Genomic DNA, 72,089 nt, shown 5'->3' with positions numbered 1-72,089 from the left:
GGGGTGCCATACTGTACAAAAATATAAACAATAAAGTGCCATATTTCTAAGCTTTGTACTGATCAAGGTAGGTGGACTGTGTTATTGGTAATATTAGAAAATCTCTTTATCAATAAACTTTTTGAAAGAAGACGCAGTGTTAAAAGGCTTACCAAAAATCTACACCTTCACTGTCTCATAACTTATCTGCACTTTGTCAGAGCTCTCTTCACCCTGCACCTCTTCAAGGATTAAATTACACTTTTTACACCCTTCGAAGACACTGAAGGTATAACTTATGTTCAAAATGTTGATGGATATATGCAGTACATTGTCACATTGGGAACCTCGTAAAACAGCAGCTGCTAATGCCTCGACTGCCACGAGGTCGTGGAGAGATTTGTGTGTGAAATCCAGTGCGGTTAAAGACCCTGTGCCACTTTCGGTCTTGCAGTAAAGGTGAACCAGACTTCATCACGTATACATATATATTATATCACATCATACCCATGACCTTGTCATCACAGGCCATTCCCAGGCTGCTGTGCTAACTGGGGGTCATCAGCAGGGCATTACTTGAGAGATGGACGGTGCTGTGTGTTTGCATACAGTGGAGAGAGTGGGCACAGAGTAATTGATCATTCTGGGCTGTGTTTTGGGAGAGGGGCTTGCCAAGACCCAATGTAATTGTTCCTTTATTCTCCTGAGGCCGAGCCCAAGCAATATACACATTCTTTCTGATGAACTCACTGACTGAGACAATGTCTGCCATCCGCCTTGTCCCTTGTCAGTCAGTTAGGCAGCCAAGCCTTAAGCCTTAACCCCTCTGTCTCCACTCCTGGCTGGGGGGGGAATGCGACGCCTGCCTGCTTGCCTGCTCGGCCGTCTTAGCCCCGTGGGCTTTACAGGCGCGGAGCCTCATCTCCCACTGTTTATCCATGTGTCTTTGCTTTGGCTCAGGCCCTACGCTGCAGACCACTCTGGGCTGAGTGGGGTCCACTGCCCTGTGTCACCCACCTAAGCTCTGCTTTCACTGGAGGGCTTAGCGCCTCACCCCTCGGCCGCTTTATGAGCAGACAGCTGGGCTAATCTATCTCCCTCTTTCTTTCTCCTTGGGTCTTGCCTCATCTCTTCTTTTGGCTCCTTTGCTCATCTGTTTGTAGTCTAGTTTGCTCTCATGCCTTTAACACACTGCTGTTTCTGTTTCCGCAGTAAAGAAACACACACAAATACACACAAATACACACTAATACACACACACACACACACACACACACACACACACACACACACACACACACACACACACACACACACACACACACTTTTTGTAATTGTATGTCTCTGTGCAACAGTTTTTACTGATACAATAAGAAATTGAAAAGAGCTTGGTCCTGGGCTCATCAGATACTAAATTAACTTTACACAACTTGCAATTCATCTTCATCGAAGTGAGTTGGTTTAGACAAGATTAATAAGGCACAGTGACCATTTTCGCTGAAGCAAAGTTTTGTATGTGAGGTATGTTGTGTGTTCTGTATGTAACACATTATGCACCTGCGTGGCTGACACCCCTAGTACACGTGAATTGATCTTAGAGCGGCTTCTGTGAGATTTGTCCAATATGCTATAACCTCTGAATTTAGGGACTTGTACGACCTTGAACTAAACAGAATATATGCATTATTTACATAAGGTGCAACATTATTTGTGCGAAAATGCCTTTGAGGCTTATCTTTGTCTTTCGTGATAGTAAACTGAATATCTTTGGGTTTGGGACTGTTGAAGATGTCGCCTTATAATTGTAATTGTAATTGTTTTCACTATTTTCTGGTATTTTGTAGACAAAAACATTAATCAAATAATTGGGAAAATTAAGAGCAGATTGAAAGAGACTCAACTTTATAAGCTTGTGAATAGGTCTGTGTTTTCAGGTGTTCTACTGTGCTGGCTGCTTGTGAGACATGTTATAAAGTGGTTTGTTTACATCATTAGTCAAAAGAGCAATACTGCCATTGTTCTTTGGCCAGTTTAAAACATTAAGGCTGTCAATTGTATTCAGTCATGATAGGATGTGATAGGATATAATTAATCTACAGTGAAATGACTATACTAAATAGCCTTATTATTGTTAATCCTGAATGTTATGGACGATGCTGAAGTCTCTAGATCAAAGACGTGAGACTTGAGTCATGATTTTGTAAACATGTCTGACTTCACTTCACTCTGCATTCTTACCATCTTCAATTTGCATCCATTTTATCCTCCACCCTTTATCCTCCCCTCTTCCTCACACCATCTCCCCCTGTCCACCCTCCCTCTGTTCTCCATCTTTCTCTCTTCCTCCTCCTTCTTCTCTTCCCTGTCCTCTTCAGCCGTCCGGCTAAACTTAGAAGTGACAACAGTTGCAGTGTGACACCAAGGGCTAAATAAGACCAGAACAATAGCTTCCCCCTCGTCTCCTCTTCTCACCCCCTCATCTCCCCCTTTAATAGACTACCATTGTTCTCTTTCCTCGCCGTTGCTCTTTCAGGGAGTTTGTTAGCTATGCTAATGAAGGATGGGCTTGTGTGGGTTTAGCGAGTGGGGATTTGATGCTCTTTAACTGGGCACTTTTAGAAAGGAGAGGCGGTCATGAGTGTGGCCGGGCAGCTATTTACCAACAGTCAAATGTCACAGGCGTGTGGATGTGATACAGCAGTGGAGGAGATCTGTTACATTTCTCATGCACTTGCTTCAATTTGATATCTGTACACTGAAACTGTCATAACCAGAATAGTCAGCAAAATGTATAAAAGACAGTATTTTGCAAGAATATGTGACACTCTAATGCACAATGTACTGTATGTGTCAGCATGTCGGAGTCCTTGCAGAAAAAAAGGGGCCGAGTAAGACAAGATGCAGAGACTACAGTAAGTATAGTGCAGTCAGTCATCCAATCAGTCAGTAAGTCTGTAAATAGCTCGGCCGGTGGCTCCTTTGAGCTTTCCTCTAAGAGGAATTCTCTTTCTCCTTGGTGTATTAATAGTGCCTGTGCATTGTTTCCTACAGCAGCACTGCTGTAATCAAAGGAAGTTGGCCTGCTAAGTATACAAGTATTTTCCTTTGTCCCTAAGTTTGGCAGGCATCTAAGAGTCAGATATGTGTGTATGTGTGTGTGTGTTTGTGTGTGCGTGCGTGCGTGCGTGCGTGCGTGTGTGTGTGTGCGTGTGTGTGTGTGTGTGTGCGTGTGTGTGTGTGTGTCAACGTGGCTGTATGAGCAAGTGTGTACATGCTCATGGGTATTATGTCAGGTTGTATGTTTATTTATGCATGTAATTGTATACGTATGTATAGTGATACATCCTTTAATTGTTTGTGTGTCTGTGTGAGCGTATCTGTAATCCACTCATTGACAGTGTGACCTTTTATTTGAGAGGTCATGTGCAGTCACGTCAGGAGCATTGGCATGCTTTTTGGTGGAACACATGTTCATCTATTTTACAACCAGCCTACTGCTATGGCACAATTAGGATTTGTCTTTTTTCATTTCAACAAAACTTTTGGTTATACTGCTTTGAGTGTCTTTAATGTGAAAAAAAGTAATCTCTTAATATCATTATCATCTCTTCTATACTTTGAACAAGGACATTATAATCAGATTTGTCTGATTGCTTTATAAATGCTTTTGATGAAAATGAGATATTGGAGCCCACCTCAATAAAGTAATTATCTTTTATTTGAATGGAAACCATTCCATGTTAATACTCTCCTTGGCCCAATATTTTCATTGTAATTGATAGTGCCAGCCAAAATATGATTGGCTGACATTTTAAATGTCACAAGGAATGATTCAGTGGTATGTCAAAGCCTTGACCTGTCATTCTCTGGTGTTGCCTCAAATACCCTTTAATTGGGGATTCAGACCTCAGAGACCTCAGGCGATGGGCTGCACTATACCTTTATCACACACACACACACACACACACACACACACACACACACACACACACACACACACACACACACACACACACACACACACACACACACACACACACACACACACACACACACAATATATATAAGACACAAAGCAGCCTAAGTGAAGCAGGTTGGTCGTCCGGTGACGAAGTGGTGGCGTTGAGGCATCATCGGTCACTTGGAGTCTGTCACTGACTCACCAAGGGCACAATGGAATTAGTGAGATTCTCTGCAATGTGACAGCTTGCTCTGGCTAAATGGTGTAATAATCTACCCCTCCTCTCACAAAACCTCCAGCAGCACACGAACACATACCCACACACAAACCCCCCCCACCACCCCACACACACACACACACACACACGCACACACACACACACATACACAACCTCCCCATACCAACTGGCAGAGATAACATTGTCTTAAGCTATAAAAAAGATTTTTTCCCCTCCCTCCATTGCGGTAATTATTGAATTAATGCAGATGGAGAGAGACATCTGCATGTTAAAGTGTTGGCCTCTCTCTTATGCACAGCAGATGTTCCCCTGTCATTTACTCAAATTACGCTGCTTAGATACACAGAGGGAGAGAGCGAGGGAGCGAGAGAGAGAAAGTTACTTGCCAAGGCGACATTGTCTTCCTCAGAGTGTCAACTACCAAATTCTGTATCTGTCCTTCAAGTAATCCCTTACTTTCTTCCCTTGAGTTGTTTCTTAATGGCAGTTATACTGCTTTATTTGCTCTATTATTATCATCTAACAGTTTTATTATAAAGGCCAGGCAAATTAATTTGTACCTTTCAATTACAGAGGCAATCCGAAGTGCTTTACATGAGGCAAATAAACTCATTAGAACATTTAAAAGCATAATAAAGAGAAAAAGAAAAGCAATTAAAATAGAAAACGTTGAAATAAGATACAAGTAGACAAATAAAAGCCAATGAATGCGGTTTCAGCACAGTACGTCAAGTTGCTAAAAAATTTAATAAAGTAAAAAAACCAAAAAAATAATAGTGCAGAGAAAAAGAAATGAGAGCGTTTTCATTAAAATTTTAAAGTGGTTAAAATTTGGGTGCATTTAAACATTTAAATAGAGCAGGACGTTTATTCCATCTGTGTGCAGCTAAATGCTAAACATCTAAGGGACCTATTAAGTGACTTATTTCAGGCTTTGGTGTATTGTTAAGGTCCTAAAAAGGCTCTTGATGAGTTAAATTCAGTCTTAAATCAAACATAGGATCTCAGCCAACAAACCTTTTCAGTGTCCAAATAATAACGGCATGTAAGATCAAAAACGTCATATTAATAGAAATATTAACAAGCTGACCTCTCATTGATAGCTTAACCCAGCAGTTGACCTCTCAACCTTTACTGCTGGTGAGGACATGACAGTAAAGATGAGACTGAAGGGACAACATCCTCTTGAAGATTATCTGTCGATTATTTCAACCCAGGACGAGACATGGAGAGACACTGTGTGTAAGTGTGTCTCCATAAGTGTGTGTGTGTGTGTGTGTGTGTGTGTGTGTGTGTGTGTGTGTGTGTGTGTGTGTGTGTGTGTGTGTGTGTGTGTGTGTGTGTCCCAGATGACAGATCGCCAGGGGACCTTCTCCTTGGGATTACAGTCCAGGTTGGTTCAGCCTCATCTCTCCGGATTACGTTGATAAAAACATTCTTGTATTATATTTTCTGTGCTTATTGTATTAATACTCTCAGGCAGTTCCCAGAAAAAGCTCCGTCCCACGCCTGCTTTAAGGTAATCTTCTTCCACTTGAGCTTTTAAAATGTTTTGGGGGGTTAGTTGTCTTTGTAATACCTTTTCTCTCCCACTCTTGAGTTTATATTTAACCTCTTGTCTTAACTCTCTTAACTGCTCTATCATATTGTTCCACACGGTAAATGATACATCTTTTAATAAATATGTGCATCTGGGTATTGCAGGACTGGACTTGTTTAGTCAGTATACTCACCAAAGGTTTTTATAAGTTTTGAAGGCACAATCATGGCTGCCCTCGAGGTATGATTTACTCCACTGTGAGGAGAATATTAAATTGCTTTATATCCCAATGTGTCTCCAGGATGTCTTATTATTGTGCTCTAATGATAGGATTTAGCTGTGTCTATACACTTTTACGGTGATAATCTAAAATATTCTCACATGTGTATAGGTCTATTCTTCCTTTGACCAAAATAGCACGCCAGTGACTGCAGTTAGTTTGTGAAAGCTTGGGTCTGAGTATTTTCTCAATTAAATGATTTAAGTAAGTAGCCTAGCAGCAGCATTTTGAATGGATTGCAGGCGGTGAAGGACAGATTTGTTGAGCGAGGAGAAGAGCGAATTGCAATAGTCAATACGGAAGGAAATGAATGCATGGATGAGCATCTCCAGTTCTGACTGAGAGACCACAGCCCTTAATTTGCTAATGTTGCGTAAGTGGAAAAAACTGAATTTGGTCAGTGATTTGATGTGAGTTTCAAAAGATAGGGATTTGTCAAATGTCACCCCAAGGTTCCTTAGACTAGGCCGGAACGCAGATGACAAAGGCCCAATGTTCTGCTTAATCAGAAGGATAGCGCTGTCTGGCGCTATAATGAAAACCTGTGTCTTATCTGGGTTCAGCTGCAAGAAGCTTTCAGCCAAGCTTTTCAGCCATCCAGTTGTTTATGGCGTCTATGCAATGTAGGAGCCCTGTAAGTTTGGATGGATGAAGCTGAATGTCATCTGTGATCAATGATAAGAGATGTTAAAATTGCAAATGATCTGACCCAGAGGCAACATGTATAGAGTAAACAATATGGGGCCCAACACTGAACCCTGTGGAACACCACAAGACAGGGGCGATGATGCAGAGTAGTTAGTTAGTTCCTTGTTTTATCCAACCAACAATACCAAAACCAAAGAGTTCAGTTTACTATCATTTATGACAAAAAGAAATCAGTGTTTGGCATTTTTGATTAACTAACTAATCGTTTCAGCTCTTGTCAGGTAGGCCTCTCCTTTAGTGCACAAAAAGGGTGGAATATCGACTCTTGACTTGCATGCATTAGATACCCATATGGCTCATTGATAAAACCTATTTTGCTTTAGAAAGAAAGTTGTACACCTAAAAAACAAACTTCAAGTTATCAGTTGATGTAATTTTCTTTGTTTATGCATCATATCTTTCAGTTTGTGGTGCTGAAGGCATTTTCACTCAAAGTTGGTAATATCAAAGTTAAAACTGCATATGATACTTCTGCTGGAACGCAGTTGAAGAATGGCCATAATAATGTCTAATTTATTTGAAATCATTTTTAAATGAATCTCAGTTTTTTTTGCAAGTGACTGATGTTTATTTGGTAATAGCTGCTGTACATCACTTTACATATCCAACTGTATGATACACAGAAATGATGTTGTTAAAGGCTGGAACAATTAGTAAATTAATCGATGTCAGTTGACAGAAATTAATTTGCAACTATTTTGATGACAGATTAATTGTTTAAGCTACTTATCAAGCACACATGCCAAAACATTTGCTGGCTGCAGCTTGTCAAATGTGAGGATTTTTTTCAACATTGCAAGTTGACCATCTTATGGGATTTGGACTGTTGGTTCAAGAAAAAAAAAATGCATTTTAAAGATACCATTTTGGGCTCTGAGAAATTGTAATAGGCTATTATTATTTTTTTTTATTTAAATAAAAAAAAGTTTAAAAAAAATCAGCCCTAGGGGGTTAGGTTTGCAAGGTCTGCCAGTCTTGGTCATACAACTTTGTTACCTGGTTGAGCACAAACAGCAAACTATGCTCACCCTCACATGTCCTGATGCAACTTGTGCCTCATTTTACTAAGAAGCATTCTATGAATCAGCCCATCCACACACATTTACCCGCACACAAACACGCACACACACACACACACACACACACACACACACACACACACACACACACACACACAAACACACACGCACACACACACACACACACACACACACACACACACACACACACACACACACACACACACACACACACACACACACACACACACACACACACACACACACACTTCCCCTACCTCCTCTACAAAACCCAACAATCCAGTGAAATCCGTACAACTTCCTTCTGTTCTCGAACCAAAAGCCTTAAAGCCAACAGATGCTTTTCTCGTTATCATTGCCAGTTATCACTCTTAGCTCCCTCTGATAAGACTTTACTTTCTGACCTAGATGTTAAGGAGTTCAATTTACCAGATGCACCAGAAGAGCTGACAGGGAGGCAGAGGATGAGTGAGCATCGAAAATACCCGCAGGCTCGAAAGATGAGACGTAATATGCCTTTTTTTTTTGGCCTGGTGTTGTTTCTGAAGCGGCGTTAGTGCAGTAAGGAGCTCAGGGTCTAAAGAGGCTTTGGTATAGGGGGAAAGATGGGCCATATTACAGCGAGGCCAGAAGCCTGCTTGATTAATGGGCCAGGATAATCACCTCATCAAATCACTCTCACTTATTAAATCTTGTTTAATATCGTAATGAGGGCCCTCCTGAGCTGCTTTGGTAAATTCCCCCTCTCTCCCAGCTCTCCATCACTCTCACTTTCCCTCTTCTGCCTTTCTGCTTTAACAAGAAGACTGATGATGCCAAGTTCCTCTCTGTCCTCATCTTCCTCTCTCTGTTTCTTGCTTCCTTTTTCTTATTTCTGTCTCTTTTTCATTTGTCCTTAACGTTAGGAAAAAGTGACAGTTGTATGTCTCCTCTTTCCTAAACCATCCTGAAAATTAGTTTGTAGACAACCCAGTGGCTCAACAGTATTCATAATTTCTGAGGGTGGAATTACTTTATACCTGTACGATGCCTCAGTCTATTTATTCATGATGGATGATGTGCTGGATTGTATCATCATAAATCACTGTGTGTGTGTGGGTCAGGACTTGCTTGAAGAGTGATACCACTTCCCAAGGCTTTGGTACACTGGAGTTTATGGAAACACTTCAGGTGAGGTAATATCCCTCCTGTCTCCTTCTGTATGATTTGTGATCTCTATCTGTAGTATCACGACATACCCAGCGTTACTTCCCCGTGTGTGCATGAGGTTTCTGGGATGGGCTTGCATCTCCTTCACTTGACCTCCAGGCTACTACACAATGTGCCTCAGAAGAAAACAACATGCCATTGTCTTATTTATGGTCTTCTATGTGTCACTCTGTACCATCTTGGTAGTACAGCCGTGGCTGCACGCTTCTTCCAAGAAAGGATACAAAAAATTCTCTTTTCCGCTTTTGTCCTGCACCGCTCTCTCTCTCTCTCTCTCTCTCTCTCTCTCTCTCTCTCTCTCTCTCTCTCTCTCTCTCCATTTGTATTGCGGCTTATAGTGTCAATAGCCACCCCCTGCCACCACCCTCATCCCAAAGTTGGACTCAATCCTTTGTCGTCTCTGAAGGCAGGCAGGAAACAACTGGCTCAAGGTGACCAGTTCAGGCTTGAGAGGGAGGTTAGGGCTGCATCTTCCTCATGAGTGCCTCCCATTTTTGCCTTTATTGTTGGGGAGCAGCTGTTGTGTACCTGGACCCCATGAGTGACGCCTATGCTGGATATCTTGGCAGCCAGGCTCCACAGGCTTTGGATACCAGAGTGAATCAATTCTTAAAGATGACTGTCTGCGTGTCACATGGAAAGGCCCAGAGTGAAGGGCTTAGGGGGCTCTGGAGCTGGAATGCTCTTTGATGGAGGGGCCGGAGAATGGGGAGGGAGGGGAGGAAAGGAAAATACGGGGGAGGAGATGGTCCTATTGTTGTGCCAAGGAATGTCCTTGATGGAGATAGAGGGGTATTGTTCTTACGCCCATGAACTCTTTTAGACTTGGGGATGATGGAGCTGCGAGAGTGATGAACATCTTAGCATCTTTACTGTTCGTCAATGCCATGAGAAGCAAGCAGCTGTATGTTGTCAGATCCTCCTTTTTGCTGTTAACTACGTGTTGAAAGTTGCTCTAAGACACGGCATGTGCGAGCAGCTTAGCGTCGAGCAGCCATGTGAACGTGTTGAGGTTTGCCAATTATTGGGTGGCTGATGTAGCCCCTCTGTCAAAATACCTACAGAACCAAACTCATTCTCAGCAGAGAGAACCTGCCTAATGTCCACTGAGAAACCTGAGAAAATGAAGCTCGTAAAGGATGACAAACACAGATTAGCAAATAAAGCTAACCTCCCTTCCTCCCACATTCTCACTCTTTTTATTTTCCCTTCTTCTTACACCCCTTCGGAAAACGATACCCATCAGACCACCCCCTCCCTACCTCTTCACCTTGGAAAAAGCAGGTTTATTAATAGTTCAGGGCAGGGTGCTTGGGGCAAGCTGAACAAGAAGGTTAAGGATGAGGGGAGTTAGCAATCTGGGCTCAGCAACCAGAAGCCACAACAGCAGCAGTCGCAGTAGCAACTTCTTTTTTAGAGAAAGAGCCTTGTGGTCATCCCATGTCCGTATCCATTTCATGACAAATGAAATACCAAAGGCCCTGGCCAGAAACAATGGCTTGTTTGGCTGGCTGGAGGCGGTATGGGAGGTGGTAGTGGTGGGGGCTAAGACTGGCTTCCAGCCCCTGCAGCTGTCCCTCCTTGTCACTCCTTGTCTTAAGGCTCACTCCTGGCTCAATGCTCCATCCCATGGATCAAGGGGATGTGTGCAGCGCATGTGTATGTGTATGTGTGTGAATCCCGGGCCTCCAGAGATACTGCGAGGTGATTCTCAGGACTGAGCAGCGTCTGAAAAACGGCCACAGACACAAAAGGCGAGTTGAACAGTGTTAAGACCCCTTCGGTATAGAGCAGACCTCAGGCATGAGGTCATCAGTCTTGGTTTAGCAGCCTTTGTCCTATAGCCTGATTGACAGGAGGGATGGCTATCAAAGACAGTTATGGGTTGGGTTACATGACATGGATGTCACTCAAGGTACAGCAGATCTCTAATAAAGAATTTTGTGATAAATTACTGAATTTAACCTTGAAATACAGAAAACCAGAACATGGTGCATACGGGATTAAAGCAAGCTGACACAAATGTAGATTACATACCAATACACAGTGACATCCAAGCTTGGTAATCGTTTCGCACCTCCACACTGTGGGCCTTGCCTTAATATGAATAATAAAGTCTGTGAATCTTTTAATCTGTGTCGATAACAGGTGATAAGATAATATTCAATGAGTAAGCCTATGTCTGTGTGTGTGTGTGTTGCAAAGGAGAAAGGCAAATCTCTTCCCACCACTCTCTCTCTCTCTCTCTCTCTCTCTCTCTCTCTCTCTCTCTCTCTATCTATCTATCTATCTATCTCTCTCCCTTATGTCTCAGAGATTAGCCTTTGCTCAAACACCTCCTGTTCATCTAAGTAATTAAAACATTAGAATTACTGGATTATAAACTGCTTTCGATTTAATCCAGCACTCGATGCTCCCACCATTTTGCCAAATGGGTCAATGGGAAATATAATGGGCCTCTCTGATTTCTGATTCAGGGATCTGGAAGAGGCAAAGGATGCCAATAATGGCTATTAAAAGAGAGAGTCTGTGTGTGTGTGTGTGTGTGTGTGTGTGTGTGAGAGAGAGAGAGAGAGAGAGAGAGAGCCCAGACCGGCTTTGCCCTGAGTGCCATCTGTCTTGGACCTACTAGACCCAGTTTAGAATGGAGGAAGCCAAACCAGTTCAGTCTCTATCTCTGCCCCCACACGCGCACACATACACACACACACACACACACACACACACGCACACGCACACGCACACACACACACACACACACACACACACACACACACACACACACTTCCTGTGACCACTTTCTTTCTTCAAGTGGATCTAAAGTGTACTGAGAGTTGTTTGGGGGTAAGTAAATGTTAAAGGCACCTGCAGTTCTTTTATACTTCTTCGAGAAATTGACCAAGGACAGGCATCGCTACTTTGTGATTGTGTTTGTCTGTTTATGTGGGTGTGTGTGCGTGTGTGTGTGTGTCTGTCTGTTTGTGTGTGCACTTCATAAGACCCTTTAACAGGTGTTTGCCCCCGGGGCCCCCAGAGCACCTTAAAGGCCTGCAATCAATGGGTGTCCTGCTATCATTTATATAATATATCCTGCTATTGTCTACCTTCGGCACATGTTCTCACATGTGCACACATTCATAAATTTTCACTTTCATTTAGTTTCAAGGGAGGTTCCTCCCTCCTCACTTTGCCCCCTCCCTCACCTCTCTTGGCAGTGAAAATGAAGGTGTGCTGTGGGGATTCACCGGTGCTGTCTTCTCACCTATACTGTCTATACTTGTTTTGGTGTATCAGTATGTGCTTGGCAATATGTGAGTTAACACACTGTGCACTCGTGCAGCCTTTATGAGTGTGTGAATCGAGTCCTATGCAGCATGTTCCTGCCTGTGTGTGTATGTTTTATGTGTGTGTTCATTATCAGTTTGTGTTGCTTGGAACAAGGGATCCAAGTTGACACAGTGACAGTTCCTCGCAGAGCGACAGAGGGGCCCTGCCATCCAACAACAGAGGCTTTGTTGCACTGCTCCTCTTGGCTTGTTATGGACTTCCTTCTCTCTCTCTTTCTCGCGCTTTCTTTCCCTTTTTTAGTGAGCCCATTTTCTTGTCTGAAGTCTTAATTTGGGGAGCTGGCCAGTGGGGAGAGAGGCGAGGGGACCAAGGGAGGGAAGAACAGGGGGAGAGAGGAGAGGAGGCGCGGAGTGGTGATGGCTGCAGACGGACGGCCCTTTGTTCCTCCTTTCCCAGGCTCCTCTCTTGAGCCTCTGAGGCTCCAGTTGCGTTGGAGCCTTCCAGAGAGAGAGAGAGAGAGAGAGAGAGAGAGAGAGAGAGAGAGAGAGAGAGAGAGAGAGAGAGAGAGAGAGAGAGAGAGAGAAATAAAGAAAGAGAGACAGGCTGGGAGGAAAAAGGGGGCACAATGATCTGTCCAATTGGAATCTTCCAATTCCACAAAACAAATGCACACACACACACACACACACACACACACACACACACACACACACACACACACACACACACACACACACACACACACACACACACACACACACACACACAAAAAGAAAGAACAAATAAATTAAAAGGTTAGGAAAATAAAGCAAATGCAATGGATAAGGATACTACGAAGACAACTTCAAAAACAGCACTTGGAAGAGTGCAAGCTGCACATTCTGACCACTAGGTGTCCCCATCACTGATGCCAAATGTGGGCAACCCAGAGTTAATCCCACACTGTGCCAGTGGCTCTGGAGCATGAGACCAGTGTTGCTCCATCCACAACAGATGAAATCCAATTACTAACACATGCCGAATGAATCCATCAATCTTTGTAATGTGGAAATCTGTTTTCATGCTTTTTGATTGAAACTGGAATATGTTTTGTGTAAAAACCTTAATTCTAACCGCAATGATGAAATAAATGCACTGCTAAGCAAATAGAAAGAGATGCACCAATACATACAGATTGCAATCCTCTGTAAACAAAAGTCCTCTGATGGAAACTTCTAATATTCAGCTGTTTTAGTTTCAAGCCCACAGTCATTTTGCAGGTGTAGGTGTCAAAGTGGTTCAAACGGTGGACAGCTCATATTGGTCGTTGGTAGGAGGATCGCACAGAGAATAAATCAAAATGAGGTCCTGAGTCCTTGTGTTTCTTCATCACAAAGGTTCCCAAACATAATAAGTTACATCAGTGCATGTGTGTGGTGATATTTACCAAAGAAAATTCTGTTTGTTGTTGGGTTGGCATATATCCCCCACTGACAAACTGCAAAACACACTTTCCAATAATGTGAAAGCTTATAGAAAACAATTTCAGCTGAAAAAACACACTCTTAACAGCGAATGGAAAATGTTCTTGAACCTGAGCGCGTGATAACAAGCGACCAGGGAGGGATGGGGGGGGACTTGGAGAGGGACCTTGGGGACAACGTGTCAACGTTTTCTGTGCCGGAGCAAGGACAAACATTGGGCAAATATTGGGAAAGACTGGCAGCCTTTGAGATAGGGGGCCGTTGATCTAAGACTGAGGAGCTAAAGTCCACTATCTCCTGTCTGATATAGCAGCCAGGGTCTTGCTGACACACAAAGCCACAGAATAAACATGAATACCTGAAGACAATGAACTTTGAACCCTTAGCGGGAGAGGTGGAAAAAACAGGAAGTGGTGAAAGTGACTTCAGTGACTTCCTCCCTGCAGGCCAAGAACGAATCAGGTGGAATGATTGTAGCTACACGGGTCATTGTACATAAAAAGCACACACACACACACATTGTTCAAGAGTGGGAAGCACAGATGTGGTGGGTGTGCATGTGTTTGCCCACATGCGTGTGTGTGTGTGTGTGATGGAGAAAGCGAGAGAGTAAGTCTTCAGATGTAGCGACAGATGGTATTTGATTACAGAGCAGACGGTCGGTGTTGTACAAAGATGCTGTCTCAGCCCAACCTAAGGAGCTGTAGCCTCCGGTTAAGGCAAGCGGAGGGAGGCAGGCGGAGGACGAGAGGGAAAAGGAACAGGGGAGAGAGAGAAAAAAAAGAATAAAAGCAAGCAAGCAAGAAAGACACAAAAGAAGCAACTCCAAAAATGAGCATCAAAGCAAAAAGAGTGAAAAGCAGTCAGGCAAGAACAAAAGGAAGAAAAGGAACAGAGCAACGGGCTGGCGTGGTGGAAAGTACAACAGAGGTCATGATAAGAAAACAGCAAAATGACGCAGAGAGAAAACACACCAAGCCTTTTTAAAATACGCCTGTATTTTTCTTAAAAGACTCCCAAACTCAACAGCAAATACAATAACAGCAATTTGTGGGAATGTGTCATTAAAAACATAAGTCAGATCAAAAATGTTCTTTAGTATTTTAGTTTAAAATAAAAAAAATTGTTTTAGTATTTCTTAGAATATACATAATTTAAAAGACACAAACATATACACAATGTATTGGTTAGAACTAGAGCTAATACAATTAGCTGATCGACAGATAATCTGCAAATATTCTCATGATATACTCCCAGCTTCTCAAATTGTGAGGATTTGATGCATTTCTTTTATCATATCTAATAGTACAGAACAATTTAAATACATCTCCTAGGGCTGTGGAAAATTATAACATTAGACATTTGTTACAGGCATCTTCTTACATTTTACAGACAAAATTATTAATTGAAAAGATAATTGTCAATTAATCGATAATGAAATTAATCGTTTGTTGCAGCTCTAGATAGAACAAACTCAGTTTTCAAGAGGTTTGTCTTTCCACTGTTTACTTAAACTTTTATCTTGGCATTTATTAACTTGTCTATATTTAGTCAGCTTATTTGTTAAAGGTTGAAGAGATGATTTCATGATGTGTCTGTGTGTCCCTGGCTATGGCGATTGTTGCATTTAGCCCGATGAAGCGGCATCTGCAGTCATCTGTGGAGAAAACTAGGCTGGGAGGTTGGTGCTCTGCTGTCAAACTCCTCATTAGTGCATTGAATCACTCAGAGAGCCGAGCGTTGCTGATTCGCTCCAACAGGACAGAGTAACTGTATAGTAAATACAAACATTGTAGTCAGTGATGCTAAATAAGTTAAATGAAAAAATTAATGATCTCACACTCACACACACACACACACACACACACACACACACACACACACACACACACACACACACACACACACACACACACACACACTTTTTGAGTGTGTGTTGTAGACAGCGATGTAAATAAACCACAAACGGCACACGTTTTCTACTCTTTTTCATTTTTATTTCCATTTTTTATTCATTTTGCACAAGCTTGCATATATACTGCACATACATTCAGTTCATAGAGGGTGAAGGCACGAAAGGCAATTTGACTACTGGTTGTTTTTGGGCTGGGCCAAAGCAATACAGGGGAAAAAATCTCAAGAGAAAATACAAAACTGCTTCAAACTAGTTTCAGCGTTCTAGCCCACCCTCGGCCCTGTCCCGGAACAAAACATAAAAACCTTTTTTTCTTTAAAACTGTCCAGTTCCATTTAGCTGCCAAGATCTCCATTTTATCATTTCTCTCAATTGTATGAGCACGCTAGAATACTAATTTCTTAAATTCAATTTTAGGTAGATAAGGATTAAAATCTTTTAAATTGGTTCTACATAACGAAATGCAGTACAGCCTTCCCTGTTTGAAAAACAAAAGAAAACAACATCAAATAAATTAGGATAAATTAAACCAATAAATTACACAAAATCTGCAAGACAAATAGACACCAATAACAGAAAAAAGCAGCCATGTCAAGAGTTTTATTTTACAACTTGTGTGTAACCCTTCAGACTGTATTTGAAACATGGCTGTTCCAGTTGGAATTACTGCACTAGAATCGAATAATAATGTCATACAAAAAGCATCAACAAAACACTATTTACATAACATATTGCTAAGTTACACAAAGGCAGTATTTTATCACTGTAAGTCCACATCATTGATATTTACAAAAAAAAAGAGGAGCAATGTCATAACAAAAAAAAAAAAAAAAAAATTACTACTGAAAGCATTGAGAAACAAAACCCCCTTTCAAACAGGTCAGAAAACAGATCAGAGGAAATTATCGCAACACACACACACACACACACACACACACACACACACACACACACACACACACACACACACACACACACATTGCCAACGCTTAATGAGAATCATTTACATGTCAGGATGCAACTCCCAGGGGTGGGGGAGGGGCCACAGTGTTGAGAATTGTGTCACTCACTGGTTCACAGCTTCTCATAATCGGTCTTTTCTCTCACACAGACACACACATATACATCTAACACACACACACACACACACACACACACACACACACACACACACACACACACACACACACACACACACACACACACACACACACACACACACACACACACTAACACACACACAAACACACACAGAATGCAAAGCGTACATAAATTCCACAGAAGTCCAAACTTTTCCCAACTGTTTGAACCTGGTAAAAAAGGGTATAAATCATTTTTTTCTGTCTGCAGTCTCTTTTTAAACTGTACAGCATGATGTGCCCCCTCCATGACACTGGTCTCCTGATGACAATGAGTTCCTGTCTCTCTCCCGGGTCAAATCTAGAGCTAGGATGGCGGCAGTCTGCCCTTGTTTTTGGACGAGACCGGGTCCTGCCAACGGGCCACTCTGTGACATCATCATTACCCGACCGCTAGCCTAATGCATCGTTCTGTCAGCGGAAATTAAAGAAACGCATGCTGGTGCAACTTCAAGGGCACTGCCGACGGGAAACAGACTCCCGTTAAAGGCATGGCAGGGGAAAAAAAAACAAGAAAAACCTCTCCTCTGTGGGTTTTTGGAAGAGTGGTTATGAGTCCGGTTGGAGAGAGCAGGTCATCTCTCTTTTCTTCACCCTTCTTTTTTTAAACAACTTTCACCCTTCTCTACGCACTCTGAGTGAGAATAGAAAAACTGTACAGTTATTCTTTGTTTCATCCTGAAAGTATTTACAGTAGCAACAACATTTCATTCTCTGAAAACGGATTCCAAGTTTATTTTCTGATCTCGAGAGCACAGCCATTCAGCACGATACAAAAGGTAAAGAAACCAAAAGGAAAACTGGTCACAAAACCTGCAAAAAACCTACAACTATTGCTCCTAATCTACCAACAACTCACTTATTCATATTACAGATTTAAACAAAGCTGTCACTATAAATACCCTCAAGATTTCATAAATGAAACAATTTTAACAGTGCCTTCCAAAGAACTTCCACTACTGTATATATTTTTTCCCATATATTTATCTTTTACAATTCTTAAAAAAGGCTATATAAGTATTTCAATAATGTTATCCTTAAAATCAAACGACCCCAGAAAAGGAAAACTTGACAAAAATATTTTCAATGCGGTTTTAAGGTCTTGCTAATCCTTTTTGCACTTAAAGTCTTCATTATCCTGAATTAATCTTTTTAGGCGCAGGAACTCTTTAACTTTAGGGTGGGGTTGCAGGAAGGGGGAGGGTGCGGAGCGATAATAATCTGTGCATCAGATAAAAGTGTCCTTTCCTTTCTCCTTTGTTTGTGGCACTTTAGAGCCTTTGGCTGGTGCTTTGAGACTCTGAGACACGCAGGGCCTAGCCCATCCTTCAGTGAGAAATGTGTCCGGCTCGCTCTCTCAGGGCTCCCGTATCTTAAGAAGAACACTGTTCGGGGAGGAAGAGATGGGGGAAATAATGAAGGGAGTAGCTCTCTGTCTTTCTCTGCCTCCTTTTGTCAGGCGCTTTGTCTTGCTTAGACAAGTCAGCAGGTTAAGCAACCTGCCCCTTTTGATCTTTTGTGACACACACACACACACACACACACACACACACACACACACACACACACACACACACACACACACACACACACACACACACACACACACACACACACACACACACACACACCATGAGATAATGTCGCCAAGGTGAGACCAACAGCTAGCTCGCACGCACTCTAGAAAGCATTCAAGGCCTCTCATTCCTTTAACTTACCTCATCAAAAGGGCAGCTTACAGTAACTGCTTATTTTTTTTGTCTTAAAAGCCTGAGAGGGCGGATAAAATGAATAAAACAGTAGATATACATGTACAGTTCAAGTGGAAAATCTGGGATTGGAATCTCAGGTAAAAGTGAAAGGAATGCTGTTTAACAAACTGGGCACAGTGGCTTCAAGAGAATCACACTTTGGGTCTTAAAAGCTGCCAGTTTGGGACGGAGGGACAGAGCAGAGGGTTTCAGGTGCGTGTTGCTCCTCACTCTGTGCCTTTGTCCCCGCTCTTTGTAGTGCTGAGAGCTTCTCCATCTACCCCTGGGGTGAGTGCTCACCTCCGACCTCGTATTGTTGCATTGAGAGAGGAGCTAGATCACTCAAAGGCAGGTGAACATGGAGGGAAGGAGCAGTGTGTGCGCGTGTGTGTTGTTCCACTTGAAGCAGAATTAATAAACGCTTGTGTTTCAGCTTATATTCCCCTCTCTCTTTGCCCTCCTTAAATTATCTTCCTCCTCCTGATGCTTCTATTCGTATGTATTCAATTATCTATTGTTTCAGCGACACTGTACTTTAGATTGCCACAGTATTCTGATATATTCAAGTATCAACTGCTATTGAAATAACTTCATAATGTCATTTACACCTTGTACAGGCTAATCACAATAAAAGCCTGTCATATAAACAGGTGGACTTCATCTCACACATGAGCTATTTAGTGAACAGTGCTATAAAAAGACAAAAAGACTATGCAGTTATTATTGTCTATGTTCACCAATCCGCCACAGAATTAGACGAATAAGATTTATTTGATAGCTGGACAAATGGCTCGTTTAGTGGGAGCAGTTTAGTTGTCAAAGCTGGAGTGGCTACGGAAAATTAGCCATTTAAAAACAGCAGATCACGCACCAAAAGGCCACACGTCTTCTGCATATTTCTATACTTCTGCACTTTTTACTTCATGTGTTTCTGCAGCCTTACTCTTTTTCCAGCATCGTTGCCGGACTGGTCCTCTGCAGGATAGGCTAGTCACTACAGGCATATAGAGAAGCCTACTCCGATGGCTCTCCATTAAAACCCCAAATCAAAACACTTTCCAGGCAAGTTGCCCCAAACTACCAAAAAAACAACAACAAAATATCCACAAAAGTCCACTTCAGAGATGGACAAACCAAGACAGGAGTAAGAAGAAGGATGGGAAATGGGGGGCAACATATTTCAGAATCTAAACTCTTTGAATAATATTAATAGCAATAATTTATTTTTTTCTGCAACAGCATCAAGGGACAAACAAATCTCGAAGTGCCAATCTTCAGCAAGCAGTGATGACAAATAATAATAATCCTAAACAACAACAACAATAATAATAATAATAATCAAAATAATAATGTACACCCAATAAACACAATGCCCTACTTGCAGGGAAAACACACTTCAAAACATGGTAGAGCTCAGTAGCTATTGGAAACCAGTCCAAGTCCCACAGACTAGTACAGACCAGTACCACGAGTCCAGTCTTCGTCCAGTCAGTCAGTAACCTCACTAGGCCTTGTTTTTGTGTGCATGTGTGTGACTGTCCTGTTGGGGACATCTTCAGTAGCACAGTCTATTGGGAGCCCACTTTGCGGGGAACACAGTTCATTTGGACACCCACTGGATTGGAGGGACACCCCAGGGTGCCATGAGTAAAGTCTTTAGGGAACCCAGCCTATGTTCTTAGTAGTGTAAATGGGAACTCAGGAACGTCTTCCACACACTGTGGACTTTGTTAGTGTTGATCATAAAACAAGCCAAACGGATGAGGGTTCACACGGTCCAAAAAACACCCAATAAGATTAGAGTCTCAGTTCAGAATCATACAAAAACAAAACAAATAAAAACCATCTTGATAATTATCATATAAGAACAACAACACAATAGCTAGGTCATTTAGGAACTGCCACAGGCTTCAGATTGGGAATGCTACTTCATAACTTTCATACATTCAAAGAAAAAAAACAGGAAATCAAAAGAAAAGTTTTGGAAAAAAGAAAAAAACAACAAAAGAGAATATTTAGAAATTCTATGAAATCAGAGAAAAAAAAAAAAAAAGCGCAAAGCGTCGAGCGAGGAGGAGGAGGAGGAAAAGGAGGAGGAGAAATTTACTCGTGTAGAAGCTCTTGGAGACAGTTGGGGGACTTGAAAATCTCTGGGACTTCGCTGTCCAGTTTGCAGATGACCTTGTAGATCGCCTTCTTCCAGGACGGGTCCACGTCTTTGCCGGCCACAATGGCGTTGAAGAACTCCCTCAGTGTGATCTCTGCCACCTCCAGAAAGCGTTCAGGGACCTTCACAGACACAGGAAGGAAAGAAATGATTATTCATCTATGGAAGAATATTCTACGTACATCTATAGAAAGAAAGTCAGCGTTTGAATACATTACTCCTCTGTAAGGAGACCAAATCACTTAGAAGTGACTCAACGCTTGAAAGTGAATTGTTTTACGGTAAATTGCAGAAAGTTTCATTGGGTTTCTAAAATGCGTGACTTCCACTCGCCGTTAGCGATCACTTTTGCAGCAGTGTTTTCTTGCATTATGCCCAACACTGTTATCTCCTCCCTTGTAGAACATGTTCATATTTTTTACAGTGGATGTAAAATCATAAATCTCCTGTCTCTTGTGTATCTACTTCCTTAAAAGCCAATTGAGGTGTCAGCCTGAGAAAAGTCACTTCTTGTGAATTCTCAGGTTTCTCACAACTCCCACTTCCCTCAATGCAACATGGTCAGCGTGACATCTTTATGAGTCCCACTGTAAATCTGTGACCAAACAAGAGAGCGGAGCTGAGTGAAGAGCGGCAGAGAGTTGCTGGCGAAAGAGGAAGTACTAAATGCTTTGGGAACGAGGAGACACGCCGCCTCTTTAGTGTCCCTGACAGCAGCGCTCACCGACACCATGGAGATGATTAGTCTGGCAAAGATCTGTGACACCTTCCCCTAGGCCAACACTCTGTCACACACACACACACACACACACACACACACACACACACACACACACACACACACACACACACACACACACACACACACACACACAGTCATGCAGGCCGAGCACACACACTATCGCACACACCTCCTTGTGCCAAGGAGATGACACATCCTGTACTGTTACAGAGCTCTACATAATGCTCGCTGTACACACACAAGCTGTATTTGGATGAGTCTTATTCCTCAACTAAAAGCTCCACGGCGACGCAGCCTTCAGGGGTCACCTGCTTGGATAATGCTGACTGTCTCCCTGCTCGCCTCCCTTGATGCTCGCACACACAAATTGTCACACACACACACACACACACACACACACACACACACACACATATACATCAGCAGCAGCTTGCCCAAATGCCTGACAGTGCGCACTCCGCTCCACTCCTCTCATCCAGTGTCCTGCAGATACTCATCAGGAGTGTCAGGACACAGCAAGGTTAGTGGCCGCTGGAACACACACACACACACACACACACACACACACACACACACACACACACACACACACACACACACACGGGACAGCCACCCGCCCCCCCTCGGGGTGATGAATGGAGGCTAAGATGCCCGTGTGTCTGGTGTGTGTGCATATCTCTGTCCACTGCTCGAGTGAAAAGGTGAGTCGTGAATAAGGAGCTTGTGTGCGATAGTGTGTGAGTTTGACACAGAGAGGAAACACACAAGCTAACCCAATTCCCCAAATATTGAATTCCCCTCTGGTAGAAGTGGATATAATTCATTGTTTGGGCTGCTGTCGTCTCTGAAATGCTGACCCCGGTGCGAGGGCAACTGTGTGTATGCGTTGTAAGTGCCTGTGCGGGAATGCGCACCCTTTTCCCACAAGACCTCACTAACGGGCGAATGCAACGCTAGCACCCTAGCTGTTAGACGCAGGGAGTGCCGCATTACTAAGAATATTCCTGCATGGAATTTCTCCTGACGTTTTGACTATAAAAGGACAGCAAAACGCTGACTGCAAGGGGAAAGCAATGTCAAGGAGAAAAGGGTATTGGTATTTCAGATCCTCTTGACTGAGAGAGCGAGAGAGTGAGAATGGGAGGGAGGGAGAGAGCGGTGGCAAGAGAAGGAGGGGCTGAGAAGAGTCTAAGGAGAGAGAGTCGAGCGACAGAACAGAGGGAGTTATTCCTGTCCCAGAAGCCTTTGTTTCGCGAGTACATGTGAATTGTGTATGTGAGCAAGCTGCCTACTGACCAGCAGTGAGCCTTAACTGTTCGCAACCCCCCCCCGTTCCACTCCATCCCCCCTCACTCCCCCCTTCTTCATCTCTCTCTCTCTCTCTCTCTCTCTCTCTCTCTCTCTCTCTCTTGCTAGGGTCAGCTGTTGGGCCTTTGTTCCAGAGGCATTGTGGGGGATTATCCTGTGTGGCCGTTCATTCGCTCGGCTGTCCGGTAAATGGGGCCAATCGCGTGGCTCACAATCCTTCATACATTTTTCATAGGGCTTTTTAACAACTTCTCAGCAGAGCCCAAAATTAAAGGACAGATGTACAAAGAGGGGAGGAGGGAAGGAGGAAGAGAGGCAGGGAAAAAAAAAAAAGAGTATGCGTGTGGAATGATGACTGGAAAAGGCCAACAAGGTGACTGAGAGTTCATCTACACTCTGCCAGCTAAATTTGAAAACACACCTTTTTTTAGATTTTGGTCCACATTACGCCAGTGTTTTTCTCATCTGAAAACAGAGCTTCAGAGCGGACAAATCTGAAAACGACATCTTTTTTGCATTTTTTCAATGTGGAAATAGAAGCTTTTGGAAAATGATGACGTAAGCCTGCTTTAGTCATGTTCAGCTGCTGACAGATAACTGCCTGTCACCTCTAACTTTCTCTGTGATCACTCATTTTAAATGTTAATATAGACAATCACACGGTACAGGTGCATTTATGTTTATTTTACTTCACAATCATGACATAGTGATTTGACCAGTGTCTCTGTGCAGTAGCGCAGGAAACCCTGTTCGCCTCGTCAGCAGGGTGCTTTATAGTCTGGGATCAAAACACTGTTTTATGGTTTCTCAGGTAACTACTAATTAGAATAACTAAATTGCACGTTTGCATGTAATTAAATATAGTATAAGTGATGATGGAAAACATGTCTGAGACTCAGAAGAAAAGAATAAAACGTCTGTCTGTCCCACTCTTTAGCAGATGTTGGCTGTGTTACACAGTTTTATAGTTTGCCTGAAAAAAGATCAGATGAGATCTTTACGAAAACAACCTACAAAACACCACCAGTGTGACCTCCGAGGTTGACCTCTTCATATGTCACACATAGACACAGACACATACACAGACACACAGACACACACACAATTGATAAAGTCGTACGACCCTCTGAAAAATAAGTGGTTTAGTTCTGAGAGAAGATGCAAGAAAGACAGAGAGGATTGGTGTGTGTGTGTGTGTGTGTGTGTGTGTGTGTGTGTGTGTGTGTGTGTGTGTGTGTGTGTGTGTGTGTGTGTGTGTGTGTGTGTGTGCGGGGGGTCCAAAAAAAACAAAAGCTTTCATGAAAAGGGATATTATTGTGGCTCTACCCCTGTGTAACACAATATGAAAGGAGGAAGAGAGGAGGAGGGGAAAATGGAGAAAAGAATCAGCTATACTATACACACGCTTCCCTAACCTTTGCATCATGCTGTGTGTTGGTTAAATACCAATCAGGGAGGAAGGATGAAAGAAAGAGAGAGAAATAAAGAAAGAAAGAGGGACTTCTCTGACAAGAGGCAGCGATGAGGCAGTTAATCACTCTCATTCACTGACTCCCTCGCTCTTCCCCACAACTCTCTCCCCCATTCTCTCCACCTCTCTCCATCTCGCTCTCTCGTGACAGGTTGCTTTGAGACAGAAGGATAAGCTCTTTTTCAGAGAGAGGGAATCGGATTTCCTGCTTTTTGATGAGATAATAAAATATGACAGAGGACAATAGGAGCCTGTGGACGGCTTGCTGGGAGCTATTCACTCCAGCAGCGGCCCCTGTCTTAAGACTGCTTAGACAAACGTTTAAAAAGGTAGCCAGAGGCCCAAGCCCTCGAATAAAGGCTACTGTTACACACACTGTGCGCAAGTGTGTGTGTGTGTGTGTGTGTGTGTTTGTCTTTGCATGTGTTTTTCGGTAAAGCCTGAGAAATCTCTTTTCTCTCGATGACTCAGGGTTGAGCTGTTTGTTTGGCCAACGTGTTTCTCCCCTTTGCTTTTGGGAACTGTCAGGAGATGTATTGCACCTTCTATTTGCACAGCGCTGGCCAAACAAGACGAGACCCTGGAAGATAAGGCTGTGTGTGTAAGTGAGTGTGTGCGCTAGTGAGCTGTAGCCTTGAAGGATGAAATGCAGGGACACCACATAAGCCCCTGCTGCCAGCCAGGTTAATTCCTAACCCCAACTCAGCCTGGGAATACCAACACTTCCCATGCTTTTTGGTCATTGTGTGTGTGTGTGTGTGTGTGTGTGTGTGTGTGTGTGTGTGTTTGTGTGTGAGACCGGAAATTTATAGATTTTGTAATGCACTCAATGCCATAGATGGGGTCGTCTGGCATTGATATATTTTTCTTTGCAGTGTATCTTAAGAATATTGTCACTTCTGCTGACAGCGAAACATATGTTTCAAAACAAGAGTTGAAACTGAAGTTGCGCAGGCTTGTGACATTTCAGTGAGTCAAGCCAGAGCTTCCCGAACCTCTAACACACACACACTCACACTGCCCGTGCCTCACGTATCTGCTCTGATCAATAATCTACAAAGGCCTTGATAAGCCCTTGGCCCACACTGTCACTTTAGGCAAACACAACCCATGTCCCCTTTCTTCCTTCTCCACTGTGCTTCTCCCCAACCCCCCCTCCTGCTGATAAGACTGTGGCATGGCTGAAGAGTCCAAACAACTAGCGAGGAATAGAACAGGCAGAGTTGCAGTGGATCCTTCGTTCGATCATTTCCTTCCCAAGTGCTTAATTTCTTCATTTTCAAAACCTTTCACTTTTTCTAAATTCCTCTCAGATTCTCAAATCTCTAATCCATGAAGTGTGCTCTTTTCTCTGTGCTTAGGCGACTACTGGGACGGGAAACGGGCCTCAAAGCTGAGCAAACACCAGCCACCCTCACTCCACTGATAGCCTTGAAAACATGGAGCCTTGAGGGGTTGTTGTGTGTACGTGTGTGTGTGTGTGTGTGTGTGTGTGTGTGTGTGTCCTGCTGTCTGGTGTGTGTACGTATGTGAGCATGATCACTAGCATCACATGGGCTCTTCTCAAGGTGCACCTCCACCAGGGAGTCAAGGATAGGACAGGGTCAAAGACACTGATGAAGTCACTCTCCTATCCCGTCTTTCTTGCTCCTCCCTCCATCTTTACTTCGACCTCAACCACCCCACACACACACACACACACACACACACACACACACACACACACACACGCAAAATTCACATCATATTAGGGCCTCTTATGACATGTATTTCCTCCACTCTTGCCATCCCCTCTCTTTGCCTTGCTTTATAGAAATTGGGTGTTGTGTTGAGGGTGGTAGTTTTATAGCAAACCAAGCAACAGACAGAAAATGAATTACAAACAGCAGGGGAAGCCAGAAATCACAGTTCAAGCCATGTTTAGAGACTTAAAAATTCATCGTCTGAGCTTGTATGGCAGACACAGGCAGAGAGAAAGCGTTCCAAACGAAGGGGGGTCACAGAGCGCTGTATAGGGGCCTCTGGAGGTCAGGAAGTCAACCTGGCTCAGAGAGACCGAGAGAGCAGGAGGCAGCAGGGAAAGAAAGGAGCAAGGGAGTCTGGAAGATAGGAACAGGACATCTGGAGAGGAGGAGAACAGAGGGAGGGAGGGAGAGGAAGAATAGAATGGTAGGAGGAAGGAGGGTGTATGTGGGCGGACAAACAATAAAGGATGGAGAGCAAGGAGCTGCAACGAAGGAGGGAGGATGGATAGAAGGAGAAAGAAAGGAAGGGCAAGTGAGGGAACAAGATGGCAGGAGAAGAAAGACAAATAATAAACTGCAGATTGGATGGAAGGAGGGAGAGTTTGGTATCAGCAGGGGAAATGGGAAGTGTGTGCGTGCGTGTGTGTGTGTGTGTGTGTATGTCTGTGTGTGTTTGTGTGTTTGAATGGGGGGGTTGCTTTGACACATCTGCAGCTCTGATGCACGCCCTGGTCATTTTGGCATGAGTCCCTTTGCCACGCTTCATTAGTCTCACACACACACACACATGCACGCGCGCGCACACACACACACACACACACGGACCAAAATGGTCCAGAAATAATGACATAATCAGCAGCTGTGCCACAGAGCAGGCTGCCCCTCACAAGGTGACCAGGGACAGAAGGAGGGAGGAGAGGGGAGAAGAAGGGAGGAGGAGGAAGAGGGGGGAGAACTGGTGGAAAAGCAGCGAGGAGAGAGAATCAAGTGTTGGACGAGCACAGTGAGACGATATGTTTGTGTGAGCAGGTGAGAAAAGGAGAGGGAGGGGATCATGTAGTTCTTCATATTTAAGTGATTTCTTGCTACCCCTGGTGTTCCCAGGCTTAACACACTCACAACAGCTCTGGTCATTTAATCAGTGCACAGAATAAAGTGGCTTATTCTCACATACACACATACATATGCGCACACACACACGCTGAAGAAAAGACCTGTCAGGCTATGTCAAACGGGGGCCCTCAATAGCCCCCGGCTATTCACTGAGAAGCAGATGATCACACTCTCTATTCTTTTCTTTCCCTAACTCTTCCCACTAAGAGAACTCAAAAGCCAAGAAAAGTCGCAAATTATGCTCATGGCACTGCAAAGTCCGGGGTAATATCCGAAGATCTGTTAATTTTTTTGCCATAGAGACCATCAGAGGTGCAGTGAACGCACTAGTGTTGTTACCAGTCTTTCTTTTAAGGGTTGGTTCACTCCACCAAACACATTTCTCACTAAATTCTTGTGGTACCAGCCCTTTAGATTGATTTTATTTGCTCTAGTTTTACTACAGAACACTATCAACTACTATCTACCAGTATCGTCATCACCAGTATACTTTATTTTTTTTATTTGGGTAAATCAACCTTTCAAGCTTATTAGCATCACAAAGTTATTACTTCTCCCAGTCCCAGACTTTAGTTTAGTAAAATAACAACACAAGTTTGAATGAGAATCTGCGCATCATATTTTCTTGGTGAACATCTCAGTCTGTATCTATGATCATCTATCAAATCTGTGATTCAGTTCACATTGAACATGATAAATATGAACATAAGACGGCGCCTCCCCTGAGCTCATCATTACTGTCTTAATTGTACCATGTTTGCTGGCTCTGGTGGGAAAAACAGGTGCAAAAGCACATATACGCTGCATGATTGCATACAAGGACAGCGTGTACTCTACTTATTATGTGTTGCTGTGTGTGACAAATGTAATGTGCATGCATGGTAAATGCACATGTAAGGGAGTTTGGTGTATTTCAACCTTTTCTCAGTTAGAGCGATAGAGATTAGGGAAATGAGAGTAGATACTGTAGATAGGGGGAGAGAGCGGGTTAGGGGTGGTGTGTGTGTGTGTGTGTGTGTGTGTGTGTAGTTGACATAAACCCACTGGCAAATTGTATTGGTTGTATTTTTGGCAGCTCTGAACTTAAATCTATACCGCCAGCTTTTCATCTCTCTCCCTCTATCTTCTGCCTCTTTTTGTCTTCAATCGCTCTTTAAAGAGAACCCTAGAGCCTTTTACAGAAAACACCACACCTGTGTGCAAGTGTGTGTTTTTAGGTACGTATGTATGTTTATACATGTTTGTATCTGTTTCTGTGCCTGTGCATCCAGTGCAACGGCCGTGACCTTTTCACCTCAAATTCCCTGCGGTCGAACCCCGGTCAAAGACGCACCCCACGCACACCATGCCCTACGTGGTGATAAAACCAAAAAAACAACAGGAATGAAGGAGTGCAAGACAGGGAGGGGGGAAGCAGGAGGAGAAAACAGACATTAGCCTCTCTGGGTGGAGAACAAATGGAGCCCCGAGAGGGACGTGAAGAGGAGGAACGAGGGAGTGAAGGGGGAAGGAGAGGTGAAGCACACAATGCTATGGGGCACGGCGGTTGGACAGACAGCATCTGCTCTCAGCTCTCTGTGGCTCTGGTAATGGATGGAGAGTTGGAGAGAAACCGAGAGAGAGGGAAGGAGGGAGAAGGAGAGACAGCGGTAGGAAAAGCTGGAAAATAAGAGGGAGAAAGAGAGGATAATAGAGGGAAAAGGCAGAGGCCGCATGCGAGGGAGGAATAGAGATGGATGAGGGAACGAGCGAACAAGTCAAACTTTAGAAACTTTTCTTTTATTATTTTGTCACTTTGGATGAAAAAACAAGTGTGTGTCTGTGAAAGGGCGTTATCAATTCAAATGGAGGGATGACAGACGGATAGACAGACAAAAGAGGAAGAGGGACAAAAGGAGTGAGACATCTTTCCAATAGGAGAAAGAGCAGCTGATAAGGGAGGACACACGATACCCGCGTGTGTGCGGACAAAGGCTTCTCACCGTTTTCGCTGCTACCTCCTTCTCACATGGAGATCATAGGGACTTCCTCTTTTAAATGCCGAGGTGTGTGTGTCCTCTGTGGGAGGAGTGGTCACTGACAGAGGAAACTTGGCCTAGTCTGTTTTATGGAAATCTGAGAGTTTCCCAGAGCCATCATAAAACTGCCTCTCTATCAGACCCCACCTCTCTCTCCCTCTCTCTAACCCATTACCAGGTCACACACATTCCTGTCTTATAAAAGATGATGTGTGTTGTCATTGGGGGTTCAAAGACAGACAGAGGGGGCTGTGGAGTAAAAAGAAAAGGACACTAAGCGAGAGTTTTCACTTGAATCCTCACATGAAAGCGCTGCTCGCTCAAAGTCAAGGCTTTGGGAGGCAGGGTGTGTTTCGGAAGACTTTGATGGCGATGGACAGAGCGAATGAGAAGTGGAGAAGAAAGAGAAGAAGAGAGGGGATCAGGAGGAGGGCTCAGAAAAGAGGAAAGTAGAGCCGGGGTCTAGGTAATTAACGGCAAGCTCTTTAATTACCGCTGGTGTTCATTGTGCCAGAAGGAATGTGACAATTATGCCATTAAAACTTCCTAATGGGGGGAAAAAGCGAGGGAGATGAAGGGGGGGATAACGGAAGACATGCAATAGAAGAGGATGAAAGAATGAAAGGAGAGAGGCAACAGAAGGAAGAGAGAACGACGAGAGGGAGTGAGGGAGGAGGGATATGAAAGGAAAAAGGGAAACAATCGCGACAAAAGAGGAGCTGGGAGGGAGATGGGAGCGTATTAGGCCAGCACAGTGACAGAGCAGATTAGCATCAAACAAGAAAGGCCACAGACGTGTGTGTGTGTGTGTGTGTGTGTGTGTGTGTGTGTGTGTGTGTGTGTGTGTGTGTGTGTGCGTGCATGCGTGTGTGCGTGTGTGATCACTGAAACAGAGGATATATTCATTCCAAAGACGCCACCAAGGTGGATGGAACTTTGATGATGCAGAATCTGACAAAGGGAAAACTGTGTGTGTGTGTGTGTGTGTGTGTGTGTGTTTGTGCGCTTGCTGAATCTGCGTAGGCTCCTGTTTCAAGTGGTGGTGCAAGCAGGTAGGGGAGGAAGGTGAGGAGGAGGAGGAGGAGGAGGAGGTGGAGGAGAAAGGGGAGAGATCCACAGAAAAGGGCCTTGGGGGCATCCTGATACACATCCAGTACATTTCCATCTCCACATTACCTCTATGACTCACACACACACACACACACACACACACACACACACACACACACACACACACACACACACACACACACACACACACACACACACACACACACACACACACGACAGAACAACATAACAAATGTGTCGGTGCACATATATAACACACAAAAACACACCATTTCCACACCAACATAAAAAAACACACAACCCACGCACCGGCACTCACAATCACACATGGTCACACTCACAAATAACACCCACACACACACACACACACACACCAAAAAGCTACACACAAACACTTACACGCAGTCTTCGTGCTCACCAAGGCGGTTGGTTTGTCAGGGGGGTTAGAATTTGCATGGCTGGGCAAATTTTCCTTGTGCTAAACTCTAATCAGCTCCTGTATCTCTCAGACACCTGCCCAGCAAAAAAAAAACCTTAATATGCAAAACACCTTCCCTCCCTCCTCTACTACTGCAGCTCCTCGGCCAACAGAAGACTTATTCACCTGGGCTCTCACTCTTTTCCTCTCGGTCTGTCTTCTTGCAAATTTTCACATTTATGTATGCAAATAGGCTGTTCCCCTTAATCCTGTTTTAACAGTAGCTTCCTGGTGCCATGAGAAGAATGATAGTTTTGTCTGAGATGTGACAGGGAATTTGTCTGAGGGAAAGGATGGCACGTTACGTGTGCTTGGGCAAGTGGGCATTTTTTGTAGGGTGTCTTCCTAGAGGTTGTTTTGTCAATTGCTTTTCTGTGATCGGTTATGTGAGTCATGCAAACCTGTCTAAGAATCTTATTGGATCCATTTCTCTGAAGTGAAACACAGTGTCAGTCAAAGATATATACTTGTGCCATCCAGTTTACATTTTGCCCAACTGCTCTGCAATACAACCCACATTTTTAACACTGACTTATTTTTTAAGCACAAAGTAAAACCTGCGCTGAATAAAAATTGAAACAAATATGTTTTGCTTATTGTTTCTTCTCTTCAATGTTTGTCTGTGGAGAATGATGCATGTGTATTTTTGACACTAGAAGTCAAAGAAGTTTGTCAAGTTGTGGTCCACAATGTAACTTAGGCAGGTGTGATGTGGAAACTCCAGTGCACATATGCTGATGGACTTTTCAGTAAAGCGGGAGACCACCTGTGTCCAGCAATGAACAATGTTTGCATATTCATAGATTCTGGATTATTGATATGTGTAATTTTAAGTAATTAAATTTTTTTTGTGGAAAAGAATTTGAGTATTTATATAAGTCTTAGAACATGTCTTTATCTTCTGTTCTGTCAAACAACACAGGGCCAATATCAAGTTTGTGAAGCTGCATTTTTGAAATATTATTTACTTCTATTTCCTGTTGTGGGTGTCAGGTGATTTACCATAAGCAGAGCATAATTTGATATGAAAACAGAAACAAGCCTCTGGTAAGAAAATGGTAAGAACAAAAAAAATACAGTGTTGATACTGTGCTGTGCTTTTACCATTGGTGGTGTACAAATATGAATGTTGCTGCACCTATTGAAGGTCACTCTTAATGAGTGTAAATGCAGGACTAGGTGAAGGGTCACTTTCTTCTTGATTTAAACGTATTTCCCTGTCACTAAACAAATAATTCAGTCATGATCAGTCACGAGCAGCTGAACAGAAGAAATAGTGTCATTTTTCTTTGTGCTTTGCTCTGATGGACTTTGGGCTTATTAAGACATCATATATACAAGTGCCTCTGCCTGCCAGAGTCTTTCAAAGCCTCCCTCAAGAGGGCTGAAGATGGATGTGGGGAAGTGTGTGTGTGTGTGTTTGGGTGCACGCAGAGGAGCCCCAGTGGACAAATAACGGACAGAGAGAGATAGACGTAAACAGAGAGAAAGAGAGTGAAGCACTTTAAATGTGAGCGCTGCAAAACTCCCACTGCTCGCAAGGGCACTTCTCTCCTGCACGTCATCTCTCTTTCCCCCCCTCTCTCCTTCTACCCTTCTTTCTCCCCTTCCCATTCCCCTCGGTTCCCTTTCCCCCTTCCCTCCCTTCATCGCTTTCTCCTTTGTCTCCGAGCTCTCACCCTCTATCCCCTATCTATCCATCTCCCTCTTCCCCCTCTCCCCCTCTTTCTCTCCCCTTCCTCTCACTAAAACAGTAGGACGCTTAACCTTGATAACAGTGAGATTTTTTTCCCCCCCTCAAAGTGACACAGACCCACACACACACACACACACACACACACACACACACACACACACACACACACACACACACACACACACACACACACACACACACACACACACACACACACACAGGAGAAGTGCTTTGCCAGCATGCCAGGCCGGTCCAAGGGACGGCTGTACCCTTCGAGGTGAACAGGACACTGGGAAATGCAGCAACAACAAAACACTCACACACATACACTCACTCTCTCAGACACACACAAACCCAGATCACTCCAGGTCCTTCTTAACACAAGCCTTTTAAAGGTCTATTGTCAGCCGACATTGAGAGAGCAAAGGCGATCATGAAACACACACACATTTACACATGCGCACACGCGCACACACACACACACACACACATGCACAGTGGCAAAAGGAGAAGTGTGAAAACATGAAACATATTGTGAAGTTGCCTGCTGAGAATTTATGATTATAATACACTGGAATACACATAAACATCTCACCACAGATAGGTAAATGAGGATGGGGAAGTAAAATGCAGCTTCTCAAAAACAAACACACACACACACACACACTAAGATCCACTGAGGAAATTAACAGAGGAAGAAGTAAAACCAGCGGTAAGGTTTCTTCCTCATTGGATGAGAGTTCCTCACGTCTTTAGGGCTGAAACATGTGATGCACGCTTTAGAAAAACATTTTTTTTTCATATTATTGCTGTCCTGTGAAAATCATGTAGCTCCACATTAATTAATTTAAATGTAATTTTGAATATTTCAGGTAAACTGAAGGATTAAGTTGAAAGCGAAAAATGTTTTCAGAGGCCAGCGACGATACACATTATATAGTAGTACAGTATGCAGCAGGATGTATAAGAGACTTAAACTCAGCATTGAGACCAGTCACAGCGGTGTCAGAGAGGATACAGTGAGAGGGTGTCACACTACCCATCTGCATCACGAGGTATCAGGTGAAATTCATCGTTTTTCGATATGGACCGCATCAGTTCTCAGCTCCTCCTCTCACACACAATGATTCTTTTTCTGCTAAACAGTTGAAAGTGTTGGTGTTTACCTCAAAGTCATTGGCCTTGTTGTAGTGCATGTTGAGGGCTCGGAAGAGCTCGCTGTCGCGGCTGACGCCCAACTCCTCGACTCCAGTGACTCCATCATTGATGGCCTGGCGGGCAAACTTCTCCATCTGGATGTAGTAGAACTCCCTGAAGTTGCTGAACCACTTGATCAGCTGGGAGGTGATGCAGCGATTAAACTGGAACGAGAGATGAGGAGGAGTTAGCAATGCTTAGGTTGTCAGTATTGTTGTATAGAAGAGATATAAATGGGATCTGTAAATATTCTTCATGCAAGCAGTGTAGAGGAGAGACTGTCATGTCAAAAGCTTATTAAGCCACTGGATTTGAGAAGACGTGTAAGGATGACGGGGTGTCATTTCACACCAGGGAGTTGAGATGTGAGGTGATATCTTAAAAGACCGTGAAGTAGCCGAGAGAGAAAGATAAAAGACGAGAGCAAGAAACAGGTCGTGGAGGGAGGGAAGATAATAGAGACATTAAGTAAGACAGCGAGAACGGGTGGGGGGAATTGAGGAGGGGGGGTGAGAGTGTGTGTGGTTCATCCTCCCCACTGGGAGCAGACCTCCCCCCTATCATAACCCTGAGAGTGGAGAAAGAGGGGGGCCGAGACCGCAAACACATAATTGACCAGAAAAACGATTAAGTCATCATCTGAAGCGCCCTGGCCCGCAGGGGGCTCAAACATGTACTTAACCCCGTTCACCAATTACACCCTGATTCTCGTCCCCTCTCCGCACCTCTCAGACAGAAAAAAAGGAGAAAAAAAAGAGCAAAATAAAAGAAATTGAAAGAGAGGGAAAGACAGAGACGATAAGCGCTGCAGAGAAGGCTGTGGCTATCTGATCTGTGCCGCTCGACTGGATTCAATAGGGCGAGGTAAACCTATTAAGAGCCTCGGCTGGTCCCGGCTCTTTTTCCGCCTGGTCTCAACAGTGAAAACACACTGTCTAAACATCCAAACTCCATGATAAGGACCTCAGGGTAGCTGAGGGTAGCTGCCTAGCTCTTTTACCCTAAAATGCTCCACTGAAAGCTCTGATCAAACCACTGACATCTTTCATTTAATTTTATTATTTATCTTGAACAATCAACAACTGTTTCCTCATTGACTCCCAGAAATTACAGCTCATAAATTCTAAATTATAGCCTGTGATACCTTGATACCCCACTCCCTTCGTCCACACACACGCACGCATGCATGCACGCACGCACGCACGCACGCACGCACGCACGTACGCACAAACGCACCTACGCACGCACACAAAACACACACACACACACACACACACACACACACACACACACACACACACACAGGCCTTCACTCCTCCCTCCCCTCTGCTCTTTTTGTGGTGCTGGAAGAATGGGGGGACAAAACGCTACTAAATGCTGAGCGGACTGCTCACTGGGGAGGCAGAGCGGTTTTGACATGGAGATTAGGCTCTGGCTATTGTTCGACAACACACAGACACGCACAAACATGCACACACACTCTTCACGATCTGGGATGGCAGTCAAACACACGCAAGCACATGAAGATGGGTGGGCAAGGCAACAGAACAGAAAGACAGGCAGAAAAGTTGGTGAATCAGGAGCCGCGAAAAAGCTGGACCAAGGTAGGATGGTGCTAAAGGAGAGGGGCCATGCCTTTCTGGAATGATCAGCAGATGACATAATGGCGGAATAGAAAAGAATAAGTCCGCTTGACATTGTTTGACAGGGGTTTGGGAGAATGTATGAAGGGGGGGGGGGGTTGTCCTAAAGTGCAGGGTGAGCATAAATGTGAAAATGAGGGAGAGAGGGAGGAGAAGAGGATCGCGGTGCGTACCGGCCGGACAATGGCGTATCGCTGGTGGAGTGGGGGATGGGGGGGGGGCAGAGGGTCGGAACGTGAGCAGTCAGCAAGCTGGGGTCGTGACATCGCAGTGTCAAACAAACAAACTACTGACACTTACAAATACATCGGCTGCACGGGGCTATTCTTAAACACACACAATGTAGCAGACAGTCGGAGGTGACAGAGCATAAAAACACTATTTAATTCAAGTTTTCAGTGTAATATGAACATTTCCCCGTGTGTAAGATCAGAACAAGTCTGATTGGGTGTGAATCTGAGACATTTAGTGAATTGGCGTTGATCTATGCAAGCATATGTGTGTATATGCATCTGAGCGCGTGCGAGATTGAGCGCTACATACTGAGATTAAAGTCAGTGAAAGAGTTGCCATCGCTCATGCAGGAGACCTTTGGTGTCACTGCAGCCGAGTGACGGATAGATTTGTCATTTGGACAAGGATTACTTTATTATACAGACAGCTCAGGAGAAGATGTATTAGGTCCTGTGGCTCAATCACAGCACAGAGCACACAAAAAATATAATATGTGCATGCAGATAAATACACTAAATTACATTATATCTGCATCAGCTGCACCCAACACACTCAAGGACTCAATTCTGGCAAGTCCCCCTGCAGCTTCCAGCAGTCTTGGATCATTAGGTTGCTGGTGGGGGACAGAGACCCCCTGATAGCGGCTAAAGATGAGTGTGTTCAGTGCAAAAGGAATTGGTTCAAAGGAGCACATCACTGCAGCTCCTTAATCAGAGCTGGCAGGGGTCAGCCAGCACAGACATGAGATGCAGCGAGAAAAATGTGTGTCAGTGTTTGAGCATATAAGTGTGTGTGTGTGTGTGTGTGTGTGTGTGTGTGGCTGAGAGGCAGATGAGAGAAAGACAGCGAGAGCATGTTTCTCACACTCACACTCAAGAGCCTGTGAAAGGTCAGCGCTTAGTGCTAACAGCACAATATAGAAGGTGGCACACACACACACACACACACACACACACACATACACACACATACACACACATACGCACACATATGTTCTGCTCAAGCAGAGGCGCATACTTAAGTCCAGAATAGGAAAACACTCAAGTATCCTTGATCTAAACTATATTAGTCGCCTGCCAAAAGTATTCAGGCACTTTGACCGTCAGTCCCAAACTTCTGCACACACATCCGCTAATTTATTAATATGTAGAATGAAACTGGATTTTATAGTTCTGTCTTTTGGTTTAGGATGAAAATATTTAGCTGAAAAGCATTTGGATGAAAAGACAAAGTGTGTCTCTCGCCAACACTTTTCTCGGACATAGTGGTCAGCAATGGAGCAGAAAGCACACAGATGACCTCAGCGTGCTAAGCTACATTCAGAACAACCGGAGAGGAGAGCAGAAAGGCAGAGAAGCCTGTACGGGCCTCTCTCGCTCTCTCTTTCTCCCTCTCTCTCTCTCCTCTCTCTCTCGTAAGCCCCTTCACAGTCATCAGGGCTTTCCAACGTTTCCTGTTTTCGCAGGGGTGAATTGTGGGAGATAATCTCCGGCTGCCTATTGGCTGACTGCACACAAAAAGCGGCCCTGGAAAGCAGGCTTTTGTTACTGCGGCGACTCAAATCCAGCGGCTGGCTTTTCTTTCTCCCCGGCCCCGCCGAGGCACACATACCATGCAACACCATCAGCGAAAAAAAAAGAAAAGAGAAGGAATGACATATATAAAAGGGAAAACCCTCCTGACCTCCACTACTCCACAGCACATGACTGGCCCAAATACTGAAGCTTGTCTCTAAAAGAGAAATAGATAAAGAAAGCAAAGTGTGTGTGTGTGTGTGTGTGTGTGTGTGTGTGTGTGTGTGTGTGTCAGCTTGTCTTTGCTAAAAAATTAGAAATGTATATTTACAATACATGAAGGTCCAAACAGCCTATAAATAAATACACCTCACACTGGATCTCTTTACAAAGGCAAATACTTTAGCTGACTTTATTAATTGACTGAATATCTTTATTTAATCTGTGCATTAATCTGTTATAATGACTCATCCGTAATCAAAACGATATCTGCAATCATAATGAGACGTCTAAAAGCTAGTGGGATGATACTATAGGCTGTCATTAGCAACACTAACAATGGAATTTTGACGCATCTGTCAAAACATCTCATAAACACCAAAAGTCAAAAAAGTCACAATAGTCTTAAAAGGAGCTTAATCAAGGGGAACAACAGCTACAGCGTCCCCCAGTTGTCAGGGCAACCCACTTCCCACGTTCATTAGATTCTTGACAGTCAAGACCTGATTAGTCAAGACCTGATTAGCCTTTAAGACTTTTGTCGGAGGACAGCCACTCGCTAAGAGGCTGTGCTGGCTGCATCTAATTAAATGGTCAATAGTCTCATTCCCATACATGTCTACTAACTTACAGCTTAAGTACAATGCCCTTTACTGAAAACAAAAACAAACTAATGCGACTCATAATCCCCTCAACTATCTTGACCTTGTTTAAGTATCTGATGAGGCCATTCATGAAGAGGCCACCAAGAAGAGGCCACCTCCCTGTGAGTGATTAGTCAGTGAAACTATGTGGTTCAAATCAATTGATGCAGCAATTGTTAAATAGCAAATAACATCAATGTCAAATCAGTGGGATGCTTTTAATATTGAGGAGTTTTGTAACAAATCAGCATTTACAGGTGCCTACCCCATTTGCCAACATGTAACCCTCCTTTTCAACCAGACCAATGATGTGTTGAGAGAAAGTCATGTGACCCACGAGTCATGGTTGGTGGCAACAAGAGGGGGCAGCTGGGAAAAAGGGGACCTTTATCTGCTGATTTGAATAAGATGGCCTGGATATGTCACAGTGTTTATCCCTCCGTATGGTCCGAGAGGGGAGCACACACACAAAACAACAACAACACGAACAAACTCGGTCGCGCACTCTACAACGGCCATTGTGTTGTTGTTCTTGTTTTGTGTGCAGCTTACATATTTTTTCTTTGTTTTCCAAATTTCCTTCATTAAACTCCCAGTAGAGCTAACGCTCATTCTTGCCATGTTCCCTAAACTGACTCTTTCTCTTCTCCCCTCCCTCTATCAAACCATCCTCTCTACACCTGCTCACATAACCACTCCTCCGTCTCTAGGCTCCATCCTCCTCTCTGCCCTCTCCACCCCTCCATTACTCATCTCGCTCTTTATCTTTAGAATACTCATAGGCTCTCCAGCTCCCTCATGTAAACCCATTCAACTTCCTCTTCTTTCATCTTTTGCATAAAACCATAACTTAGTGAGAGAAAGGGCCTCATTTCAAGACTGACAAACATACGCTGTTCACGGCAACTAAAGCTGGCACATCACAAATACTAAATCAAACGTCCCCTTTTAAAACAGGTGCGTTGACAAATGTACAAGTAAGAAATGTGGCAAAAAAGAAAACAAAGGCAACAAAGTGTTATTTATCTTTACACTTGTTACACAGATTAAAAGAAGTCACCATCTCAAGAAGATTAAGGTACAAACAAATGAGTTTGAAGATAGCCAAACAGAGGCAGTAATGTGTAGTAAAATTAAAAATATATTGGCAAAGGTTGTAATCTAAAACAAGGTCTAAAGAGGAAGAATATGTTTGAACTCACCTTGACATCAGAGAAGAACATCTTGAGCATATTAGAGCTCGGGTAGCGGGTGTAGAAAAACATGAGCTTGGCCTTCTTCAGATGATTGGGAGAGAGACCCTCTTGGATCTGGAAGTAGCTGCCATTAAGGAAATTAACAATTGTTTGGAGGGAAACACCTTATGGTAGATCAAGCAAATGTAGCAACTGATATGATCACAGATACAATATTTACATATGTACGTGCTAATAATTGACTGTAAGATTTTTGCAAGACATCATCATTTGGATGATGGGTAACCAAATTTCCTTTCAGGCATGCATGCAGGACTTCTGGGGTGGGGTGGGGGTGTGTGTGTGTGTGTGTGTGTGTGTGTGTGGGGGCTGAAGACAGTGCACCAAAGCAAAACCATTTGCTTGCAATTAGCATCGTCCGTATCAGGTGTGAGAGCGTCACGGTAAATAAAACGCTGTCCAGCACTACAGCCGATGCTTTTACATAAGGAGGCTCATTTCACAGTCAAAGTAAGCAAACGCCTTTGCCTACACCCCGTGCTAACCTCCACCCAAAAAAAGGAAGAAGAAAAAAGGAGACATTTGCATATCACAGACAAAGACAGCAGTTAACGCCAGTGACGGGCAAGAAGGCCTAATGGCTTGGCGACAACACATGCCAAGCCTGAATATGACTGTCTGATATTGGCTTCATATCAGTGACAAAACAAGGTCTAGGAGATAGTCCCAAACACTGGCCCGAGCAACATGAAAAACCTTCTCACACTCACATAGGCCATATTCAAATACATGTCAGAGGCCTTGTCTTCCTAATGGATCGCCTGGATTGAACAGAAGAGAGGATGGAGATGGGCTGGTGGGGGCACCTTGAGGGATAGTATGGTTCCAACCTTCAATTACATCCCCCTCCTCCTCCCTCTGCTCCACCCCTACCCCCCAGCTTCGCTGCCGCTGCCAAACCCTTGGAGGAGCAAAAGAAGGAGGAGGAGAAGGAGAAGAGGGGCTCTGAGGCTTTGGACTCAGCCAGTGATGGGGGGACTGAAACACATCTGCGCCACTGAACGGCCCAAGCCATTTCCATGGTGAATTAACGGCCGTATAATGCATCTGATAATATCAATCTGGAGCATAAGACATTGAAAAGGGAACAGGGAAGGGGGCGGGCTGCATGTTAAAACCTCAGGCTGTTTCAACAAGGGTTTTCATCAAGCAGAAGCAAGACAGGGCTTTAAATTACAAAGAAGATACAGCCCCAAGTTTTCATGAAGACTGTTTACACTCGAGTGGACAAAATACATTGCTTGACATTATTTATGATCTACAGGGGTGGCTGTGATCGTTAAAATCAGTCAAGTGTCCAGATGTAGATGTAACTATAGAGTGGGAAGAAGGCATCAGCTGCTAGATTGGATTGCCCTTGGCCTCAGGGTTACACAGCAAAGCCAGCAAATACTGAACCACACTGGGTTGGCTCCTTAAAAACCCTATCTACTTTGTCTCATTCAGCGTGAGAGAGGGAAAGACTGAGAGAGAGAGAGAGAGTTAGTTGTATACGTAGCAATGGTCTTGTGGGGGAAACCCTGGCAGACTGGTGTTACTCTGTCAGGCCTGGCCAAAAGAGCAGCACTTCACTCTCCACACCACACCATCTGCTCCAAGTGGAGGGGATACAATGGATCCTCAGACAGAGAGGGAGAGGGAGAGAGAAAAAGAGAGCTTTTTCTCAGTGAGGCACGGTAGGATGTGTTTGCTGTGAAAGCTGTGCACTTACACTTAGATTAATTTGTTTTTGCTTTTTCAATTAGGATTTGCATCGCGTACCCCTTATCACTCAAATAATTAAAAATGATTTTAAAACAAAGACATCAAGGTTTTACCTCTCCGGCCATAAACACAATATCACCTCCCTTCAGATGACAATTAAGAAGCTTCATATCTCCTGATGAGGCATTTTCATCTCTAATTCACTCACAGCTTGCAAATGTAATTGTGATTGGACTTAGGGGTGGCGTGAAAGGCTATTATTTTGTCATGATGGTGCACTCATACCAGCTGGCCCACTGTTCGCCTGCCACATCTGACAAGACATCATCATTCTCACGACACATCCCCAAAACCCAAAGTCATGAGAGGAAAATATTTGCCCCACTTCCTAATTCCAGGTGTAAGGACAAGAATATTTGGAGTCGGACTGAGAACAAATGAGGAAATTGATAGCAGCCATCTGCTCCACAACGCTGCAGAGAGCTGGTGAACTTGAACACACCTCGCAAAATGTCTGACAAGCTGTCTGAGCTTCTGAGGCTCCGAGAAAAAAAAAAAGCTACAGAATAAAAAAAATATTCGACATCAATGGAATCAGCTATAAACAGAGGGAATAAAAATTCAAATAAACTCTTAAATGTCATACTAATTATAATATAAAATGTACAAGTCAATAACTTGTAAATGCCAAACTTTGTTTCTAAACCTGTGAATCAAAAAATAAAAGATGAAAAAACAACACATGCCTATTCTTTCCATTTAGGGATGTACATCTGTTAATGCCCAGAATTTATAAATGCTACAATGAAAGCCACAGCATCTGGCATATGTGGTTATTGTTTGATTGTTTTCTACTTTCTCTCAGTCTCTGTATGTCTCTCTCTCCCTTGCCTTTTTTCATCCCTCCATCGGGAGCCCGTAGAAGCAAAGGATTATGGATCTCTGGAAAGCGTTCACCCTTGGGTAAGAAGACAAGACAAGGCGAGGTAATGAAAGATAAACAGCTCGCTGCAAACACCTGTTAACGTCCGCTTCAAAGAAAAGACAGGGAGGAGGGGGGTTTGCAGGGAGGCAAAACAAAAAAGAAGTATTTGGCTGCCAAGCAACAGCCGAAGGGCCCCCCGGGCTGTTGACAGATCTTTATGAAATGAAAAAAAGGGAAAAGAAACGACAATGATTGTGGGCTTTTTACAACAGCGATGGATGATAAGAGGAACACAAGAGAAAACACAAGCAATCATAAATATACATCTTTACCGAGTCCTCAGGCAAACCTTTTGTGACATGCACACACACATAAAGACACACACACACAACCATACTCAGAAAAGGCTAGGCAGTCAGGTACAGACAATGGCAAAAACAAATGTGTTAAATATACATATTCACTTAACTAATAAAGCCCCAACAGGTAAAAAGCTGTTGGATTAATTTCTTAAGCATGTAATGAATGTTAATGACTTGAAGACAAAGCTTTCTAAGGACAAGCAGTGTGACACGAATCAAACTTTCATAAGGGTTAAGAGGTGTTGAATACTTTGGGACTAAGGAGGTATAGGGGAAACAGAGAAGGGACTGAATATATCTGTTTAAGCTATTAGTCCTGAGTCCCCAGGGGACTCAATTTGAGCCTCCCATAGGGGATAGCCTCTTTATCCGTAGGGCAAGACTGGGGAACACTCGGGTTAAAGTATAAGGAAGGCTATATAACACCATTGTGTGCCAAGTTTCGGGACGCTATCTACCTCCTTGTTCTTTCAGGCCATTTTTATAAAAAGGAATTGGGGCAGTAAATGTCATGGGGACCTAATCTTCGTGAGTAAGTGATATATGACAAGAAAGCTTTTAAAGCACTTAAGGTTGAAGATGGAAGAAAAGGCTGTACTCTGTTGTGAGAAGGAAGAGGTATGAGTATAAAAATAAATACAACAATGCAGTACAATGGAGAAGAGAACAGCAGTGGGAGGAAAAGTGATTCATCAACAATTTCTCAGTTTCTTAGGCTAGTTTCAAACAGGCTAAAAAAGATTAGATTTTTAACTCTTTGTGGTTCAGATGATGTTTTGCACCTGTCTCTACAGGGAATTACCACCTGAAATCTGATTTATATCTGGCCTACACAGGCATGAGCTGGTCTGAACTGGACAACGTAGAGTTAAAACATTAGGGTCACTGTCTAATACCTTTCGACCCCCTCAAAACCCACACACTACCGAGATTTTCTTAAAGGATACATTGCTGCCTGAGTAGGGTGAGATGTCAGACATGTCCTGGAGATCACTGCACTCAGACTTGATGAGGGACAGGGAGAGTCCCTCGGCTGTGCTGCCAGGGTGCGCTGGTGAACAAGAGCGATGGTGGTGCCCCATGTGGTGACCTGATGCCATCTTGGTCCTCAGGCTGGTGGTCTCCCGGGACAGGTCCATGGAGTCTGGAGAGGAACGGTCCTTGCCTGGGTAGCCACCTGTGGGCCCGCCAAGGGGACTCTGGAACGGGTAGCCCATGAGAGGCAGTGGAAAGGGGTGTCTAAAGGATGGGGGGCTGAAGCCCATGGAGGCAGAGAGTGAGGAGGGGTGAAGGACGGGGTGGTGGTGCCCGCCATGGGCACCCACAGCTGAGGATTGGTGGTGGTGGTGGTGGTGGTGCTCACTGGGTGTCTTCCTCACGACTAAGGGTATCGCCTCTGTTTGGTCATTGGTGGGACCTGGCATCCCGGGCATGCTGGTGAAGGAGTCAAGTGGATTAGGAATGATGACATCACCGAAGCACTGCAGCCTCTGGTTGGTGGTGTGGAAGTTGGGGTTGTCTCCATTGACAGTGGTGGGAAATCTTTCAGGAGGTATGGAAAGTGAGGGGAAGGCCTGCTGGGGTGTAGGGCGTGGAGGCTTGGCAAACACCTTCACCACTGTGTCCACCACCTGGGTCATGGCTGAATTGAGTTCCTGCTTCAGTGTCTCCGCCAGCTGTTTACCTTCAGCATGCATTGAGGAGCCTGGACCTCCCTGTCCTTTGCTCCTGCTGAGGCCCTCTCTTCTTGGCTTCTCTCTAGCTGCCAGCATGGCCTGCTCCTGAAGCAACGCCCGCGCCCTGTCCAGGAAATGGCCCGGGTCCAGGTCAGACATCTCATTGTCAGAGCGCAAGTCATCTCCACCCCGGTCATCACCGCCGGTGTCAGACCTGGCTGGGCTGTCCTCGGACATGTTTCCTATGTCATTGTGGAGGTCATTGTGGAGGTCATTGTGTTCCGAGTCGTCGGTTGAGTCATAAATCTGAAAGAACTTCTCCTGCAGCTGGCGTAGCTGTTTCTGCATGTCCTCCAGCTGCAGCTTCAGTTGCCGTCGCTCCTCCTGCTTTTGCTCCTTCCTCTGGCACACCAGCTGGGTGAAGCTCTGCTGTTGCTGCTGAGGCAGACGCTGCTTACGCTTGTTCTCTCTGCTGCTACTGCTGCACACCTCGCCTCCCCGTGGGCTGCTGGGGGCCTGCTGCTGAGACTGAGGGGGTGGGCAGTCTAGATCCATCTCCCGGTCTCGATCCATCTCATGCTCACGCTCATGACGGGAAGCAGCAGGTACCACCACACTGGGTGAGTGGCTCATACCACGTATAATGTTCTCTACACGGGCTCGCTTGGCACGCAGGTGTTCATCGTTGAGACGTTCAATGTCAAAGGTGGCAAGGCCAGGAGGACGACCAAAGGGTGACAAGCACTCTTGAGGGGTGCTATCATGGGAGGAGTTACTGCAGGCATCCTCCTGGGGAGCATCTGAACTTGCATTGGAGAGCCCTGATCCGGGGAAGCCAACATCCCCTCTATCACCCCTATCCCCTCTATCTCCCCTATCCCCTCTATCTCCCCTATCCCCTCTATCTCCCCTATCCCCTCTATCACCCCTGTCCCCTCTTTCTCCCCTCTCGGGTCCTCCATTTTTAGCCATGTTATTCTTGAGAAGCTGAGAGATAATGGTGGTGCCAGGGAAGGGCATCATGGTGTCCTCGTATGAGTTGGCCCTCTTCAGTAGCTTTCGGAGGACATTGGATTTGGACTCACTGTCGCTGGCTGACACAACGCCAGGTCCACCATGTGGCTGCACTACAGAGCACTCCATGGAGTCGGTGTCTGATCCGTGGTGAGAGTGGGAGCTCAGAGAGTTCATGGCACTGAAAATGGCTGCTTTGGCGCGGGCAATGTTATCAGTGGTTGTTGTTGTTGTGGCTGCTGCTGTGGAGGAGGCTGTGCTGCCCACGGTCCTCTTAACACCAATGTCCACACGTCTTCGCTTGGTCTGTCTGTTCAGGAGGGAGTCGCTGTCATGGTCCGGCATCACGTGCTGCTGCTATTGGGCCATATCCCGCAAACCCAGTCCTCTAGGATCAAAGCCTCGGAGTACCTGTGGGAAAAAATTTACAGATGCATGACTAACCAAAGTGAAGAATATTTTCAGAATCTAAGTCACTCACTCACTCAGGCAGGACATGCCTGAGAACACTTCAATTTCAAAACTAAATCTAGGCTAAACAGAAAAGCCTGAAAGTTTTTTAAGACTGAAACAATCAAAATGTATCAGCCTCTAGAGAACTGCATTAGCCGGCATTATGGATATAAACTGAAGTGTTCTGTCTCAAGCCAGCAGGCAATCCCTCGGAATATGTTTCTAAAAGGACGGACACATCCATGACTACATTTAGACAGTAAGGACCAGTGACAGAGGGGTAAAGGGAACAGGCTGGGGTTCCAACAAGATGGGGTCAGAATTAGGCCTTGGCTCGACATTCCAGGGCAAAGTCCTACATTTTATCCTGTCCCCTGTTACACGCCGTGCGACACTGAACCAGTTCCCACGGAACACAAAGCTGCATAAAATTATGATAATTACTTTAAGTACTTGTCCTCATTTCCATTTTTGTGTGGTGTGAGCCAACATAGGAGCTATTAACTCACAAAACAAAATAAAAAGATATAGGGTTAAGAGTATCTATAAAGAAAAATGTGGTTTACAAGGGAAGGCAATGCACAATATTTATATACCCTTTCCTAAATTCTGTTACGTTAGTGAGTGATCGTTTGGTCAATAAAACAAAATATTCTAATTTTAAACCAATTTTACACATTGTGTAATTTTAAAATTCAAGTCCTGTGTTCACATTAATCAATATGGTCATCATATCTTAAGCAATGTGGAGAGTGACACATAAAAGAAACAGAAAAAAGGGGCTATTGATTTTGGTGCCAGCGTGAGCTCACTTCTGTGTTTTTGTTTGTCTTTTCATCTGGCAGGGGCAGTTAATTCTGCTCAAATGAATAGGTCACAAGGGTCAACTCTGGCAAGGAGCAACTTAAAGCGCTCTCACAAAAACCCTAATGCCCCTCTGAAAGCAAAACGTTTTGTCAGTACAGGCCTGCATCAATACTGCTATCAGCGAGGGCAGTGTCTTAGTCAGACACATCCAATCTTAAATGTAATGATATTATCGGAGACTATTTATTCTATTTGCCGTCTTTAAAAAATAAAAATATTTCGGAGGTTTGCATATTTATAAATTTGACGATATTTTCTTAACAGCATAAACGTGGCAAAAGTGGTGGAACAATTTACATTCTTCATTTTACACTCTTCAGGAAAACACAAGCCCTTATTAAGACTAGCAGTGGCTCAGTAGAAAATAATAATATACAACAGATACAGTATTCTTTCTGAATTCAATTTTACAGCCTGCAAATACACTCAAGTGTTGCACCGATTTAGGCAGACTGAAAAGTAGCTATAAACATTTTAAATTTCAAATACAAAAAAGTCAAATGACTTGTTGACTGATTCATATATATGTTTAATTTTGTTATGATATTTTAAGACAAAAGCCATCCTTGGACCTCTAATTTGAAGCCTCAGTTTCAGTGAGGGCAAACAACAGGGAAAACTGAACTCCAGCGTGATTTAAAAACAATTCTCTTAACTGATTATTTGCTTGTTCTAACTAAAATAAATTGTATCGTTTTTTAAAATTATCAATGCATGTGAAAAGTAATTTAAAAAGAAAAGCTTCTTTCTTGTCACTACCCAGCCACACACACACACACACACACAAACACACACACAACTTTGCTGCTGCATGGCTTTGTTAGAGCTGTGTGATGCACTACACAAGTGGCATGCATTGGCAGGGTTTTCACTCTGAAAAAACATTTTGTATTCTGATAGGATAAAACTGTAAAAATCCAAATTTACTGGAAAACAGGCTCGGTTAAACGCTTTCCCCCTGAAATCTACCCTTTAGAATTGACACCAGTATTCTAAAATAAACCCGTTTAAATAAATGGCTTTGGCCCAAGTCTTGACAGCCACATCCAGCAGTTCAGACAAAAGGTGATACATCTCCAAGAAAAAAAAACCTTGACTTGATCGCCTCAGGATCTTAACAATGAGCTTGAAATAGTCACCAGCACCTGTCTTTTCCGAGGGCGCACCTGTCTCTCATTGCCCATGCGCACTCTCTCTCTCTCTCTCTCTCTCGTAAAAAAACAACAACCTTTCAACAATTTCATGCTATGAACTACACACACAGGCTATGAACTAGGAGCTGTAGATGTCCACTCCAACTTTAATAATATATCGTCACCTCATCCTTTTAACATTTTTCTCCACTGGAAACCCTAAAACGAACCTTTAAACATTTTGGCTGATCATAAACATAAAGTGAAAAATATTGAGTGAAGTTCAGGTTTGAAACTTGGTCCAGATACAAATAATATACAGTTGTTGTAAGTTTTAGAAGTTAAAGAACAACATTTACGATGCTAAAAGTGAGATCTAGCTGTTTCTTTGCACATTTGATGGACAGTGGATAAACTAAGATAACAAAACATAAGAGATAAGAGTTGCGTAGCCTACACTTACAACAACATACCGGCAGTGTTTTATCACAATCTTTCAAAAGTGCTGCCGCAGAAGAGAGACACCAAATTCACAAAAAAGGAGGACTGACAAGCTCCGTAACTGCATTGATACGGATTTTGTATGAAGAAAAAGGCACGTAAGAGGTGTTAAGAGAGAATAAGATTTAGCCCACAGGACAAAGACAATATGAGATAGCCTAACAGCAAATTCACGGTTTCCAACACGCACAGGAGATCAAATACAGCAACATCTCAGTTTCCGTCTAAAATCAATTCTTGTTTTAAATCCCGTTTCAAAACTTCCGAAACTTACTTCGAAAAGTTGCAAATCAACCTGATCTCGGCTATGATGAGGAAGGTTGGGCTACCGTCCGCAAATCATCCTCGCTAAAACACGGGCTGCTCGCGCAACTCTCGCCACACATCAAGATGAGGGGAACGAAACAGAGCAAAAATAATGTCGTATAGATATGATTAGCTGTGTTGATCACCAGAATACATTTCCCCGTTCATGATGTTTGATTTGTTGATTTGTTTATTTTTTTTCCGCCCACCGTGCGCAGGCGAGGCAGAACGAGAACAAGAGAGGGAGGTATCCGAGGACAAGGTTACTTACCCTTTAGATGAAGAGGGGGACAACCTGAACTCCTACGGCAAAATAATAATAAAAAAAAAAAAAATAGAGAATATACGCAGAGCACGGCGGATTGCTGGATGCTGGGATACAACAATTTCTCAGAGAAGGAAGAGCCGGAATAAAGTCAGCGGCGCGAGCGAAAGGAACAAAATAGGAAAAATATAGAAGATGAAAAGAGCTCTCGCGCTTCGGTCTCTCCCTCTATCCTCTGCTGTGACTACAAGAGTGAGAGACATAGAGAGAGTGCAAGAGAGAGAGAGAGAGAGAGAGAGAGAGAGAGAGAGAGAGCGAGAGACTGCCTGTGTGCGTCTCCGAGGCGCACTGGATGCAGAGGACTGGATGCTGAGCGCTCCTCCGCCACTAAGATTCACTTTAAGACGCGGCTGAAGGAAACAGGAAGACGTGCGCGTCATGAGCGGCGTGATGTAACTGTCGCAACCTACCAATAAGAAGCGTCCGTCCGGTCCGGAGAACAACGCACTGAACTTGACCAGAGAATGGGACTTGAGCATGCAAGTAAAGAGAGAGAGAGAGGAAAAAAGGAAATACCACTCTTACTAAGCTCTTTCTTCCCAAATCACCGACTGCGCGAGTAAGAATCGTTATACGCACTTTGACAATACACTTTAAGCCGCAATAAAACACATAGTCCACATCTTATTATGTTATTTATTTTCATATTCAAATCTTAGATGGGGAAAGGTTGTTTTTCTTTTACAATAAATGGTAAAGTGTTAGTTGATACCAAGAGATTTGAATATAATCAGAATAAATAGCTACACTTTCACGACAATACTGCTATGACAATTCATAAAGGAAGATGATTTATTTGGCAACCAGTGAGATTATCTATCCCGGTTGCAGATTTATTCACTACATTTAAGAAAAAAAAGCATGAATTGTAGGATGAATGCATGCATTAATTGCATTGTTAAGGCAGATACCGTTTTAATGCAAATGTTTTCAAACATCATCCAGACTTTCTTGTAGCATTTAAATTCAAAATTAACAATCTATTTTAAAATCCAAACGACTTTTCAACGCTTGTGTTAATATATGTTTCGATTGTGTTTATGGGAGTCTATTAAAACGCATTAACATGCCTTTAAGCCCAGTCATTTTTAATGATTATCAACTTTGTAATTTGATCTTTTGATATGTATAACGATGCATAGCGCGTTTATTTTTGGAACATCAGTATGCACATTATTTCTGCAACTGGTACACATTTAGACTGCAGCTTCTCACAGGGAAAAACAGTGGGTCACTCGGGTATTGTAGCTTCAAAGTGGCATGTAGAGATATTTTACGTGCAGAGTTTCTGATTGGTTGCAGCAAAGTTTGATTTTTGAACAAGCAAAGCAGCACAGACGCTGTGAGCTTTGCTTTGGAATTCAGATTATCCAGGGAAGCCAATATCTGAGGAGAGCTAAACGTCTCTTTGTAAAACGCTTAAGAGCCGAATATCATCATGAAATGACGCACTCGGATCCGCAGTCTGCCACTGAAATATCTCCGTGCATAAGACTGCACTGTCATAAAAAATGATTAAGTAAAACTGATAGTAAATGAAAGCAAACATTTACCTTTATGATTTAAAATCTAAAGCTTTTCAATGAATTATTAGATTCCTCTCCCTCTGAAACGTCCCCACCTGTAAGTTTGAACCCTGCGGACACTGACATCTGATCCTTTCCACAGAGAAACCTGTTCGACGCTTCTGATTTATGAAATGATGGCTGCTCTTCTTCCTGCATCCTACAAATTGGATATTTATAATTACAATGGAGTTTTTGCGCTCTACAAATATGTTAGCCTTCGACCTTTCCAACAGGTGTGTAGACAAATTGTTTAGTAATATTATTAGGACATTTGGGCCGTATAAAATTAATCTTTACATAAAAGATAAATTTTTTTATCGACTCTATTTTACTGGATAATACAGGTCACATCCATCTGCTCCAGCCTGCGTTTCTGCAATTAGAAAAAGCGTAAGCCTCGTATTTAGCACATTCAGGAAATTACCTATACATTAATTTCATAACGAACATATAAAAATAGTATTTATATTATTATTATTATTATCATTATTGATGAAGTCAAGTTACAAGTATTCGTATCCGCTAAATTGCTGAAGCCAGTAACCTAAAGAAAAAAGTTGTTGATGCACTAGACTATTAATATCAGATCAGTGTTTTTTTGTTGTTGTTGCATTTGCCTTGTTTTTTTCCCAGCTTTTCACTTTGAATGAATTTGTTGCACACATAATCTTCTTTTGTATCGTCTGAACAAACAGGTTCCTAAAGTACTTAACTACAAAATCTTATTTTCCATATTGCCCTCTGTCAGGTGCCAAAAAGGAAAGGCGAGTCTCGTTTCCATGTCGCAAGCAAGTGTTTTTAGGACGAACGAATTGCAACGAAGTCAGCAAAGTTTAGTGTCTGGAGTGTCTTTTCCAAAGCAGGTGTCCCGGCCCCATGCTCCCTCACTGGCCTGTGGCTGATTTGGCCTCGGCTCCCCTGGGTGCCGTCGGTGCGCACACAGGCTGGAAAAACAGGCCGGCACATTAAAGAAACGCGTGTTTGGAAAAGGAAGACTCGGGTGAGGTGTAGAGGAAACGTGTCGGTTAACACTGGCTGCTCTTATCGCGACCCATTCCAGGTGGATAAACCCGTGTATTTATTTCATCTCACTTTCCCCCCTTTTTTGGGTCGAGTGCGACACACCTCGATGCCCAAGACCGATAATGCGCTCTGGCATTGCGCACTGATGGCTAAATTTATCGACATATTTATTAGAGTTGGGCCCCCAATGCAGAAGAATGTAGGCAGTGAAAACAATATTTCTCCCAGAGGTGTTATAAAGCTACTTAAAAAAAAAAAAATCATATTCTGACCACAATTAAGTGGTAGTAAGTGCGCGCACGCGGTAATGGTATACCGGAGTGGAGAAGAGCCAGTGGCAAATTTTTCCTCAGTATTAATTTGTATCAACGACGGGTCAACTGTCGTTCCATTGTTATTATTATTATTAGTACTATTATTATTGTTATTGTTATTATTATTATTATTACTACAGGGTCATTAGTCTTTTCTCTCATTTTTGGAGCGAAATGAATGCAGGAAGTCAACAAACATAACCAAACGGACGTTTTCTGAATTTAAGTTTTTAAGAATTTAAGAAAAAATATTATTTGGTAGAAGAAGTAATCTCCGCAGCAGGGGATATAAAATGACCTTAATCAGATAATGACTTGGGGTGCTCCTACAACAGCTCCATTTCTTTTCACAGTCTGAAATAGAGAATTTTAGAGAAATAGAGAGAGAGAGACAGAGAGAGAGAGAGAGAGAGAGAGAGAGAGAGACAGAGAGAGAGAGAGACAGAGACAGAGAGAGAGAGAGCTATTTGAGCAGATAGAGATGGTAGCGCTAAAAGCTGTTTTGTTCCCAGAGGTCTCAGGGTCCCGGAATAAAAAGGTTTAGGAGACAGGACAGAGGAGAGGAGAGGAAAGGAGAAGAGGATTTGTCCGAGTGTAATAAGTGAGTAGGCGTCTGACTCTTACAGCCTCTAAAGTCCTTGTTGGGCCTCATGTCCAGCACTTAATGTATTCAGCTTTCACCATCAAAGATGAGGATGCTGGAGGAAAATATGTATTCCACTTATTTCTGTTTGTCAAGGCAAAACCCATTTCAGAAAGGGAGTCTGACCTGAACGTGATATAAGAGACATCTGCAGTAAAATAACACATAAGAAATTTACATAGATGTTATTATTAGTGATGTTAATTCTTGGCTGCTTGGGCTGTGATAGCTGGCACAGTGTGGCCCCGATGACCCACATCTCTCTTTCTAGGCTACAAGTAGTGATGATTATGGAGGCGAGTGTGTGTGTGTGTGTGTGTGTGTGTGAGAGAGAGAGGTTGCTGATCCTCTGTGGCCTGTTTTATACAAGCCATTCAATGAGACATATTGCATACCACACACACACACCACACACACACACACACACACACACACACACACACACACACACACACACACACACACACACACACACACACACACACAAATATGCTTTATTTGCATGAATGAATATTGATCATTGATGCATAAGTAAATGTACACAATGTAAAGACAATATGACAATAAAAAAGTACTAGACAAACCAGACACTGAGTAAAATAATGATGAACAATCAATAATAATAATATGCAAAATGGGAGACTTGTATGCCATATACACAATCATTTCTGTACTAATAATTAACATTTATAAATTCTCTCTACTTTTCCTTATGGACACATGCTCTCACAATCTGAGTGATAAAATATAGTATTGCAATACTATTCTAGATCCTGTGTCCAACATGTGATAAAAAACCTGTTTGCCCTAACATTAAATAAAGCTCCATGTCTGGCCTGCGTGGAAATAATAGGCAATTAAAAGAATGCTGCTCAGTGAGGTTGATGTGAATATGGCTGCAGTCAAACTCATTAAAACCACAGATAGACTCTGAACACCGCAGTTAGTCTTAGCCATGTGTAAAGTAATTGAAATTAGCTACATATTTGACATTTCTTTAGCATAAAATGATAAAATGAATCAGTAAATACTGCAAAGTCTGAGTTAATTCAACATGTCTTACGAACAACCTTGAAAGTATAACATTTTTTTAAATCACTGCCTAGGACAGGGGTTAGGCTAAAGTTAACAAGAATGAAGGGCGCGCACATACACTTGAGCACGCACACACACACAAACACACACACACACACACAGAGAGAGAGAGAGAGAGAGAGAGAGAGAGAGAGAGCGCCTTGGAGGTGCTTGGGCGGACAGACATGTTGGGAAATCGCCTGGAACTGTATTAAGCTTGACGTCCTTAAAACAAACAATGGCACCATGAAATAAGGGCTTATGCGCTCAAAGTCAAAGAGCCCCCTCAGCAACTCTCCCTGTTTATCTCTCCCTCTGTCTGACACACACATGCACTCACACACACTCTCTATCTCTCTCTCTCTCTCACACACACACACACACACACACACACACACACACACACACACACACACACACACACACACACACACACACACACACACACACACACACACACACACACACAGGCTCGCAGCTCCATTGGGAAGGGACCAACTTTGCTCCTATGAACTCTTACCTGTCAACATGGAGCAGAGGACTTTACTTGGTAAACACGAAAGGACTTTAGCTGTTTACTTCTGGTTGTAACTTAGCCTATATTATTCACTGCCGCAGTCACAGCTGGTTCTGTGGGTGCTTTGTGTGAGAGGTTAACGCCACGGCAAACTCCGTTCAATAATGTGACAATTTTAATGCAGCTGTTCTTGGGCTGCATATTTTGTTAAATATGATAATATAAATTATTTTTTGATGTGTGCTCCATCAGTAGGCTACATATGACATACATACAGCTTGAGTGGATTAGTTTGACATGTGGGTCAACTTTTAGATTTTGCCCACACTGCTCGCTACCGCCCCATGGAGTAAGCTATTTTGATAGATGCTTGAGGGAATAACGTGTTAACAGTTACAAAAGTTGCATGTATTAATTCAAATTTAGTGTAATGTTTTGGTGCTTAATGAGTGCCAAATTTAAGAATGTTTTTCATTCATTCAAGTAATATCTTAGGTGTTTTTCTGTGATGTGTGGATTTCTTGTCCATAAACAAAGCAACAGGAATTTCCAAGTTTTTTTCAGTGGAGTGTGGCAGCAATCACTCTACCACATGCAGGGTGCAGGTCTCTGCGTTTTTCCTTTTTAGATTTCCATAGCCATCATCCTCTAGTGCGACTACTGCTTAGAAAAAACAAAAACACGGACTGTGGCAGATAAGCAGCGGTCTGTTTTCACTCCTCTGATCAGCGTAATTATATTTGTTGGCATGGCAGTAAGTGGTCCTCCCCGGGGGGTGTATTGTATTCGACTCACTCCATGTCATAAAATAAAATTACAAGGAAAGGAGAAGATATCCTACAATAACAGAGGCGAGTTGTAAAATCAAAGACTAGCAAAATACATTAGGGGTAGATGCAGGGGGGCAGGGGTCTTCAAATAAAACGCAGGTTAATGAGTTTTTAATAGCTTCTACAACTATATGGTTGGTTAACAGGCACACACACACATTCACTCTCTCACACACAAAGCCTTTTCAAGCTGGCTGAGGCAATTAAGAGTAATTAGTGATCAGTTACCTGTGCTTCAGCCTTTCTGCAGTTCCCCAAATACTATACAGAGAGGCGTCTATAGGATATGAAGTGACATGTACAGGACTTAAGCAGCTTTAAAGTGCCTCTCTCACCACACATTAGTCCCCAGTTATAAGTTTAGCTCTCTGCAATACTCTCCTCTCATGTTACAGCAGTGGACATTCACACGTCTTGTACCTGTTGACACCCTTTTGTCTGGTTTATGTATCTGTGTAATCTGTGTGTCTGTGTAACCTTTGACCCCCACTGTGGATGTTTGGCATGGCACCCAGCAGGCTCTCCACACTAGAGCGGCCTTTCGCTGGAGACCTCTCTTGACCTCTCACTGACCTTTCACACCAGACGAGGTTCGGCTGCCTCAGGGAAGGTCAGGAGGAGGGTAACGCTCGTAAAATTGGCCTGTAAACACACACACAAACACACAGACAAACACAAACTGGTTACCTGTTGGTTGAAAATGAAATCTCTGGCTCTATCAAATTGGAAATTAATCAATGTATTTTCAATGGTGGAAAACTAAGTACTGTACTTTTCTTGAGCATTTCCTATTTATATTTCATACCGGTTTAGACAGACCTTTGGTTGACTGCTCTGTACCTGGTCTGCACTTTTAATATTATTGTGTAATACTGACTGGGTATCGTGTTCTCACTCTGTATTATGTTTCTTGCGTTTGCCCCTGTAAAGCACTTTGTGACTTATGTCTGTGAAAAGCCCTTTATAAATACATTTTACTTATTATACCACTTTATATTACTTTATACTTTTACTGCTCTACACTGTAAAATATTCATGGGAAATTTGCTTGTTGCAGCAGTAACAACAGAGATAAATACTGATAAGTATAGTAAGTAACATAAATACATAATTAGAGGTACATACATTAAAATAAGAAGTAGAGATGGCCCGATACCATTTTTTGCTTCCTGATACTGATTCTGATACCTGAACTTGCGTATTGGCCGATACCGAGTACCGATCCGATACCAGTGTGTCATATATTTTATGTTTACTAACTGTATACTACTATCCCTGTATGGATGTGATATTATTTCTATCTTTGTTGTCGGTCTGGCTCAGGTTAAACGTTTTGTGAAACATGAACAAACAATGAATGCCACAGAACTTTCTTTTATTATGCAGTTTGACAGACAGTTATAATGGAAAAAGAACATAAATAAACCACTTTAACGTAGATTTTCTTTAGAGCTTTATTACGTGGTATCGGATCGGTGCATAACCTCCAGTACTTCCCGATACCGATACCAGTGTTTTAGGCAGTATCGGAGCCGATACCGGACCATCTCTAATAAGAATAGAATAAAAATAGAAACTATACAGTACAAGAGCATTTGAGACAAAATTACACAGTTACTGTAAGTGAGTTGTGCAAATAAAGTGACATGCATGATTTATAGCAGCAGCAATAGCAAGTACATTTAAGTATTAATACCATTTGTACTTTTAATTAATAAACAGAATGCAGGACTTTTACTTGTAATTGAGTAGTTTTACAGTGTAGTATTGCTACTTTTACTTAAGTTAAGGACCTGAATAATTTTTTTTATATTAGTGCCACTTACCATACTATTTTGACATTGCTGTGCATTGCCTATATGATCCATGTGTTTTTATATAGTGTAATGTGTGTGGTTAGCTGGTAATTAATCAGAGTAGCTTGACCATCTATCCTCTGTTGGGCCATGCATGAACATGCTCCAACCACAGGTTAAAAACCAACACACAATAATGTGCTCGTGTACGCGTAAACAAGTGAATGTACACACACATGAACACATACATGAGGCCATGCACATTCAAGTATGTATACTGTGTATATGCACAGGCCTACAATCATGCAAATCACTCCCGGCATTTTCAAAGACTTCCCCATGGACAGAAGCGTCTGCCAGCGCTGCTATAAATCACGTTGAGGCAGCTGCTGAGGGCAAGGCACACCTTGTCCACGTCGCCCCGACTCCTGGGCTGAATAAACCATAACATCCTGCCTCTCGTGCTGCCCGACGCCCTCTGAGCACGACCCTAGAGTAGACCCCCCTCATGCCCTCATCTCCCCTCCTCCCTTCCTCCATCTCATCTCTCACCCCATCCCTGCCATTGTTCCTCCTCCTCTTCTGCCTGACTTATCTATCTTTAGGATTTTTAGCTGCTACAGTGGATGCTTGGGCAGGGCTCTGCTTGTTTGGAACAACATAAAACCCCCTCCCCATCTTCACATAACTCTTTTTTCCATTCCAATGACTTCCTGCTTGAAAAGTGGGATGAGAGAAAGAAAAAGAAGAAAGAGAACAGCAAAACAGCAGGAAGCAAGCGTTTAACAGGAGGATGCCGACTCCCTCATCCTGTCGTGTGCCGCCTTGGTTCAGGTGCGCTGGGCCAATCGACTCCCTCCGCTCCATTTACCTCAGGGTGTGCCAAATTTGGCTGAGAAGGTGCACCTTTGCTTCCTGACCCCCTCTGGAGGAAGTATAATGTTTCTGGAAAGAAAAGGAGAGCATTTTACTGCCTGTTCAGAGATGCCAAGTGTACAGGCTCATAATAGAGCGTTAAACCCCCTCACCACCCAACAGAGACATAAAAGTGAACAAAGAATAAAGAATGTGTGGAGTGTTAGGTTATCTGCTGATTATTTCCCTTGATTTTTACAGCTGCTGAGGGAGACACTAAGCAAACAATCCAGCCCAGCGTTTGGCTCTTGGCATTCCACTCAAAGGTCTTATTATAGAGAAAACTTACTTTGGAAAAAATAAAACTTGCTGTGTGTTGCTTGGCATGCAACCACACAAATGATTACCTTCTCTAAAATTTCTAAGGAAAAGGCTCAGAACTGCCAATACATTCACTGATATGCAACAGTGTGTTTTAATTTCAAAAGCCATTTGCTAGAGGAAGAAAACATATTTCAGAATTCTAATTTTGGAACAAAACCGCTCCTTTAGTCACCTACTAAACACATGCACATACAGGCACAAGCACACACAAATATGTATGTGTATTTGGCCGTACACACGCACACACACACACACACACACACACACACACACACACACACACACACACACACACACACACACACACACACACACACACACACACACTCACACACACTCACACACACACACAAATCTCTCCCTAACCCCTTGTATGCCTGGGTACATCCACCAGAACGCCAGAGGAGCCTTGAGCGGACAAGAATAGCGAGGCATGTGCCTATTTTTGGCATCATTGTTAGAGAGATAACCATAACATACAGTCAGACAAGGTGAAATATTTACTCATACACACTGGTCAGACTCAGGACCACACAACCACAAAAAACTCAAATATCCACCCATGCATGTATGTACAGAAGAGACTCATATTTACGTTTATACTGTCCCCTTTAGTGGCCTCTCGTAATTATGATAGGAACAAAGCAGGAAGTAAGGTGACAAAGTATAAGAGCGCCACATTCTGCGTAAGGAGACAGGTTGGGTGGGTGGATCAATCAAACAATCACAGGACTTTCACTAAGGAGACCAGGGTTTGTGTCCCGTTTGAAAATAAAAGTAAACCGCAGGTTTTTTTTTACTTCATGAAACAAATGGAACTGCATCACGTGCATAACCAGAAGTTTAGTAATGTACTTTTTTTAAACTTAAAGGGGCAGTACTCAAAATTGTAAAACAAAGAACAGAGAAGCTCGGATTACAACACGTACAGAGGGAGTGTGACTTCATTCTCTGCTTAGGATGCCAATACTCCACTACATACAGTAGCAAATAATTGTTTGCTGCTATATTAATGTTCTTAATGATGATAAGTAGTTTTTGTGCCTAAATATTACCAAACAGCGACCATTTCACAATGTTAATATGTTTAAAAACCGCAATGTTACGTTCTATGAGGACGGAAAACACTTCTTTGTGTCCCCCTCTCACTGCTAGGGGGGCTAATTTATGAAACGTTCCTGTGGGTCGTATTAGAGGGTAGGAATAAACAACCTATATTGTCTAATGGTTTGTAAGACTTGTTGGTAGAGACACACTCTCTCTCTCACACACAGAAACACACACACATACACACACACACACATTAGGCAGCCAACAGACACACATAATCACTCGGCAGTTCCGAGAAGAGACAGCGGAGTAATCTCCTCTTCACACATCCATAAGCAGCTTCTTTTACTCAGCTGTGTGTGTGTGTGTGTGTGTGTGAATGCCACACCACAGATCCATGCCTTAAACATGGGCTAACCTGACTATAAATGAGCCAGTGGCACCTGTGCCGGTACAGATCCAGTGTTAGGACAGTGGAGAGTCCCATAATAGGACGCTGTGTCTTTTGTTCTGTTGGTATGAGTAACTGCTCTAACAATAATGTCCCCTCCTCCTCCTCTAAATGTTCTGAGATGAACCGTTTCTGTCTCAAGGTGCAGCTTGAGTGTCTCAAAATATATTACCTGATCTTAAAAAATATATAATGAAAAGGATTTAGAACTCTACTAGTAAGTATTATTTGTTTGTCTGCAGCCATTTGAAAAGTGCTGTAATTTGTCTATCACATTATGTGGGAATCCCATAACATACCAAACCATAGTTTGTTAAAAGTAATTAAAAAAAAAAAGACTAAAGACTAAGCTAAGATGGTGAAAATGGTAAACATTACACCTGCTAAACATCAGCATGTTAACATGTCACTGTTAACATTTAACATTTAGTTGAACCTCACAGAGCTGTGGACTCTCGATTACTCTCAATTATCAAGTGACAGTAACCATTATATTTTTGGGCTTGTGCACAAACCGTGGTGTCTGTTTAGGGGTTAACCCAAAACAAACTTTTTTTTTTCTTAAACTCCTTAAAAACTCTCCAGCGCTTCTGTCATTTTATTAAACGAGCAGAAAGACTCAGTGGGTGGAATCATAGACTGCTGCTGCTAACCCAGAGATAAACAAGTAATTGTATGAAGTCTGAGGGAAACCAACATTACTTTAAATCTGCTAAACCAGGTCGTTAGTCTTAATTTTACAATACAAAACGTTTGTTTCAGTATCTACAATACAATTCTACATTTCAGTTATTCTGTTTAAGTGGCATATTGACTGTTGTATTATTCACACACACACACACACACACACACACACACACACACACACACACACACACACACACACACACACACACACACACACACACACACACACACACACACACACACACACAGTGTCTTTAGCTAAGTGTGCCCAGGGCCGTTCCTGATCCTCCTGGCCTTTTCCTTGCAGGAATCTCCTCTTCCTGTGCGGAAGTTTATCGTGGTCGGCCCGCCTGTCACTGACGCCCCCCAAAGGAAAGTGACAGCGGCTTTATTCACCCGCTGACCCGTAAAGAGGACAGCAGAAGAAAAACAAAACAAGTATGTGTGTGTAACCTGACTAAGGGCTTCTTTTCTCTGCAGTAAGGAGGTGCGGTGAATCTTGTACAATCAGCACAACCTATGCATTTGTGTGTGTGTCACGTCCTTTAACTGACCCCACCAACGTGAATGCATCTTCCCTCCCTCTTTTCAGCCTCTTTTGTGTGTCCAGATAAAAAAAAACAACAACAAATCCCCATATCAGCCAAGTGATGTCCTTTTATCTTTTTCTTTTTTTTTTAGTCCTTCCATCTCAAAGTTGAGGCCTTGCAGCCTTGAAGATAGATAGATAAAAGGATAGAGAGATGATGTCCATCTGCTCTGATGATCTCTCTCCAACTTTGTTTGGCATCAGCCTTTTCTCCATCCCACTCTGGTACCATCAGCCCCAGAGGACCCAGGCACTGGCCTTTTCTTGACCCAGTTTAGGACTTCAATTCTGGGCTTTCTGATCCATCCTCTCTCCTCTCTGGTTGGGGGTTCAACAGAGAATCCTGAGATTATCAGATGGTCACTTAAGAGGGAACGATAGAGAGTGAAGTGCTGTCCACTTAGCTGAAGATTATCCTTTAAAAAGAAGGGATGGTGGTGGAGATGGAGGAGAGAAGGAGAAAAAAGGATGTGCTTAAGAGATGGATATAGAGGGGGCGGATGGAGGGAGAGATTGCGAGGACAGTCGGAGTGATAGAGAGAGGGCAAATGAATCACATGGAGATAAAGTGTGTGTGGGAGAGGGTTAACAAAAAAGCGAGGAGAGAAATACGGCAACGAGGGAAACGTCTAAATGAAAAGCTGAGATGGAGGTGAGGTGACGGAGCGCGAGAGAGAGAGAGAGAGCGGAGAAAAGCCGACGGATAGATGGAGAGATAATGAGAGGAGGAAGCAGGAAGGATGAGGACAAGAGCTGGATTAAGCAGTAAAAACAGGGATTGTGAAGTGTTCACTAACCAAACTGAGGACCTGTGGCTGTACTTTGTATGGGAAATGAGATGTATATGCCCACTTGTATTTGTCAAACAAACAGAAAAGTCTAGTGTTACAGTTTAATTACAGACTGAATGTTAGTGAAATATTTATACGTGTTCTTCTTTCTAATTTTATGTTTTACAGAGTTTGTGGCCCATTATATATACTTTAAGGCACTTCAGGTTTGTCACTAAAAGAATAATTATTTTCAGAGTTTTGCAATCGTCTATCAGTCATGATAACATTTTACTCGCTAAAGTATTTGCTGAGATCTGAGAACACAGCGACATCGCTACAATAAAGTCTGATGGGGCAAGAACCACAAACAGTTTAGTCCCATTATCATAAAAAACTTTATTTCAAACTACATTCATTGATGTTTTGGCCAGCCAGTTGAAATGGCAAATGTGTTAGCAAACAATGGCACATCCATCAGACATGGAGCAACATTGGAGTCGTGTGTTTGTGTCCACCTGACAATTTGAAGTCCAATATTCACTCTCCTTTTACCTCTGCTTTTGGTCTCCAACAACTCCTGAATCATATATATTGCTCTTTAGCTGCTAAATGCTCCGCTATGCTCACCAGCTGGTCGCTAACTTTGTGTTTCTGTCCTTTGGTGCTGGGCAGGTAGTGTACAGCCAGATTTTAGAGAAACTGTGCCACCTACCATACCAGACAAAGATCCATTTTCCATTTAAAGTATTACAGGATGATGACAAACAATGTAGCATTTAAAGTTTTTAAAACTTGTCGCAGTGCTCACTCCACCTAAAAACGCACCAGGGCTACATTACATCACTTACAGCAAACTTCACAGAGAACAATGACGGCAAAACGGCATCACCGATCTGTTTTAGCCGAATATTCTCTGGTCTAGCTCTGCTGAAAACACAAAACCGAATCCATCAGCATGTTAGCGTGTCGTTCACTGCCGAGCCTGTTTGTAACCGGTAGGCTGCCGACAAGTTATCTTCACTTGTTAAACTGACTTTAGCGGTTTAGATAACAGACACTCAACGGTCTTGCTGTTACAGACGTGAACTAACCACAGACCGTCGCCTCATTATGGACTCACAGAGGTGTGTTGCTGCAGTTGACGGTGGTGTACCGCTGCCGAATGTATGGGAACACTGGAATGGATGTATTTTTGGCCTGGCGGGGGATTCCCATTGAAAAATTATAGGCGAATAACTGGTTGATGTATTACTATACTAATGTTTTGCTGCTTCCTGTTGCTCTGCATGGCTTCTGCTCTGTCTCTAGAATGCTTATTTTGTTGCTGTTGCTGTCTTTATGGCATCTTGTTGTCTTCTATCTATGGCAACACCTCATTGGTTTCAAAATTAGCCAGCTGGCTAACACTGGCACATTTACAGACATTAATTAAGACATTGGTTAATGTGCGTTGTCCTAAACAAAGTAAATAAATAAATGAAGTAAGCTAACTGTGAGGGGATGTTTAGCAAAGTTTTGGGAATACGTTTACTATTCCCTTTAAAATCCTAACACATTCAAACTCCACCCATTCATGAATTTATGTTTGAGTGAATGAACTGGGAGTATGTGCGTTTGTGTTTTTTTTTTAGGGGGCTATGACTGTGCGAGAGAAAGAAAGAGAGATAATTTCCCCATCATTTGATTGGATCAGTGATCCTGTTTATTGTGTTTATTGTATTAGTGTCATATTATTGTATTGCCCTGGTAGAACACACGAACACACACACACACACACACACACACACACAGACACACACTCCAATGGACACTATCTAAATCTTCCCCACACAGCAAACTGAATGTTAAATGCTCCTCAGTCTTCCAGACCTGCCATAAACTCTGTATATCTATCTATCTATCTATCTATCTATCTATCTATCTATCTATCTATCTATCTATCTATCTATCTATCTATCTATCTATCTATCTATCTATCTATCTATCTATCTATCTATCTATCTATCTATCTATCTATCTATCTATCTATCTATCTATCTATCTATCTATCTATCTCACCCTGAGTGTGATGGGAAAGAGGACAGTCTCAATGAATGAAGCAACAGGGGTTCAAGGATGAGCGAGACTGAGAGAAATAGAGAGAGGTGAGTGCAAGAGACAGAGGGGGAGGTGGGCACCCCTCCTCCTCTTCCCCATGTTAATCTCCTCATTTTCATTTCTCTTACCATGTGGGATTAGAATGATTTTATTTAAAGTGTCAGCTTGAGCTACCGGATTGAGAAAGCTGGATTTCATAGGGATTATTATTACAGAGAAAATGCACACGCGCACACACACACACACACACACACACACACACACACACACACACACACACACACATTTTTTCTTCTTCTCCGTCACTCACTAATGACCTGCTTGACCAACAAATGGTATTTATCCTCAAATGCAGTGCAGGGGAGACGAACAGACATTGTGATACACTTCAAAATGTGTGTGGCAGGGAGTGTGTGTGTGTGTGTGTTACATGTACATGACATATTAAAAACCCCAATTTTTCTTTTAAACAAGTCCCTAGAAATGACAAAAAGCCCAAGCAGGAATAAGATTAAGAGTTTAGAGTGCCTACTTTGCTTTTCGTCTTTACCAGAACATCATACAATCTCCCGTCACCCTCGTCCAGGCCAAGTGAAATGAGGTGAACAGACTCTAACCAAAGCTTCATCCTTCTGTCAGATTTAACATCTAATCTACATTAGGATAAGGCTTTCACCGCTCAGGGAAAAAAAAGAAGAATAAAAAACGCCATCACCTTTTCATCCTAGGGCCAAGCCTTTTATTCCGCCTCTTCTCATTACATTAAAGGATGAGAGAGACCATACAGTGGCTGAGCGGTATTTAAAGACACCATCCCTTCATCTGTTTAATTTCTCTTTATTTAAGAGACTCCCTCCTCCCTTCGCTGCTCCCTCCCAACTGTTTAATTTCTCTTTATCTAAAGACTCCCTCTCTTCATCTGACTGATTGATCTTTGTCTCAGTGCAAATGACACGGAAGAGTTAGTTACTGCAAGGTCCCTAATCCAACCTTTGTGATGAGGATGCTGTGTCTGAGTGGAGACAGGGTGACCTAAGCTTAACAGATCCAAGCTCTTTATGAAAAATGGTTCTATACGCATTTATTTTACATGGCGCCAACATGTTTTACTGCTGACAAGACTTCTCAGCTTTGTACTCCATATGCAGCGGAGCACAGGAGTGTAAACACACGCACCTAAAGTGAGTTTACCTCCTGCCTACTTCATTTAAATGGTCAGGAAATATTGCACCGATATAAATTATAGAAAGGGTCTTAAGAAAAGAAAATATAAGAAACAGAAATTATTAATATTTAGGGGGGATTTGGGGGAATTTTTCTGTCTTGTTTGAACTATTTAAATACTTTCATGACACTGTATTTCATGTATAACTGAAAAGAATATAACATAGGAGAAATACACTTATATAGAAACAAGCTTCTCAACCTTTCTTGGCTCACAGCCCCATTGAAACTGCAGCCAGAGTGAGAGAAACAATCAAACTTCCTTTTTCTAGGTTTTAAGTAGTTTGGACACAAAGAAAATTAAGTATCTCACAAGAAGTAAAAATTAAAAACTGGAGAAAAGAAATCAGAGAAAATACGGGAGGTGGCGATAGGTTTGCATGGTAATAACATGAATAGACAAACGTCATTAGGGCCGCATCTAACAATTGTTTTCATTACTAGTTAATCTGATTATTTTCTAATTTCATCGATAAATTGTTTGGTCTATAAAATGTCACCAATAATATGACATCTCAAGGGGACGTCTTAAAATAGCTTGTTTTAACATTTGCGACTGATTAATGACAATCAATCGTTAATCAAAAAGTTGCAGATTAATGTGATTTAAAAATCAACCAATAGCTCTATAGATCATCATTATTACCTTCATCCCCACCAATATATGACTGAGATGATGATGCCAGTGTGAAAGATGTCAAAGCGCAGGAGGCATTTGCACATATACAGGCGTTTAGACAAGTATCAAGAGTTTATCCTGGTAAATAAACACAGATACAACTCACATGCACGCACACCCATTTTAAGAGCAAGGTCTTGGGAAGTAGGTTAAGCAGGCCGGGATCACCTCTCACCGCTCTCTACCGGCTTAGAAGCACTGAGAGTCGGGTGGGAGGGATGGGTTATGGAGGTGGAGAGGGTGAGAGAGGACGGAGAACGAGATGGAGAAATCTTCCAGAGGACATCTGTCACAGTGAACAACTTGTGTGCTGCTTTTTTCCAGCCCACTCTGTGACCCATGGATTCTCTTGCATGACTGACCAAGAACTATGAGAGTTTTAGAGGGGGCCTTAGCCCCTGCACACAGCCTGGGAGACCCCATACGGACCCTGTTAAGTAAAATCTCTATCATATAGAGAGGACATATTGGAATAATGAATACCAAATCTGCAAAATTGAATCAATGTATTTGTAGGTGCTAGTAGTAATATTGAAGTCATGAGAAGTTGTGAAAATTACACATTGACAGGAAAGTGTGTCAACTTTCAGCTCATGTCACAAATCATTTTATTAAAACACCATAAGACACTTGTGTTGCTGTTTTGTGACCATGTGTCCACATTTGAGGGTGCCGTTGGTGCTGAATAGAAAAAAGAGCTGCACGTTGCAAAAGTGCATGCATGAGAACGTTTCTCCCCCTCCCGCAGGTGTTTAAGCTGTACAGTAAACAATAACGCTTTACACACATATATACACACACACACGCAAACACAGAAACACAAAAGGCTCATTGTGTGTTGCCGTGTGTCTGCTAACCCATCCTTTTTAATCTGGGATTATGGTATTCCCATCGTGATGGCAACAGAGGAAACAATGCTGTATTTCATGGGAGGAAATGTGCAATAATGATGTTAACACCTCAATCTGCCTTATTTAACTATTACATACTCTCTCTCTCTCGCTCTCTCTCTCTCTCTCTAACACACACAGACACACACACAGTATTTGTCTCTGCTAAGCAAACTTAAACAAATCTAAATCTGTCTTTAGAAATTAAATTTCAGCAATTGTGTTACAATTTCTTTTGCAAAGAAAATATGTGTGGGTGTGTGTGAGTGAGTGAGAGAGTGCCTTTGAGCCTTATTGTGAGCATACACTGTACAGTATAGCTGCTCCCATGGGGTGTAATCTGACACTAAAATTGTCCATTAACACACTATCAAATCTATTCTTCTCCATGGTGTCACACTTCCATGAGCCATTTGTGGCTTTAGTGCTTTGGCTATCCAGCCTCTTTAATGTAGTTCACAGTGCGCAGTAATACAGTAGGATGCCGTCTTTATGGACGAGTTTCTCAAATCCTTGAGCAATCCTTGAGCCTCTCTAGAGCGAAAACACTGAGTTTAGATTTGGGTGAAAATTTTAGTCCATAACAGAACACTGTGTTATGTGTGTGTTATTAAGCAAAGTCAGATTTTAGATTCAGTATTTCGCTATGAGTAAAACACAGATCAAATGCTGTTTAAAATTCAGAGATGGAGGCCAGAGGATCATCTCCTTTGTTTGAGAGGTAACGGTGTGCTGGTCTGTGAATAAGACCTCTGATGATGGCTGTATTTTTATTGTGAGGCCCCAGGTGCTGCCAGCGTCACACATGGACACTCATGGCACCGGTGTCCTGGCAAACACCGGCCAACCAGAGAAGGGCCAAGATGTGGTGTGTGGCTGAGAGAGAAAGTGTGTGTGTTAGATATATACTGTATATGTGCGTGCACGCTACATGGCCAAAACTCTCCTGCCTGAGAGAAGGCCAGTGTCGGTCTGGAATGCAGATGAGTACAACGATGACACCCTGATGCTAATGCTAATCCATCTCTTTATATTACAAATCTAATCGTTGCTCTATGTTTCAGGGCTTTTATACAGATCTTATTTAGGTCGTGCAATGCATGTAATGGTAGTTAAAATAAGTAAATAACTACCACAAACACAAGCAAAAAATCTGTTTTACTAGCTTTACTATGTAAAGAAATAACACCAGAGTGTCTTAAAGCCCCATACAATTACTTTTCATTGTTTGTTTCTGAACATTTACATTAGTGCGTTTTAATTTCAGGAGCATTTAATTACGGTAATAGCACAGTTGTGAGTGTATGTATGTATTTGCACATATGTATGCACGCAGGCATGTCTGTGCATGTGTGTGTGTGTGCACCAGCTGTCTGATCAGTAATCAGTTAGCAGTGGGCTAATGCAGCCTCCTTAACCCAGGGGCCTCATAAGACCGCCTCTGGCCCAGCCCCTCTCTCTGCCAGGGACAAATCCATTACCCAAAACAAGGACATCAAATGTCAACACACACACACACACACACACACACACACACACACACACACACACACACACACACACACACACACACACACACACACACACACACACACACACACACACACACACACACACACACACACACACAAAACACACACACACACAAGCTTCAAAGCACATTTGATTGATGTCATGAGAGGGAAGTGTCTACAATAACTGTATGGGAAGAAAATACATTGGCAATAGTTATTGACACACCTTTGTGATCCGCTACTGGTTTAAAAACTGGTTATTAGAGACAAGCTGGTGATGTTATCTATCTTTATATTGTGGATGATTTCTTTGTCAGTTTTCAAGTTTTCAACTTGCCACAATTCCACCATAACTCTAAAATGAACTCTTAATTTAAACTTAAAATGAATACATTTTGAAAGAGAATAAAAAATGATGGAGTGTTTTTTTTTTTCTTCAAACAAGGGAAGCAGGCTTTAAAGGAAAAGAAAACCTCTCCAAAGGGATTCTGGGCATTTTGTCAAGGGCTCTGTGACCAAACCGCGGCTCTACAATGGTTAACATAAATAGCACATAAACTGCACTGAAAACAGCCCCTTAGAAGTGGCACAAACACTACGGTGGCTCCCCAAGGGCGTGATGGTAAGCATCAGCGTTTACATATCAGTGGTCCTTGTAGCATGTACAGTGATCTGGCAGGTTGGAGAGCTTTGATGCTCCGTCACCCAGCAGGTCGGGTGTATCGATCCCCAGGGCGGTGCTGCTTTCTGGGCTGGCCTGCCTGGGTGACAGGGCCCCCTCCTGGAAACCTCCCTGGTGCCCGTACCCAACAGATGGCCTCAAAGAGGGACCAGAGACACAGGGCCAACATCCAGCTCTCAAACAGAGGAGCAGAGGAGCAAATGGCCTGTTAATATTTCATACAAACACTCTCACTCATCTCCGAGCAAGGAAACGGACAGCACTGAGAGCGCAGCGTGAGTGTGTGAAGGGGCAAATCTGTGTGTACTGTATGTCTCTGGGAGATATCAAAGACATTTTGATGAAATATGAATAGTTTTCCAACTCAGAGGTGCTTCACAGCTAGACTCCTTGTGCATAGTAATCAGTAATCGCACACTTCTTTGTCAAAGGTGCGACTTTGGCCACAGATCCAGGAGGAAATGCAAAAAAAGATGGGACATTGACTAAAAACTGCTTTTCAGTGAGAATAATAAAACCATAAACCCCCCCTTCTCTCCAACACACACATGCACACAGACCTCCCCAATTACTCTCAGCACCAGATCCTTCCTTAAGCCTGTGCTGTATCTTTTGAGCGTAACCTGCGCGCTAATAGCCCATAACCCCTGTACAGATCAGTGGAGGTTATGCTATTTGCTGGTCGGTAATTGCCCTCTTCATCAGTACTCTGTCTGCGCAGGCAGCAACACGGCCAGCCCCGGGGTCCTCCTGATGTCATTAATGTGTGATTAGGGCCGGTGGGGAGCAGCAGTTAGGAGGTTAAAAAGCCCCTGACAGCCCTCATCATCGGCGAGGAAACCCTGAGACTGATGCAGGGGCTGCGCAGATGGGCGAGAGCGTGCGACTGCCAAAGCTCTAACTTGTTATTCCTCCTCACCTCCAAAAATTACAGCATGCTAATAAATGGCACTGACACGGGCATGCACGTGTTCGGTTACACTGACACAGGTACACATACATCCACAAACAAACACATAAGCTGCATCATAAACATGTGTTCAAGCTTTCTTGATTGAGAAAGAAATTCATTTGTTTGAATGAAAACTATTAAGAGAGAGAGACTGGGAAGGCTGCCAAAATGTTCATCTGAGTTTAATACACATAAATGCACAAGTTTTGCCATTCTTTTAAACTTGATGACACTGATTGGACTTGAAATGATGAGTTAGACTTGGGAATAGGAAGCTGACAAGTTAAACTTGACACAAGCAATCTAAACTACAACCAAAAGTGTCTGCCTAAGTGCTCAATCATGTCAGGGTTATAGGATTCCTTTAAGTTGTCATCTTTAATACATGAGACGATTTCCGAATGTGCAACAAAGTCATTAGACTGGGAGGAAAGATGAAATATAAATCAAGCGTCTCTCTCTGCCCCCTCCCCTGTGAACAGGTGGCTGAGTTGAATGAGAGGGTGCGCTGACTTGGCTGTCACCGTGTTTTCCAACAGAACCGCTGCCTTCTGAAGCCAAACCACCGTGAATTATACATCTATGGCAGTAATTCTCTCAGAGGAGAGAGAGAGAGAAAGTGAGAAGGGGGGCTAAGAGTTAGAGAGATTAATGGCAGAAGCGGTTGTTTTTGACGCAGCGATGCTTGGCTCTGCTTCCCGCCTGCCGCTTATTGGCTTTTCAGAGCACATTTATTTATTTCGTTAACAAGAGAGAGCGGCCACGTCGCTGTCACTCTTTTGGCTCGCTGCAGTGCCACAGCAGACTTGTCATCTCCTGCACCGTGGCGTGCGCCTTTGAACCCTGCCACGGACTACAGAGTGAGAATATTTATAGTGCAACAAATAAGACTTTAAAAATAGCAGAGTTCGGGTCAGTGTCACTGACGCTTTTTGTCTCGCAGACTGACCTGTAGCTGTCACAGGACACAGGTCACAGGACCTGTATGTGTCACAGGTGTTTTCCAGGACAAGCAGAAAAAAAGCAATCAAAAGTCATGATCTCATTGAAACATGTAAACAAATGCTTGTTTTGTCAAAAAATTATCCGGATAATACAAATCTGATTCGGTTTATGCAGTCTTTTTTTTTTTTTTTTTAATGCCAGCATTTCTTTCACCACATACATGTAAAATACTTTTCTTACTGTGGTTCCAACAGGGGCCAATAATCAGCTGTTAATTGCAGAAGGTGTGGCAGTTCATCATTCAGACATCATAGCTGCTACAGGAAACTATGCATTTGGCACAACTGAGCCTACATTGACACTACACATTAAACTATATTAATACTTTGATGTCTTAGAGGCACTGAATTTACCCATATTTTTAATAGTTTGATTAAAAAAGGGATAATTAGAAGCTCGACACAGTAGGTTAGTGATAAAACGTTTATGCATCTTGTAACCACTGCGAACCAAGTATCCTTGACATCATAATCAGAGCTAAAAAGAAGAAAAAAAAACTTCATTGCTTTGAAAAAGACCAGAATGGAGAAAAAAATGGCATTTGAAATCACGCCATCCTCATCCTCAGTTCAAGAATTCCTCAAGCTACAGTAAAGACAGTGAGAAGTGTGATGCGAGATAAAACTCCAGCTGTGTACAATCTGATATGAATAGTCAATTCATGGACTAATCTGTATTCAGCCTCCCAAGGGAGTCTGCACAAAGGGCCATCACCGACTTAGCCAATAAACTTATTCAAGTCAGTTTCAACACAGCGCGGCATGTTCCAACATAATCTGTCCGGGAGGTCGTGACCTCCACATCCCCTGCCTGTGGAATAAAGAGGACCTCAGGCCGGGATGACAGGAGAAGTCTTCCAAGGAGTTCATGTTACCACATGTCATAATAACAAGAAGCTACTGTTCCCCCGCCAGGCTCCTTCCCCCTTTGTCTTGGAGGGGCTCTGGACAGGGGCAGACAGGACGCGCTGGCAGAGCTGAAACTGAATATTATCATTGGGGGGAATCTTGTTTCATGTTACTGAGCGGCTAGGCCAGCGAGCTGAGTGCACCGTCACTTCACCTGACAGGAGCAGTTCACTTTTAAACACTCAAGTTTGATGTACACACACTATTCAAAGAAATCTACACTCCCCAGCTCCTTGACCGACAATCTTATTATAGGCTTGACACACCTTTCACAGACGCATGCTGTACATTCGCACACAAGCGTTTACCGCTTTACTCCCCCCGATCACCCTCCATGGCGATTGAGAGGTCAATATCTCACTTTACCGCCAGCTACACTTTCCTCTGTCACTCACAGCTCCTACGCCATTCAAACAGCAGGTTAGCCCAACAAAGGAGACCGCAGGGGAGCTGCCCGAGCCTTCCGCTTACACACACACACACACACACACACACACACACACACACACACACACACACACACACACACACGCTCACAAACACACAAACACACACATAACGCGGACCGTGCGAGCTGCGGCACTGCTCAGCTTGACGGGTGCATTGTGCTCATCAGTCAGCCGGCCCCTGGGTCCTGAAGATACCTTCAGTCAGCAAGTCCGGCTCCCTGAAAGGAGGGATTCACACAGCTCTGAAATATTGATACCTGGAGCATGCCGACCTTTTGACCGCTCCTTTACTTTCTTAGAGAAGGAGGTGGAGATGGAGGGAGGAGGAGGCCGGAAGTGTGAGGTGTGGCCAGGTGGAATAGCCAGTCAACTTCTGGGGGAATTTGTATTGCTAATTATGTGAAAATGTACAGATACACCAACTCGTCTCAATGAATTCGACAGCCACTATTTAGGATTTAGTCAGACAAAAAGTTCATACATGAATTTCTAAATGATTACCTTCATTTAAGAGAAAACCCTAAAAAACATTTACTAGAGGACAGATAGCACAGAGTTAGCCTTTGACTCTAGGACAGAGAAATGGAGAGATGAGAGAGAAAGATGGGTGGGAGGGAGTGGGGAATGGGTCGGAAGTTTGACATTCCTGTGGGCGATGTGTGTCTCGTCAGTGAACGCGTTTGGATTCTTTTAACGGGAGTCGATACCCCCTTCCGCTTCCCAAGCACTCACTGTGAGCTGAGCTGGGGTAATGCCATTGAACAGGGACAATGGGGCCTCTTAAAAGGCAGCTTTTAACTGGGCGTGTGCACGTGGATATCAATACAGCCGATAGTTTTCCA

General features: G+C 43.2%; 1 protein-coding gene and 1 long non-coding RNA gene across 3 annotated transcripts; one reads left to right on the top strand and one right to left on the bottom strand.

Moving 5' to 3' along the window:
• Nucleotides 1-15,691: 15,691 nt before the first annotated feature.
• On the bottom strand, nucleotides 15,692-48,366 carry LOC120546624 (prospero homeobox protein 1-like). Of its 2 annotated transcripts, none has more exons than XM_039781692.1 (5): nucleotides 48,240-48,366; nucleotides 42,966-45,119; nucleotides 38,974-39,081; nucleotides 33,487-33,681; nucleotides 15,692-20,800 (listed from the first exon to the last, which is right to left on the bottom strand). In XM_039781692.1, exons 2-5 carry the CDS (start codon nucleotides 45,051-45,053, stop codon nucleotides 20,615-20,617), a joined length of 2,577 nt encoding a protein of 858 aa, XP_039637626.1. In that variant the 5' UTR covers nucleotides 45,054-45,119; nucleotides 48,240-48,366; the 3' UTR covers nucleotides 15,692-20,614. The 2 variants fall into 2 exon arrangements, with proteins under 2 accessions (XP_039637626.1, XP_039637627.1); XM_039781693.1 differs by lacking the exon at nucleotides 48,240-48,366 and adding an exon at nucleotides 47,937-48,017.
• A 363-nt stretch (nucleotides 48,367-48,729) lies between these two features.
• LOC120546625 lies at nucleotides 48,730-62,489 on the top strand. Its single transcript, XR_005636902.1, has 3 exons — nucleotides 48,730-48,852; nucleotides 59,793-59,923; nucleotides 60,167-62,489. It is a non-coding gene; the product is annotated as an uncharacterized LOC120546625 (long non-coding RNA).
• The last annotated feature ends 9,600 nt before the right edge of the window (nucleotides 62,490-72,089 follow it).

This window comes from Perca fluviatilis, chromosome 18 (assembly GCF_010015445.1).
Source record: "Perca fluviatilis chromosome 18, GENO_Pfluv_1.0, whole genome shotgun sequence".
NCBI classification, from domain to species: domain Eukaryota; kingdom Metazoa; phylum Chordata; class Actinopteri; order Perciformes; family Percidae; genus Perca; species Perca fluviatilis.
Note: the sequence above shows the minus strand (reverse complement) of the source record. Positions and strands in the feature narration are given on the sequence as shown.

What these genes read in the sequence shown, in the direction of transcription:
- LOC120546624 (XM_039781692.1), bottom strand. Translation starts at nt 45,053, where the DNA reads ATGCCGGACCATGACAGCGACTCCCTCCTGAACAGACAGACCAAGCGA. An exon ending in CACCCTACTCAGGCAGCAAT is followed by an intron (nt 39,082 to 42,965) that starts GTATCCTTTAAG and finishes AGCTACTTCCAG; the next exon opens with ATCCAAGAGGGTCTCTCTCC. An exon ending in TGTTCTTCTCTGATGTCAAG is followed by an intron (nt 33,682 to 38,973) that starts GTGAGTTCAAAC and finishes CTCTCGTTCCAG; the next exon opens with TTTAATCGCTGCATCACCTC.